Raw genomic sequence first — 70,092 nt, 5'->3', positions numbered from 1 at the left:
TAACGGAGGGGCAGGGGAAATGGAAGAAGAGGCGACAACGATAGAAGGGGGTTGAAAAGGGGTAACTTAGAGCCACCGCCATCGTCGATGCATGGTCATGGACGACAATAGGAGACGGGTGACAATGGATGTTGGTTTAGGTTTTAATGTTAAAGAGAGGGATGTTTTTGGCAAAAAGGGTTGTACATTGAGTAAAATTACAAAATTCAAAATTAGTTGGTGTGTATATTGAGAGGAGATGTAGAGTGAGATATTTTGGTGTGTGAAAATAGAATCACCCATCCTTAAGTGTTTTTTATTACACTTTTAACCCGTACTAAAATTACCTATTTAGACAAATTTCTAGACCCTAATCTCTCAATTCACACCATCATCATCATCACCACAAACCACTCCACCAGCCTCTGCTATCTCCTGCTGCTGTCCTAAACCACCACCATCACAACGTCCTCTCCGACTACCATCACAGTCTGGTCTCTACCATTGTCTACCACTATTACTAGCAATCACCACCTCCACCACCAATAGAGAAAGTGAGATTTGAAAACCCAAGTCTAAAAAATAAGAATAATGAGTTAGGCTATAATAGTTATGGTATCTATGGAGGTTGATTCCACCATCTTATTACCTCTGTCTGCTGTCCCGAGCTACCACGACAACGACTTTCCTCTTTAACCACCATCACAGCCCCTCACCGCCATCATAACCCATACCATGCAACGAGAGAGAGAGAGAGATGGGGTTGATGGACGAGATGAGGAGGACGACGGTGATAGGAAAAGAAGGAGAATGAAGGGGAAGACAGCGAGGCAGCTGGGACAAGGGTGACAGCAACTATAGATAGGGTTTGGGAACATCGAGGAAAATGAAGGCATTTTGGGGGTTTTCAAAAATTGATGGTGTTAAATGAGAAAAAAAACAAATAATTGAAAAAATGTGTGGTGTGAACTAAGAGATTGGTGTGTTATTCACCCCAAAAAAAGAGATTGGTGTGTACTAAGAGTTTGTGTGGTGTGCATTTAGAATCACCCTTTAATATTTAGGTATTGTTTGCTTCATATTTAATAGAATTATCATTTTATTTATCATGTCTATTATCATTCTATTTACACCCAAAAAATTATTAATTACGTTCAATTTCTCAGTATTCTCTATTAAATTATTTAAGTTTATAATTTACTCTCAACACAGTCATTTTTTTTTTTACAACTTAGTCTTTAAGATAGATAAAATCAAGAATATTTTTCTCCAACGGAAAAATTGTTCCTACCGATCAAATAAAAAAGAAGATCGTCGTTTGAAAACAAATTCAACAACAAGAAATTCACAAAAGTTCAAACAATGAGAAATTGGAGGAGGAAAAACAAAGCTCGAACTCAAAGTCGTTTGGGTGATTCAAGCGAAGTAGTAGTTTGAATTGCGATGGCTTTGGTTACGTACAAAGCTTATGTCCTTGGCCTCTTCTTTCGCAAAGCAATTTAATTGGTTTGAGTGTGAAGAGATTGTTGTTGCAGAAACAAAATTCACAAAAAATTCTGTGTTGGAGCATCGAAACTATCGCAATCTTCATCTTCATCTTCTTCAAGTGGTTATCAGAGGCATCCATTAAAGAAGCATTATGGAGCTTATGGCAATGGTGTTCGAATCAATCCAGTGTTAAATGTTCCTTCTGGTAATCTTTTTGGTTTTGGTTCAAAGTTCTTCAATGGTAAGGACAAGAACAAGAAAAAATGATGATTAAACACTAAGAAATCAATTTAAATCAAGTTTTGGTGGGGTGGATTGGAATTTTGAGGAGAGAAAGAATATAAAGAGAAAATAATTAAAACTTGGGAAAGAAGATGAAGAGTTTTGAATATAAAGAATACGTATAAGTGATTAAGTTGTACTATGAATATATATATATATATATTATTTTAGGATTTAATGTGTATTGCGGCATAATAAGAACGAAAATTTTAAAATTTTAATTAGACGTACTGAGTTATTATTTAGGTGCAAATAGAATCACCCCTATTATCATGTTTAGTTCACTAAAAAAAAGGGGGGGGGGGGCTAGGCTCCTCCACAGTTTCATTTCAAATAAACGGTTCTATTAGGTTATGGTGGGCCCTAATCTGAGCCTATCTCAATGATTCAAACCGTTTTGGATATTGATAGTCACTTAATTAGATTATATTTATATCACACTTTATTTTGGAAATTATATTTGTCATTGACAAAAATATGATAGAAACGTGATCTGATCAAGTGGTTATCGATATCTAATTGACGTGATTTTCTACAAGGATGATATACTTGACGATCTCTACATATTGAACAGTTTAGATCATCGCAATGGGCCCAGATTAGGGCCCACCACAGCCCAACAAAATCGTCTAGTCCGATGATGAACTGGAGAGGAACCGTATCCCTAAAAAAATAATAAAAAATATATTACAAATTAAATCATTATTCACTATTGTAAGTTAATGGTTATTCATCAAAGAGACTAACGAGTGAGCATTTCATTCCATTTTACTTTTATTAAGGAGAATCAAACATAGCATTATTGTAGCACTCTAGAAAATTTCTTTTCTTTCTCATCGCTCGAGCGATAGAATGATCACTCAAGCGGTCTTGCGAAGCTTCTAGTACTTTTGCAGGTTTGAGATTCTAGGAGCTGTTGATGTTCGCACGAGCACAAGGTTGGTCGCTTGAGTGATGTGGTGTTTCTCACACTCAGTGTGGTGTCACTGACGCTCGCATGAGAGGTCGTTCGAACAGTCTGTTTGGGTTCAGTATCTTTAAAAGATTTTTTGGTCTACTTTTCTTCATTTTCTCAGATTCTTTCTTTCTCATCTCTCTCCTATCAGCCATAGTTGAGTTCCAAGCTCGCAGAAGCTTGGATTTCTTCTCCTTAAAGTAAGATTGTCACCCATGTTCCTTTTATAAAAACGAAGACCACGCGGAGGAATTTCTACCAATCTGAGCAGCTCATGTTTTCATCGACTTTGGATTTTCTAGGTTTTTCCTCTTCTTGCTTGAGGTCGGGATTTCCTTGCTTCTCTTTAATGCTTTCTTATAAATAGATGGGTGGTATATTTGTATTACATAAAAACCTCTTGTGGATGAGATTTTTCTTAAAGGCATGAAAAGGAAGTTAGGGTTTTAAAAATAACGGAGTTAAATGTAAGATTGAAGTGGATTAAGAGAGTTTTGAGTAATTAGAACATGGTTTTGTGTTTTCTAGTAAACAGCCCTAATTTATGTCTAATTCTAGTTATGGAGTTTATTTTTGAAATTTGGAATGTTTTTAATTGACCTTAGATTCAAGAAATTAAGTTTATGATTGTTAACATGAGTATAAATGATGATTATTAATTGTAGTGAAAAAGCTTATTGCATAAGAAGGCTAAGTTGGAGAAATTGATAATAAGAATTGGATTAATGAGTTATGCAAAGAGTATGATATAAATTGTGTTATATATATAATTGAATAAGAAGTGTTGGTGTTGAAAGGTAAAGAATGTTGTGGGAAATAAATGGTGCTCGTTCTAAAGATGAACTTTTACTTTTATTATTAAGGAATTGAGTGTTGTTGGTTTAAATTATAAAATGCAATTAATGAATGTTATGAGAAATTGATGGATTATGATGTTGGAATGAGGGTCCATTCCAGCTCGTGACTGGTAAATCATGGAGTAATAAAGGTTCTATATTCCTTCCGGAGTAGCACCCGGAAAAGCATGTGGTCTGTTGAGATATGTGGAGGTTTCGCGTTCCTTCTGGCTTGTGACCAATAAAGCATAAGGTTTCGCATTCCTTCCGACCTTTGACTGGTAAAGCGTGACGCTTGATAGAGGTTTCATATTCCTTCTAGAGTAGCGCTTAGTAAAACATGTGGTTTGTTGGTATGGCTTGGTGAAGTTGGTTGTTGGTATGTGGATGCTCATTGAGAATTTTGTGATAATCCCGTCATCTAATTTTGAAAACTGTTAGATGTAAATTTGAAATGTATAATGTGGAATGTGTTGTTAATGAGTTGACTCTTATACTCAAATTCTGCGAAATTTATTGTGGTGTATATGTGTTTGGTGTTTTGTGTGTATTGGTAAGGTGTCGAGTTGTGGCAAAATTAATGAGTGTGAAATATGAATTAGAGGTAGTAAATAATTAGTCGGCTTAAAACCTTTATCTAAGGAAATGAGGTTTAAGGAAATTGTTCGAATGAATTTTGATGAGATAAAGAGTTAATAAAAGAGGTCTCTATGAAATGTCAAGTGGGATTTTGTGAAAGGAGTATCTATATATGAAATCGATTTTGCATATAAAAGGACACATTATTTATATATGTATCATTTGATAGCATTCATGATCACATTTATCTATTGATTATTATTGTTGAGAATCACTATAGATCCTTATTGGATCTTGTGTTCATCTCATGTTGTTTAACCATTTTTCAAGGACGGAGTCAGGTACAACATTTGGAAGATCAAAAGGTTACTTATTTTATTATGAGTCTGTCTCACGTAAATTGTGAAAGAAAGATTAAGGGACAGTTGTGTTGAGGCGGTTCTTTCTATGTTATTATTTATTTGGAAACCTTTTATGTGAGCCTTTTTGGCATGTACTGTGAATATCGTTGTGAACATTTTAGTATCATTGTATTTATGCGAGAGTGAACCTCTTTTATTCTATTTAGCTAGTGTTACTTCTATAACTATTTTTGGAAATAGACTTTTATAAGGAAAATTGGTAAATTATCTGTGTAGTGAAATTGAGGGCATGACAACTTGGTATCAGAGCTAACCGAGTTTGAAAACCTTGAGCTCGTAGGAAGTGGTTTTTACCACAATGGGTTGGCTTCGCTTGGTGAAGACGTTTGCATGTAGGAAACATGAAGTGCAGGAAATTATGTGTTGCATTGTGTGGGCATGGAGTGGAGTTTCAGGGATAACACTTGTAGCCAGTTAACTTGCTTCAAGATCTCGTTGGAAACACGTCCGATCAACGTGGTTTTTAATGAGAATTCCTTGGGAGTTCCAGGACAAGTAGTCATCCTTGTAGGCTTGACTCAATTGTGTGGTTGGGTGTTTAAATTGCTTGTGTGTTCTATGATTATATGCTAGATAGGTTTTGGGACTTAGTATATGTAGAGTAAGTGCTTCGGGAAAGGTAAGAGTTTCATTCACTAAGCTTGATGTTGTCAATGATAGGATGTCTGGGCGAGCTAGTAGAGGTCACGTTGGGACTAAGAGTGCCGGTAGGGACATAACAGTTACAGTAGTACCTGCACCTGCAGCACCAACTGTGGGAGAGGAGATTGCACGCGAGATTGTAAGAGCTGTAAGGGAGGCGTTAACTCATAACGAGGGGGACGATTCTCATGCCCTAAAGATCACTAAGGAGTTCTTTCGTTTTAATCTATCAGAGTTCACAAGAGGCCTGAACTGTTAGAGGCAGAGAATTAGTTAGAGTAAATCACCTTTGGTCCAATCAATTCCTTATTCAAAATGTCCTTTGGACCATTTAACAAACATACAAAACGACCTTCGGTCCAATTTATATATAAGATGACCTTAGGTCTATCTTGTTAAACATTCTAAACGGTCTTAGGCCCATCCCGTGTCGTTATCAAATTTCTCAAACAGCCTTGGGCCCATTTCATATTCTCATCAAACATACCAAACGACCTTGGGCCCATTTTATATTCTCATTACACTTACCAAACGGCCTTGGGCCTATTTTGTATTCTCATTAAACATACCAAATGGCATTGGGTCCATTTTGTAGTCATACTTATCAATCACTTTATAGATTCGTAACAAATCAAATAAGTAGAATACTCATCCATAATACCAATTCATGGGTTCGAAAAACTTACCACATAAGTAGTATTGAGAAAATAACATACATGAAAATATCTTTACTAAGATATTATTCACAATATTCAACTGGCTGATTTGTCTTTAGAGCTGACCCTACACAATTCGTAACACATACATAAATTGGGTCACAATACAATTCAATCTGTTATTTAATTCATTTATCTTTCTTATGCTTATTTCTAACTCTTTCATTCATTTGGAATGGTCAATGTATGCCTAAGAATGCTCAAAAATGAAATAGAATGGAAATTGAAACATAAAACAACTTTTCAAAGTTTCCTGAAACAAGGAGCGAATTTCAAAGTTTCCTGAAACAAAGCACTTCGCTCGAGGGCAACTTTGGTCGCTCGAGCGAACCCTTTGGTCTGCAAAAATATTGGATGCTCTCATTTTATGCTCGAGCCAACTTCTTGGTCGCTCGAGCCAAGACTAAAAATAAAGGGTGGTTGCTCAAGCGGTCTTCTTGTCGCTCAAGCCAACCTCCAATGTCTGCAAAAGTACTGGGAGCTCGTCAAGTTCGCGCGAGCACACACTTGGTCGCTCGAGTGGTCTGCAATTTTTCTGGGTTTTCCAGATTGCTCTTTGAAGTTCAAAAATGCACCTTTCACACTCAAAGCTTGCATGGCTCACTAGAAACATGTGAAGACTCTCCATAGTGCATAAATTCGTGGAAATTATGAAACCACATACTCAAATTCCTTTTCAATTTTCCAATACAAAGTTCAAAACTCCATGTTCTTGACTTGCATGTAATGATCTCTTTTCAAAACTCTTGAACTTAACAATATTAAGCTCAAAGGCTCCATGCATGTACAAAACCTCTTCCTAAACATAAATTTAAGAATCAACACATGATGGATGAAACATGCATGTACAATTTATTCCACAATTTCAACATAGATGCATGAATTCATACTCAGTATGGCCAAATTCAACATATTGTTATATATATGTAAAGCTTCTTCACATTTAATTGCCAAAATACATGCAAATGGTCACATACAAGCCATGAACTCAACTCTAAATTACATCATTTTCAAGACTTGAGAGGTAAAAGCTTACCTAAAGGCTTCAATTACACTTATTCTTGCTAAATATTGAGCAATTCAAGCTATATCTTCAATTTCACCTTCTATCTCTACACTTTCTCTCTCTAGAATATGAGTTCTGTCTCTCTCTCTCTCTCTCTCTCTAAAGACTCTCTCAGATTTCTTGAACTCAAATGAAGAGGTACATTGATCTCAAATGAGCTTATGACACAAATATATAGCTACGATAGCATAATGCAACAATTAGAACATTAGACTAACTAAATACAACTTAATTAATTAATCTAAATCAATTTTTAATTAATTAATCTCCTCTAGGGTCTCTGGCTCTCCCACCCGAAACTGCGCCATAAACTAACTGTATCCTACCATCCCCGGTCGGAAGTGAGGCTGGCGTGCCCCTAACAGGTAGATCTAGGCGGCCTCCCACTCACCCATGTCCATATCATAGGGAATCGAGTGACCCCCTACCTCTATGCCTGTGAGCATGGCGAAGTCAGAGGGAGTCATCGTCATCTCCCCAGCTGTAAAGAAGTGGAAAGAGTTGGTGGTATCCCACCACCTCTCTACTAATGCTCCAAGTAAGGGCCAACTCGTGATAAGGCATGACAACCCCATGCAGAATAAGCCAAAGCCGACCTTGTTGATGATGTGGCGAACATCGGCAGGAAGCTCCGTGTACTAGTCCCTTGCGGACGTGGCTCCATAGCCTCTAATAGAGCGAGAATCCTCTTGTGATCAGAATAGTGAAATACAGTAACTTGAGAACAAGCAAATGAAAAGGCAGTGTAAGAAATACAGTACAAGAGTGTGGTTAGGGCAAGAAATTCAGCAAGAGGCAAGAAATGCAGTGTAAACAGTACGGTTGAAGCAAGGAATGTAGTTAAAGCAAGAAATGCAATGTATAGTGAAGAAAAAAGGAGAATACAGTGTATACCTTGGTGGCGCCATAAGACAGATGGGAGTCCGGCTCTTGTAGCAAGAGGTCCTTTGGTACATCTTGCGCGAACCCTCTGAAACCCCAGATACTCTCAGGTGGCAGCACATGGGTCCAAGGATAATATGTCGTCGGATCAAAGGGTCGATTCCTGGGTGGTAATAGCACTAGCTTAGGCTCCGCCTCCATCCTTGGAGATAACTGGGGTAGGATCTCCTGGGAAGCTTCATCGTGAGGTATGTTGTCCACCATCTAGAAAGAAGATGCGAAAATGGTCGAAATGAGAAAAATAGGTGGAAAATGTCAAAAGTCAACCCTAAGAGAAAGAAAAGGGAAGAAAAAGTCAAAGCCCGGAAAAGACACCAAACCTAAGAAGAACTTGAGGGGAACAAGCCTCAAGTGGTGAAACTCCAAGAAAAAACACTGAAATCAAATTTCAATCGGTTCAAAACAGAGTCAACTAAGAGGGTTTAACGAAGAAAATGTGCGTGGGGCATTGGAAAACGCGTGTAAAGCTCAAATCTAGAGAGGGAAAGAGAAGGAGGATTTTCGTCTATGGAGGAGTAAGGAAAAGAAGTATGGGTTAGTGTATATAAAGACCTATGGTGAAAAGAGCAAAATGGCCCCGATCTGCCATTGATGGCCGACCGGCCACCACTAGTGGCCGACATGCCCCATTGGTGGTCAACAATCTTCAAAGGGTGGCAAACGGGTGGCTGACACCCTCCCCTGGTGGCCATCCAGTGCCCAGTGCTCCTACACTGAATCTTGATGCTATTTTTGTCCCTGTTTCCAGAGAGGTGCAAGGAAAGGTCACTGTTGAGTTCAAATTCTCTCTATGGAAGCTCGAAACCGTGTTTTCGGTGATCGTTGTTCATCACTTGTTGGATGAGGTGTATCCTTTTTGCATATTGTAACTTTTTCGAGAGGTAAATCGGAAAGTTGCTGTTGAACTTATTTCGGTAGAATACGCTTTCATTCTTGCATTGACTATGCATCTCTTCATTACGTATGTAGAACGTGCATTTCACACATGCTGTTAATCATGCATAGCACATGCATTTTGTACTTTGCACATAACATGTTGTTAATCGTGCAAAGAACATGCATTTTGTACTTTGCATAGCACATACTGTTAATCGCGCATAGAGTATGCATTTTGTACTTAGCATAGAACATGCTGTTAATCGTGCATAGAGCATGCATTTTTGCATGGAACATGCTGTCAATTGTGCATAGGAGATGCATTTGGCACTTGGTGTTGAATATGCCTTAATGTAGCATTTTGCCTCGATTGTTTTCTTTACATAGAACATGCATTCTTAATGTATCGCACTTGTTGAGTTCCTTACTTACGTAAGTACGATATTATATGTATGGTTCATTTGAGCAAGCAAACGATATTGTATGTACGGTTCGTTCGAGCAAGCAAATGATATTGTATATATGGTTCACTTAGAGGAGTTCCAGGTAAGATCATGTGTGCCCTTCAAAATGGATTTATTCACTTTCTCCTCTTGCGTGAGACGCGTTTGGACGTATTCACTTTCTCCTCTCACGTGAGACGCATTTGGACGTTTTCACTTTCTCCTCTCACATGAGACGTGTTTGGACATATTCACTTTCTCCTCTCACATGAGACGCGTTTGGACGTATTCACTTTCTCCACTCGCGTGAGACACGTTTGGACGTTTTCACTTATCCGCTCGCGTGAGACGCGTTTGGACGTTTTCACATTCTCTTCTTGCGTGAGACACATTTGGACGTATTCACTTTATCCTCTCGCATGAGACACGTTTGGACGTTTTCACTTTCTCCTCTCGCATGAGACGCGTTTGGACGTTTTCACTTTCTTCTCTAGCGTGAGACGCGTTTGGACATATTCATTTTATCTTCTCGCGTGAGACGCATTTGGATTTATTCACCTTCTCCTCTCGCGTGAGACACGTTTGGACATTTTCACTTTCTCCTCTCACGTGAGACGCAATTGGACATTTTCACTTTCTCCTCTCACGTGAGACGCAATTGGACATTTTCACTTTCTCCTCTCGCGTGAGACACGTTTGGACGTATTCACTTTATCCTCTCACGTGAGACGCGTTTGGATTTATTCTCTTTCTCTTCTCGTGTGAGACGCGTTTGGACGTTTTCACTTTCTCCTCTCCCGTGAGACGCGTTTGGATGTATTCACCTTATCTTCTCGCGTGAAATGCGTTAGGATCTTGGTTTAAACCTTCGGTGTGCCCAACGGTTGTGTTGTTTTTCCCCTTTCTTGCGCATCATGTAGTTAAGCTTGCATAATTTTCTTACATTCTTTCTGCATGAAATGTGGTTTGGCTCATGATTCTCACGCGTGGCATGTTCGTTTACTTATTTCTTTCCCTGTTTAGGATGTTGTACCTTGTTTCGGTTTGTTTGAATGTGGCATTTTCATTGCATCACATTTGCATTTAAATGCTTCATTGTTCAGTCTAATTGCATGATCATAAGTTATGTTCTTGCATTGTGCATATCATTTGCATCTTGCCCCAGAACCACGTTGGTTTGATTCCTTGCAAAGGGATACGTATGGAGCCTATGGGTGTAACCATTTTTTTCTTGCTTTTTTGCTTGTCCAAGTCTTCGGCCTTGTCAAAAATGGGTCGTCTCTAGGCTTTGACATTCACTTCCGTCGTCTCATGACTTCCGAGTTTTGTCAAAGAGGGGCAACTGTAGACATCCCATTTTTGATTAACCTCAAAACTTAGACGTCATCGCTTATGCACTCGATGATTATGATTGCATTTGTTCGCTTTGGGTGCCCGAAGTCCTCGGTGGAACGTCCTGTCTTTGAGCCTTTAAGGCTTGTCCATTTTGTGCTTTGTTTTGGACCAAAACCTTGTTCTTTCGAACCTGGAACTTGTGGTGACCTGTCAGCCACCACCATAGGCTGTCAGCCATGGCTCATGGTTGTCGGCCATTGGTGTGGCCGGCCACCACGGGTGGCCGACGGCCTCTAGTGTTTTCTTCTAGATATTTGTTGACAGTTGTGCCAGCTGTTGGCACATTTGGCAGCATCTCCCTACACGTGTATGGTAGGATGTTTCTAAGCTCAAGCTTGTTTTTCTATATATAGTGGGTTCCTCCCCCATTTTTGAGGGTTAGCAATTTTGGAACAAAATTATGTCTCTCTCTCTAGATTTCTCTCTCTCCCTTGCAATTTTATACACATTTGCTCACAAATTCTACACTTTTGTCTATACACCCTTCATCAAAGTTGCTTCTCTTTGGACTGAGGTTCCTTGAGACCCTCTTTGAGCTTTAGGATGAGGTTTTGGCTTGGATTGTTGGCCAAATTTTGTCTTCCCTTCAAGAGGTATAACACTCTCCTTTTATACTTGTTTTGCACACTTGCTTTGCCATCTTTTTCAACTGTTTTGGGGCTGGTTTTGAACTGTCAAAAAATCTATTTTTGTGGCCTAAAAGTGTTGGCTTGAGGCCATTTTCAATGAAGGGGTGGTTCACCTTTCTTGCTTCTTAGTTTGTAAAGCTTCTCTACCTTTGTTCACCACTTTCAAACCAACTTTTTTAGGCCTTTTAACCACTGAATTTCAGAGGTTTTTAGTGGCAAAAAACTCATTTTGAAGTTCAAAATTGGAGGGGTTAGCCTCCCCTCCTTGTGTCTTGTTTGCATCCTAGTTAGCTTTATTTGTTAGCCTATCTTTCTAGCAATTTGTAGCTTAATTCCAGAATGATTTAGGTTATTTTTTGGATTATTTTAACTCTATTTTTGGTTGGTTAAGTCTTTTGAGTCATGTATTGCATTGTTGTAGAGTAAGTCCTTTTACTAGCTTGGTGTTTTAAGGCTTTAACCACCATTGGTTTGAGTTGATTGCATGTTTTAGTGCTTTTTCTCACCTAATTTCAGCACTTATAATCTCTGCAATCTCCCTTATTTCTTCTCTTTTTCATTTTCTTTGAGGGTTGTTTCAACCTTAGGGTTGTTTAAGCTTAAGTTTGAGGCTCATGCTTAATGATTTAATCCTCCTTTGAGGATTCATTACCAACGGCATGAAACTTCTCTCATCTCTTAAATTATCCCTTGGTTGACACTTCTTTCACCTTAGAAGACACTCACCAATGAACAAATTGATTAATGACTGGTTTGGTAACTAAAATGTGTAAACAAAATTGGCAAGTAAAAGAGGCAAGATAAGCATTCTTTTGTGTTACATTGCATGTGTTCAAATTGGACGTTAGTTTGAACACAAGGAAAGTGGAACATTTCATACTCAAAAATGATGAAATGTGCCATTTCCTAGGTCCTCATTGCCCTTGATCATGTATGACAGGGTGATGGTCATTTGAGTCATGTTTTGCATTTATTAAACTTGTACAAACTTGGTTCTTTGGCCATCATGCAATGAAATTTCTTGGTTGATAGTTTGAGTGCCAAAAGTATCACTCATTTGAACTTGTTTGATGATAAGGAGGGTAACAGTATAAACAAACCTTCAAAAAGTACACTGTTTTGCTCTGTTTTCTCTTTGTTGCAGCAAACAAGTCCAAGCCAGTGGTGGCCACTAGTAGCCGACCGGCCACCATCAGCAGCCAATCGGTTACCATTGTTGGCCGACCGGCCATCAGTAGTTACCGACCGGCCCCCCTGTTGGCCACCAATGCAAATTCAACAGTGTGCTCCCGAGACAAAACAGAGTTGATCTGGAGAAGGAGAAAGCATAAGTGCTTCTGTGTAATAGAGGCTTGCAGTAGCAAAACAGTGGCCTTTTGGGTGAAAAATCAAGCATGCATGCATCTCTTGTTTCCCGAGGCCTTTTAGTTAACTTTCTTAGTTAATTAGTTGTAGCTAAATAATTAATGGTGTAATTATTTAAGTAGATTAGTTAATTCATTCATGCTGTAATTAATTAGCTTAGTTGCTTTGTAATTAATTAGTTAAGTATTTAGCTAATTAGTTTGATTTGTAACATTTAATTAGCTTAGATAGTTAATTATTTAGTTGTTTTAATTAACTAGCCTAGAGTAAGCTTGTTATTCATTAGAAGTAATTAGCCTAATTAGTTTAGTTTAGCTAGCTAGTTAGCTTTTATTCATTCGGACCCTCCTTCGCGAAGGCGTAATGTTGTAATAAGTGTGCGTGCATGTGTGTATGTTTTCCAACCCCGCATCTTTCTCCCTATTATTTACCCGCTTTTGATGGTTAGATTAAGGATATGTTTCAATTAGCATACCTTATGCTTGCATCCATTCATTCGTATTGCATGCACCGAGGCTCGGCACATCATTCAAATTGCATTGTCATTTCAATACTTCTTTGAATACGTGTTTAAATCACATGTTGTTCAAATCGATCCATATGCCATATTAGTAGCCGAGCCTATTAAATTCCATGTTGCATGTGTTGCATTAGGCATTTTGTATAGTTAGGAAATATGCATTATTTTCTAACTCATATTTTCTTGGCCTGAAGTACTAGGTGAGTTTTTATGCTTTAGCATACTTGTATAATTGTGAATGTTGCCATGTCTAGCATACTTGCCATGGGGCTATGTGTTTAAATGCTAAACTGCTTGAATGCCTGTGGATGAATGCTTGTTGTTTGAATTGGAACGATTCAACAAATGTACGGTTTAAGCCCACTATGTTTGGTGGCAAATCCGCAATCTTTAAGCCCACTTGAGGTGGCAAATTCAAACCATTTTCGCAAACAAACATGAGTTGAATTGTTCCAAATTAAGCAAACTAGTCTATACTTGCTTGTGCGCATCACATAGAAAGCTAGTTTAATAATCAACAAGAGCACATAATGTTTATAAAAAATCATAGCATGATTAGTAGAGGCCGATCTTCGATCGGGCGAGCGGGGGTGCTCAAATCATAACCTTCCCCTCTCGTACCTAAGTTCCCGAGCCGAGACAACTTTGGTGATGACGGACACGTGGCCTTTGGCACGAGTCATGGGTTTCCTAAATTTTTCCAAAATAAAATATTTAGGTGGCGACTCTATATCTGCCAAAGTAGTCCAATTTTGGCACTTTTTGATTCAAAATCAATTTTCCAAAACGATTTGTCAGATTTGGACTCTTTGGTGATTATCAGTTTCACATTGCACTTGTGAGATTTGATGTAGAATCGCGAGAGTCCAAACTGTAGGGCTTCTTTTCAAACCTTTCGAAAGGGGGCGCGAAAAAGGCGAGCTACAGATACCCCGACCAAATTAGAGTATTTTAGGCAAGTGTTCTCTATCCCAGCTGACGTTCAAATCAGATTGGCTGGGGAGAAAGACTCACTTATGCCTGGTCAGGACTACATGCCATTCCTAGTAGTTTTTGTCATTGAGGACAGAGTTAGGTTTCCCCTTGACATCCTTTTTGGAGAGGTACTTCATTATTACAACCTCAACCCCATGCAACTGGCTGTAAATTCCTTTAGGATCATCAATGGCATTGCCGAGCTAGCCCGCCTTCAAAATGCCAAAATTACCCTATCTGACATCCAGTATTGCTACACTATGTGTGGCCTCAAAACCAGCACTAGCTACACATATTACCTCAAGCCGAGATCTACACAGTACAAGCTGATAGCCGATATATCAGACTCCTATAAGGGCGCGGCCGACAACCACCTGATTGTCTCAGGCAATTGAGAGTTCGCGTAAGATGATAAGCTCCATCTTTTCCCCTTGCACCATGAAGTTTTTAGGGATGACAAGGGTAAGGACTTAGTTCCCCCCCCCCCCAAAAGTCCCCTCTGTACTGCCTTACTTAGCAATCTTTCTGTTTTTCTATTCTAATGTACTCTTTTTACTTTGCAGCTCTTCCCTAGCCAGAAAAAGAACTTCCGCCATTCCTATGTGCCAAGCAAGGATTTGGTTCTCCTTCTCGATTTACCAATTAAAGTCCGTAAGGCTCTACTCCTCCTTAACTACATCCCAACATATTGAGGCCTGCTGTTTGATGTCCCTCGAAAAAGCAAGTCTCCTCCATCTACCATAACTCCTCTAGCTGCTTCATCTCCAAGACCAGATCAGGCCTTCACATCTGATCCTGCAAACCAGCCATCAACTTCTGCCCCTCAGTTAATTTTCCAGTCCAGCGCCAGCGCCGATGCCGAGCTCCTGTTAACGCCCCTGCTGGCAGAACTTGAAGTAGAAGACGCCGAGGTCTTGAGTTTTCGGAGATTGACCCCTCAAACCCGCCTATTGCCTTTCCAGCAATTCGTTTTGGCACCAAGGTTACCATCGCTACAACAATCAACAAGATGGGCCGCAAACCAGCCATCGTTGAAGATTTTCTCTCCAACATTCATGGGGTTGTGACTGTCCAGTCCTCCTCTTCTCCATCCTAGTCCAAACCAAAGCTCAAGAGAGTGAAGAAGGCTAGGGCCAAGGCAACAGTGACACAGGTTGACTCTGAGGACACTGTGCCAATCTCTAAGCTGGTCGAGATCGAGAAGAACTCAACTCCTATCGAGAAGAGGCCAGCCGAGGCCGCTACACCTAATGCCCCACCACCAAAGAAGCCGAGGTCTAATCGCCCAGAGGGTAGCGGCATCTTTCCCTGCGATTAGACCTGGACGCTCGAGGTCATGTTTGGAGACCGACCTTTGACAGCTGCGCGATAGTGCGATCGAGAATGTTGAGGTCAGCGCCCCCCTATCAACTGTCGTGCTCCTACTAATAGACATGAATCATATAGTCGACCTCCACGAATATGAGTACTTCGACTTGATGATGCAGCACTCAGTCTTGGTAAGTTTCCTACTTTGTTCTTTCAAGCTTTCCAACACTTGGCCAAATTTTTACTAATCTGTTCATTTTTTGCAGGCCATCCAGCATGCACACTTGTATGTAGTCAAGACCGAGATGACGAGGAAGGAGTTGGTGAAGAAAACTCAAGAAGTTACCAATCTCCTGTCACCATTGAACCATGCCGACGCTAGCAACCAAAACCTACTAGACCGGGCCAAGGCTACGCAATGCCAAGCCGAGGCCAAAGCCGAAGCTGCCAAGGTCATTGCTGAAGCTACCAAGGCCGATGTTGAGGCTGCTAATTCCAAGGTAGCAGAGTTAGAGGCCAAGCTCAAGGAGGCTTATGACTCAAAGAGGCCAAGGTCAAGGCGGCCAACAAAAAGGCTTTTAAAGAAGGCCAAACTACTGTCCGCGATCAGTACAGAGAGCAAGTCAATCTGGCTTGCAAGCAAGGTTATTACCTCGGCTGGACGACGACCCTCAACCAGTTGTCTGTCCCCATGGACTCCCCACTCAGAGACATCAACCAGATCAGTGTACCCTTCCCTCCCTCTTTAAAGGACTCTGAAGATGAAACCGAGGAGAAAGACGCCGAGGCTAATATTGCTGATGAAGAGGAGGAGGCTGCTGTTGGGGCCAAGTCCCCCACTCTGAATAAGCAAGTCTTGGACTTGACTTAGGATGAAGAGGATGAGGTTTCCAAGAGTGCTCCCCTAAGAAGACAACATCTAAGCCCAAGGTCCATATGGTTGAAAAAAGCCTTGACGAGACCTTGCTAGAAATTGATGACGAGATTCAGGCCAAAAAATCTGCCCAATTGGCTGTTGAAGCTGAAACAACGTCGATTGCCGAGGCAAGATAGTCTAAGGAAAATGCTGGAGATCTTGTACTTAGGATATTTTTCTTTTTTTCTTTGAACTTTTTCTACTTTCATTACTTGTTATCTTTTTTGTTTTGTGAACAATGCTTGCTTTTGTTTGGCCGATGTGCCTTCTGCTATAATCCAAAACTTCATTTTTCAATGTAAGTCTTCTTTTTCTCTAAGTGTTGAATGTTTGTTTCCTTATGTTTTATCTGTCTTCACTATTTTGTATGCTTTCTATAATTAGAAAACTTTTTCTAAGTATACCTTCACTATGTAATCACTTCAGGTTGGAATATCTCAGACAAATATCTCCTCGAATAAAAACCTTTACCGTTTTCCTTGGCCAACACTTAAAAATATAAAAATATTTTTACAAGTGTTGTTTCTTTACTTTTACTTGTTGTCTTCAATCAGTACTTCATTCTCTTAACCCTTCCCAGTTTTGACAAACTGTTTGGTTATTTCGGGTAACAAATACGTCGAGTATCCCCTTATCTGGTTACCTTGGCTGACTCCAACTTGTAAATTGTTGTCAAAATTTCAACAAATGTCAACCCAAATTCTCATTCCTGCTTCTTGCCCCCTAATGTGAACCTAAGGACCACTTATGTTCACATTAAGCACGCGTCTATGTTTTTTTGCAGAAGTCAAATTCAAACAAATCTTAGCCAAGGTTTTCTACCATGGTGTCGTCTATTAATTTGACTAGTGCAAACTTATTTTAACTCTACCATCATGGCAAGTCCAAGTTACTTATCATGTTTCTTTCGAAAACATCGTCAACTTAATTCAACTCTATTGTATGGCAAGTATAATTTAACTCTACCATATGATAAGTCTAAGTTATTCAACATGTTTCATTTAGAAATATCGCCAACTTAGTTCAACTCTATCGTATGACAAATATAATTCAACTCTACCATTTGATAAGTCTATGTTATTTGTCATGTTTCAATTGGAAACATCGTTATAAGACTATTCAGTCCTATCGCACAAACTTCAACAATTTATTCATAGAAACTAGTACTTTATTAAAACTTTGGCTAATATTACATAAATCTCAAAAAAAAAAAAAAAACTAATGATAGAAAAACTTCAGATTACAAGTGTTCCAGGGTCGTGGCAACTCTTTTCCATCAGTGTCTTCAAGTTGATATGCCTCATTGCTGGCAACTGAGATGATTCTATAAGGACCCTCTCAGTTTGGGCCAAGTTTGCCCTCCCTAGGATCCTTCTTATTGCTGAAAACTTTCCGCAAGACGAGGTCCCCAACCTTGAACTCTCTTGAGTTGACCTTTTTGTTGTACGCTCTAGCAAGTTGCTGTTGCTGGTAGGCCCCCAGCCGAATTGCTGCTCCCTCCATTTTTTCGTCCAAGAGGTCCATATCTCAGGCCAGGAATGCCTCATTGGTTTTGTTCTCCACTCTCAGGGCTCTGATTCCAGGGATGCCGATCTCTAGTGGGATTACTATTTCAGTGCCATATGCCATGGCAAAAAAAGGCTCCCCAGTTGATCTTCTCGGCGTAGTCTGATATGCCCAGAGCACATTGGACAACTCTTCCATCCACTTTTCCTTTGCTGCTTCCAGCCTCTTCTTGATACCATCCAAGATGGTCTTGTTGGATGCCTCTGTCTGTCCATTGCTCTGGGGAAAGCTGGGGTAGAGTAATAGTTTTTAATTTTGTACTTTGCATACTATCAAATTAGGTGCCATTGTTTGCCACAATGGCTCTTGGAATCCCAAACCTGGTAATGATATTCTTCCAGATGAAATTCTTCACATCAATATCTCAAATCTTTACAAGGGGTTCAGCCTCTAACCACTTTGTGAAGTAGTCAGTTACTACCAGTAGAAACTTCCTTTGTCCAGTTGCCTGGGGTAATTGCCCAACAAGATCCATGCCCCACTGGGCAAACAGCCACGGGCTGGAGATTGGATTTAAATCAGTAGCCGGCTGGCATATCAAAGGTGCAAACCTTTGTCATTTTTCACACTTTCGTGCATAAGCTTTAGTAGCGTTCTACATGTAGGGCCACTAGTAACCCTGAGTTATGGCCCTATGAGCAAGTGATCTGCCTTCGGCATGGCTCCAACATTTTCCTTCATGGATCTCATATAGAAAGTCCTTGACCTGGGATAGATGCACACATCTCAAGAGAGGCTCAGTGAAGGACCTTCTGCAGAGATGGCCTTCTACAGATAAGCAGAACCTTGCCAACTTCAGTCTTATTTTGTGCTGCTATCTCTGAGGAACACAACTATGGCATCCATCCAGCTTGGACCCATCTTTACACACATTGCTTCGTATTATGTGATGAGGGATTCTACACTTGGTCCTGTCAAATAATCAACCATGATTGTCCTTGGTTCTCCCGACTTTATTGCACTAGCCAGGTTAGCCAAGGCATTGGCATGACTGTTATCATCTTGGCTAACCTATTGTAGTCGGTAATCCTGGAATAGTGCTAGCAGCCTGACAACCTCTTTGACATAGGCTATCATCCTTTCATCGCGAGCTGCATACTTGTCTGTGGCTTGATTCATAATAAGCTGGGAGTTACAGAAGACCACCACCTCATCGGCTTCTATTGCCGCTGCTAGCCTTAGTCCAGCAATTAGTGCCTCGTACTTTGCTTCGTTGTTTGAAGCCTTGAATCCTAATTGGATTGATTACTTTATCATTTGCCCCTCTAGCGATACCAGAACTACTCCTGCCCCTGCTCCTTGACGATTTGAACTTCCACCAACAAACAGGCAAAATGAGTCACTGATGTAGATGTTGCACGGTTTTGGTTTCTCCTCCTCCTTCTGCGTTGTTGGTGTGGGGTTCTTTGGCCCTCGTTGAGTTTCTTCTTGTTCTCCCAAACATCCTAAGCCACGGCTTACTAGAGCCTGCATTAAGATTGCGCCAGGAGTGAACTTGGCCACAAAGTCGACCAGAACCTGGCCCTCGATTACTATTCTAGGTCTGAATTCCAAGTCATATTGGCCCAGTACCACTGCCTATCAGGCTATTCTTCCTGTTAGACTTCCATGCTGCAACAGGGACTTCAAGGGATGCTGAGTTAGCACCACAATGTTGTAGGCTTGGAAGTAGTGATTCAACTTTTTGGAAGTTATCACCAGGGCTAGTGTTAACTTCTCTAAGGACAGGTACCTAGTTTCTGCACTTGCTAGGGTTTTACTCACATAGTATACCACCTTTTGTTCTCCGTCATTTTCTCGTATTACCATTGCACTCACTGCGTGGTCTAGAACTGCCAAGTATAGGAGTAATTCCTCCCCAGGTATTGGATTTGACAAAACTGGAGCTGTTGTTAGGTACCTTTTCAAGTCAACTAAAGCAACTTCGCACTCTTCTGTCCATAAGAAATCTGTGGCCCTCTTCAACCAATGAAAAAATGGTTTACATTAGAACTTTGGCTGATAAATCTATTCAGGGCTGCTGCCTTGCCAATCAAAATCTGGACTTGCTTGGCAGAAGTCGGGCTTTTCAAATCAAGGATAGCCTTGATCTGATCTGGGCTTGCTTCTATGCACCTCTTGGTGACCAAGTATCTCAGGAACTTACTGGACCCGACTCCAAATTGCACATTTCAAAGCATTGAGTCGGAGCCGATATGTTCTTAGGATATCAAAAATTGCCTTCAAATCGACCAAATGGTTCCGAAGTTCCTTGGTCTTTACGACCATGTCATCAATGTTGACCTCTACTGTCTTCCCAATCAAATGATTAAACATCTTGGTCACTAACCGCCGGTAGGTTGCTCTGCATTTTCTAACCCGAAAGGCATTACTCTGTAACAGAGTCCTTTTGGGGTGATAAATGTTGTCTTCTCTTCATCTGGGGCATACATTGTTATATGATAGTAGCCTCTGTATGCGTCCAAGAAACTCATCCTCCCGTGCCCTGAAGTGGCATCTACTAACTGATCAATCTTAGGCAGCGGGAAACTGTCTTTGGGGCAAGCCCTATTCAGGCTGGTGAAGTCCACACAAACCTTTTACTTACCGTTCTTCTTTTTCACTACCATTGTGTTGGATAACCAGTTTGGATAGTGTACTTCTCGGATGGCTTGGGCTTTCAGCTGCTTGTCCACTTCCTCCTCAACTGCTTCCATATGTACTAAGGTCAGCCTCCTTACCCGTTGGATGACAGGTTTAGCCGACATGTCGGGGTCAACGCCTAACATCTCATGGGGCGTCCAGGCAAACATTTCTATGTTTGCTCACAAGAAATCTTCTGACTCCCTTTCCTCTTCCTCGGCTAAGCCTGAGTCGAGAAGGAAGAAGAGTTCTCCATCATCTTCCTGGACCAAAATCTTCTTCAAAGCCTCCTCACTCTTGTCGGTTGGTTCTTTGCCGACATCATGTAAAACCTCCATGTCCTCATCCTCAATTTCAATCTTCTCTACTTCTCGTACATTGTAGGTGGACATCATTACTGCCATGGAGCAATTTTTTGCCTGCACCTGATCCCTTCTGACCTCCTCAATTCCATGCTTCATTAGGAACCGCAACAGCCGATGTAGCATTGAGGGAACATCCCTCATTGCGTGCAACCATGGTCTCCCCAAAATAACATTGTAAGGGAAGGGGGTATCAATTACTGTAAACTCCATACTTACCTTCTTCATGCCTGTCTGCACCATCAAATTCGTGGCTCCTAGAGGCCAGGTCGGCATTCTGTTGAATCCAACCATTGTGCTATTAGATTGTTCCAAGTTATCTGGGTGAAGGCTAAACTCCTTGTAACATCTAACATACATGATGTAACAAGAACTGGCTAGATCAACTAGTATGCACCTCACCTGGCACTCTCCAATCTTCAGCGTCATCACCAGGGCATCGTTGTATGGATGCTACACCATATCCAAGTCTACCTCAGTAAAAAAAACCACTGGCCCCTAGTACTCATTTGTCCTAGGCTGCTTTTCCTGGACCTGGTACACATCCTGTAGGTGATTTATCCTTTAAGTTTCCGCACGTACATAGTTCTCATTGACCTTCGAGTGAATCACATTGATCACTCGAGGTCTATCTGCTTGCTATGGTGACGGTGGTGGAGGTGGTGCTGCCAGTACCTAGGGTAGCCTTGCTTGCTCTTCCCTTGCTCTGGCCTCATCTACTAGGTCTCTTAGGTGTCCTTGTCTGACCAGATCCTCCAAGTGTGTCTTCAGAGCCCTACATCCTTGAGTCAAGTGCCCATCTTCATTATGGTAAACACAATGCTTCCCAAGGCTCCTTCCCATAAACTCACCAGGGATCTTCTCTGGCGCTCTGTAATATGGTTAGTTCCTGATCCTTCCCAGAACTTTGTAGACCGGGATTCTGAATACAGTGTGACTGCCTGTGCAACTCTCAACCCTGTTTATTGCCTATTAAAACAAGTATAACCTAGGCCTCGCTTTGGTGTGCCGTTTTTCTTCTCTTATTTTGGTGCCTTCGCCTCTGGCGTGCCCTTTTCGGCTTTGGCATACTATTTGATTCGTGCCATGAGCTCCTCCATACTTTTTGGTAAAGCTTTTGCAAGTGATTTTCGAAACGACCATTCATCCTCCAAGCCGTTTTTGAAAGATACGACTGCCAGCTCTTTGTTACATGCTAGTATTTGGTTGAACATCTTATAATACCTTTTGGCATGAGTCCTAAGGCTTTCACCCTCACTAATGTTCAGAGCCAGTAAGGAGTCTACCCTTAGTGGCTATAACCTGTTTGTAACAAACTTGACCACAAACATCTCGGCCAGGCCCTCCCAACTTTTCACAGTTTCTTTCGGCAACTTATGAAACCAATCCGATGCGATCTCCCAAAAGGATGAGGGGAACACCTTGCACAGCAACTGCTCATGCTCGCTGTATAAAGCCATTGAGTTTAAATATAAGCAAACATGAAAGTTCGAATCGGACTTACCGTCATAAATCTGGAACCTTGGCATGCGGAATCTCTTTGGGGCCTCAGACCTATCTAGATCCACTGAGAACGACATTCTCGGCTTGATCGGGGACGTGACCTTGGCATTTGGTTGCTTCCTCTGGAGGTCGTCTCTCAGATCCTCCTTCATTCGACCGGGAGCTCGACTATCAACAGCTTTTAGTCTTTTTTGTGCGCTGTTTTCAGTGTCATTGTGTGTCCTCTTGGACTTCTCCTTATTCACTGTATCAAAGCAAAGGCCCTTCCCTAGATATGCTGAGGTTCCTTGGCATAGGTCCCTTTAGTTCGTGGTGTCTTCTGTGACTCACCTCATACTGACTCTGCTCACCCGATATCCCATAAAGGCCGATGTGAGCGCTCATTTTCCTTGCCATGCTGCGGGACTGCTGGAATTATTTGATGCCCCCCTTTCTGGGCGTCTGCCTTGGCCGCTGGTACTAGTGTGTCTTGTAACGAGAATGGTGGTTACATCACATTGTTCTACGCTATTCCTTTCATCTCGCCGTCCTTCCTCAGGCATCTATCCTTCCATACCTAGAGGTCACTTTCGTTGTAGTACTCATCTCAGCTAGTTTTCTTCGGGGCATTCCCCTCTTTGCAACATCCTTCTCTCCAGGATTCGGATCCTGTGCTTCTTCATTACTGTTTTCTTTCCCGACGTTTGGATCTACATGTTCACAACTCCCACTCTACATGTTCATAACTCCCACTGTTAATGTTATCCCCAATCTTTTCTTCCTGTCCGTCATTGGCCATCTATTCTCCTCAAGTTTTCCACAGACGGCGCCAAATTGTGGGTGTTGATTCTCGACCACACAACCAAAGGGGGAACTTAGCTAGAGAGCATCAGCAGAATAGATTAAACCCAACAACCTGCAGAAGAAGATTAGAATTCGGGGGTCGTTCGTCTACCCGGGGACACTCCAACGATCAAGTCAGTAATCAATATCTCTCAAAGATAGCAAATTGTTCTTAAACTCAAAAGAAATAACTTCCCTTCGACCCACGAGACTGCCTTGCTTTTATAACTAGCAGTGACTTGATCCCTTTAGAAGCCTCACTTCAATGGACTTAGGCTCAATACTCATCCTGGACCTTCAGCTAGATAGAGACGAACTCTTCTTTATCCTTATCTTTATCCAGACTGAGGTCCTCCCCTGTTCTAGGACTCTTGTCCCTTATCTTCTTATCTCGGATTATGGCATCTCCGCAGATACTTTGGCCTAGCTGAGATCATCTTGGCAATGTGAACAAGCCACATGGCACCTCAATTGACAATTCACGTCACTTTTGCCACGTGTTGTCATTCACAAAATACTTCCCAACAATACCTATGGTCGGAGACAAGCCCATTGCCGCCTGTCTCTACTATGTAGACAATCGGAGACCGATCACGATCCAACATGACTGAACTAGAACGACCTGACGTTTGAACAAGTAAAGTAGGCTCCAAGGGTCGTGGCTTTTGGAACTTCGGCGGCGGTGGTGGTAGGGAAAGAGGAAAGAGAAATTTGAAAACTCTAGAGAGAGAGAGGAATGACAGGAGATGGAGATAACAGAGCGAGAAGAGAGAAATAAAAGGTTTGGTTTTGTTCCATCAGTCTCTGCACCATGCATACGAGTAATTATTTAATAATTTCAGAGTATAAACATGTGTTATTTTTATAGTATTATGATTGATGGAAAAGATGGGTAGGTGGAGTATTGTGTTAGTTGATTGATAAATATAAGAGATATATTGAATGATAATTGATTAAAAAATACGGAACGTGATATTTTGAGAATATTCAATAATCTTCCATACATACTATACATATATATAAAGCTATTGTGGTTATTTTCTAAGAAATTGTCCTTACAAACTTAATGTTTTAATGGTTGAACCTTTAAAAAAATTAAATTAAATTTAGATTTATTGGTTGCCTCCTATAATTTTCTTCTGTAGTTTATTAATTTTTACTTTCTTTTTTTTTTTGGATGATGTTGATTGTTCGGCTCCAAATCAAGTTGACTTTTCAACGGCATTGTTTTTGTATACGGAAATTTATAATTATATTTAGGTCTCGTTTGGGAACATATTTTTTTAATAATTTTTTAATTTTTTGATTAAAATATGATATAAAAAAATTAAAATATTTGGAATGACTTTTTAGTTTTTACGAAAAAATATGTAAAATGTAGAGAAAAAATGGAATCTTTGACTTTTTAGTATAAATTGTTGATTTTTTAATGTTTTTGTAACATTTTAATTTTTTAACTAAAATCACCACTTGCCAAACGAGACCTTAATTTTTTTTGTTTTAACTTTCGAATGCTTTAGACTAAAACCTCAAAAAAGTAGAGGAAATTGTAATAAAAAAAAATTAAAAAAACTAAGTTGGATTGTTATAATAAAATAAATTTTGAGATTTTAATTAAAATAATTTTAATTCTAATGTTTTGATTCATCAATTTATTTTTAATTTAAATCATCAATTTATTTTTGTTAAATAAAATCAATAAAAAATAATATTTTAATTATTAAATTCAATATATGTATAAAAAAATTTAAAATATAATTTTCATTTGTTTTTAATAACTAAAATACTATTTTTTTCTATTGATTTTACTTAACGAAAATAAGTAAATGATTTAAATTGAAACGAAATTAAAAAAGAAAAAAATTAGAGTTTAAATTGATCAAATTAAAAAATTGTGATTTATTTTATTATAAAGGCCAAAGATAGAAAAACTTCAGATTGTAAGTGTTTCAAGGTCGCGGCAACTCTTTGTCACCGATGTCTTCAAGCCGATATGCCTATTACCGGTAACCGAGATGATTCTATAAGGCCCCTCTCAATTTGGGCCAAGTTTGTCCTCCCTAGGATCCTTCTTGTTGCCAACCACTTTCCTCAGGACGAGGTTCCTAACCTTGAACTCTCTTGGGTTGACCTTCTTGTTGTAAGCCTTAGCAAGCTACTGCTATTGCTGGTATGCCCCCAGCCAATTGCTGGTCTCTTCATTCTTTATTCCAAGAGGTCTAGATCTCAGGCTAGGAATGCTTCATTGGTTCCACTCTCCACTCCTTGGGTTCTGATTCCAGAGATGCCAACTTCTAGTGGGATTACTACTTTAGTGCCATATGCCATGGCAAAAGGAGACTCCCTAGTTGATCTTCTCGGCGTAGTCCAATATGCCTAGAGCACATTGGGAAACTCTTCCACCCACTTTCCCTTTGATGCTTCCAGCCTCTTCTTGATCCCATCCAAGATGGTCTTGTTGGATGCCTCTGCCTGTCCATTGCTCTGGGAAAGCTGGGGGTAGAGTAATAGTTTTTAATTTTGTACTTTGCATAGAAGCTCTTAATTAGCTTACTATCAAATTGGGTGCCATTGTCTGCCACAATGGCTCTTGGAATCCCAAACCTGGTAATGTTGTTCTTCCAGATGAAATTCTTCACATTAATATCTCGAATCTTTGCAAGGGGTTCAGCCTTTACTCACTTTGTGAAGTAGTCAGTTGCTACTAGCAGAAACTTCCTTTCTCTAGTTGTCTGGGGTAATTGCCCAACAAGATCCATGCCCCATTGGGTGAACGGCCACGGGCTGGATACTAGATTTAAATCAGCAGCTGGCTGGTATATCAAAGGTGCAAACCTTTGACACATTTCACACTTTCGTACATAAGCTTCAACAACCTTCTACATGTAGGGCCACCAGTATCCCTGAGTTATGGCCCTATGAGCAAGTGATCTGCCCCCAGGCATGGCTTCCGCGTATACCTTCATGGATCTCGTATAGAAAGTCCTCGACCTGGGATGGATGCACACATCACAAGAGAGGCCTAGTGAAGGACCTTCTGTAGTGATGGCCTTTTGCTGATAAGCAGAACCTAGCCAACTTCAGTCTTATTTTGTGTGCTTCCTTCTTGTCTGCTGGCAGCCTGCCATCTCTGAGGAACACAACTATGGCATCTATCCAGCTTGGACCCATCTCTACACACATTGCTTTGTATTCTTTGATGAAGGGTTCTACACTTGGTCCTATCAAATAATCAACCATGATTGTCCTTGGTTCCCTCGACTTTATTACACTAGCCAGGTTAGCTAAGGCATTGGCATGACTGTTATCATCTTGGCTAACCTGCTGTAGCCAGCAATTTTGGATTAGTGCTAGCAGCCTGACAACCTCATTGACATTGGCTATCATCCTTTCATCTCGGGCAGCATACTCACCTGTGGCTTGATTCACAATAAGTTGGGAGTCACAGAAAACCACCACCTCATCGGCTTCCATTGCTGTTGTTAGCCTTAGTCCAACAATCAGTGCCTCGTACTTTGCTTCGTTGTTTGTAACCTTGAATCCCAAATGGATTGATTGCTCTATCATTCACCTATCTGGCGATACCAGAACCACTCCTACCCCCACTCCTTGACAGTTTGAACTTCCACCAACAAACAGGCGAAATGAGTTGCCAATGTAGATGTTACAGGGTTTTGGTTTCTCCTCTTTCTTCTGCGTTGTTGGTGTGGGGTTCTTTGGCTCTAGTTGAGTTTCTTCCTGCTCTCCCAAACATCCTAAGCCATGACTTATCGGAGCCCACCTTGGAATTGAGCCAGGAGTGAACTCGGCCACAAAGTTGGCTAGAACATGGCCCTTGATTGTTGTTCTAGGCCTGAATTCCAAGTCATATTGGCCCAATACCACTGCCCATCTAACTATTCTGCTTGTCAAATCTCCATGCTGCAACAGGGACTTCACGGAATGCTCAGTTAGCACCACAAGCTGGTGGGCTTGGAAGTAGTGAGTCAACTTTTTGGAAGCCATCACTAAGGCTAGTGTTAACTTCTCTATGGACAGGTACCGGGTTTCTACACTTGCTAGGGTTTTACTCGCACAGTATATCACCTTTTGTTCTACCTTATCTTTGCGTAATACCACTGCACTCACTATGTGGTATGAACTTGACAAGTATAGGAACAATTCCTCTGCAGGTATTGGATTTGACAAAACTGGAGCTGTTGTTAGGTACCTTTTCAAGTCGGCTATGGAGACTTCGCACTCTTCTGTCCACAAGAAACCTGTGGCCTTTTTCAACAATTGAAAAAATGGTTTACATTTATTAGAACTTCGGTTGATAAATCTACTTAGGGCTGTTGCCTTGCCGATCAAAATCTTGACCTGCTTGGCTGAAGTTGGGCTTTTTATATCAAGGATACGCTTAATCTGATCTTGGCATGCTTCTATGTCCCTCTTGGTGACCAAGTATCTCTGGAACTTACTGGACCAGACTCCAAATACACATTTCAAAGCATTGAGTCGGAGTCGATATGTTCTTAGGATATCAAAAACTACCTTCAAATCGGCTAGATAGTTCCCAGGTTCCTTGGTCTTCACGACCATGTCGTCAATGTAGACTTCTATTGTCTTCCCAATCAAATGATTAAACATTTTGGTCACTAACTGCTGTTAGGTTGCTCCTGCATTTTTTAACCCGAAAGACATTACTCTGTAACAATAGAGTCCTTTCGAGGTGATGAATGTCGTCATCTCTTCATCTGGGGCATACATTGCTATTTGATGGTAGCCTCTGTATGCGTCCAAGAAACTCATCCTCCCATGCCCTGAAATGGCATCTACTAACTGATCAATTTTAGGTAGTGGGAAACCGTCTTTGGGGCAAGTCCTATTCAGGCTGGTGAAGTCCACACAGACCCTCCACTTGCCGTTCTTCTTTTTCACTACCACTATGTTGACAACCAGGTTAGATAGTGGACTTCTAGAATGGCATGGGCTTCTAGCAGCTTGTGCACTTCCTCCGTAACTACTTCCATATGTACTAAGGTCGGCCTCCTTGCCCGTTGGATGACAGGTTTAGCCGACCTGTCTACATTGAGCCTATGGCAAGTGACCTCGTGGTCGATGCTAAGCATCTCATGGGGAGTCCAGACAAACATTTCTATGTTTGCTCGCAAGACATCTTCTAACTCTCTTTCCTCCTCCTCAGCTAAGCTTGCGCCGAGAAGGAAGAAGCGCTCTCCATTATCTTCCTAGACTAAAATCTTCTTCAAAGCCTCCTCACTCTTGTCGATTGGTTCTTTGTTGACATCATTTAGGACCTCCATGTCCTCGTCTTCAATTTCAACTGTCTCTGCTTCTCGCACATTGTAGGTGGACCTTATTTCTACCATGGAGTAATTTTTTGCCTACACCTGATCCCCTCTGACTTCCTCAATTCCATCCTCCGTTCAAAACCGCAACAGCTAGTGCAACGTTTAGGAAATAGCCCTCATTGCGTGCAACCATGGTATTCCCTAAATAACATTGTAAGGGAAGGGGGTATCAATTACTATAAACTCCGTGCCTAGCTTCTTCGGGCCTATCTGCACCTCCAAATTTGTGGCTCCTAGAGGCCACGTTGGCATTCCGTTGAATCCAACCATCGGGCTGTTGGATTATTCCAGGTCATCTGGGTGAAGTCCAAGCTCCTTGTAACATCTAACATACATGATGTCACAAGAACTACCTTGATCAACCAGTATGTGCCTCACCTAGCACTCTCCAATCTTCAGTGATTTCACCAGGGCATCGTTGTGTGGATGCTGCACCATATCCAGGTCTGCCTCAGTAAAAGAAACAACTGACCCCTAGTACTCATTCGTCCTAGGCTTCTTTTGTTGGACCTGGTACACATGTTGTAGGTGCCTTACCCTCTAAGTTTCCCTACGTACATCATTCGCATTGACCTATGAGTGAATCATATTGATCACCTGAGGTCCATCTGCTTACTGTGGCGGCGGCGGTAGAGGTGGTGCTGCCGGTGCCTGGGTTAGCCTTGCTTGCTATTCCCTTGTTCTGGCCTCATCTACAAGGTCTCTTAGGTGACCTTATCTGACCAGATCCTCCAAGTGTGTCTTCAGAGCCCTACATCCTTGAGTCAAGTGCCCATCTTTATTATGGTAAGCACAATGCTTCCTAAAGCTCCTTCCCATAAACTCACCAGTGATCTTCTCTGGCGCTTTGTTATATGATCGATTCCTGGTCCTTTCTAGAACATTGTAGATTGGAATTCTGAATACAGTGGTGACTGGCTGTGCAACCCTCAACCCTGTTTCTTGCCTATTAAAATTTGTATTACCTTGGCCTCGCTTCGGGGAGCCGTTTCTCTTCTCTTGTTTTGGTGTCTTCGCCCTCGCGTGTCCTCTTCTACTCTAGCATACTTCTCGATTCATGCTATAAGTCCCTCCACACTTTTTGGTAAAGCTTTTGCAAGTGATTTTCAAAGTGGGCATTCATCCTCCAGGCCATTTTGGAAAGATACGACTGCCAACTCCTGGTTACATGCCGGTATTCAGTTAAACATCTCATAATACCTTTTGGCATGGGCTCTGAGGCTTTCACCCTCACTAATGTTCAGAGCTGGTAGGGAGTCTACCTTTAGTGGCTGCAACTTGTTTGTAACAAACCTGACCACAAACATCTCGGCCAGTCCCTCCCAACTTTTCATAGTTCCTTTCGGAAACTTATGAAATCAATTTGACGCGATCTCCATAAAGGACGAGGGAAACACCTTGCACAACAACTGCTCATTCTCGCTTTACAAAGCAATTGAGTTTAAATATAAGCCGACATGAAAGTTCGGATTACACTTACTGTCATAAATCTGGAACCTTGGCTTGTGGAATCTCTTTGGGGCCTCAAACCTATCCAGATCCACTGAGAACGGTGTTCTCGGCTTCACCAGGGACGTGACCTCGTCGTTGAGTCGCTTCCTCTGGAGGTAGTCTCTCAGATCGTCCTTCGTTCGATTGGGAGCTCGACTATCAACATATTTTAGCCTTTTTGGCGCGCTGCTTCTAGTGTCATTGTACGTCATTTTGGACTTCTCCTTATCCACTATATCAAAGCAAAGGCACTTCCCCTCGATATGCCGAGGTTCTTTGGCATATGTCCCTTTGGTTCGTGGTGTCTTCTGTGACTCACCTCTTTCTGACTCTGCCCACCCGACATCCCATGAAGGCTGATATGAGCGCTCTTTTTCCTTGCCATGCTGCTGGACTGCTGGGATAGTTTTCTGCCCCACTTTCTGGGCATTAGTCTTGGCCACTGGTACTGGTGTGTCCTGCAACGGGAACGATGGTTGCGTCACATTATTTTGCATCATGAAATTGACAACCGACTGTAGGTCTGCCAACTTGTTTTCTATTCCTTTCATCTTGCCATCCCTCCTCAGGCATCTATCCTTGCATTCCTAGAGGTCGCTTTCGTTGTAGTACTCATCTCGGCTAGTTTTCTTTGGGGCATTCCCTTCTTTGCCGACGTCCTTCTCCCCAAGATTCGGATCTTGTGCTCCTTCATTACGATTTTCTTTCCCAACGTTTGAATCTGTATTTTCATAACTCTCACTGTTAATGTCAATTCCATTCTTTTCTTCCTGTCTGTCGTTGGCTATCTATTCTCCTGAAGTCCCCACAGACGGCACCAAGTTATGGGTGTTGATTTCCGACCACACAACCAGAGAAAGAACTTATCTGGAGAGCACCGACAAAATAGATTAAGCCCAACAACTTGCACAAGAATATGAGAATCCGACGGTGGTTCGTCCACCTAGGGACACTCCGACGATCAAGTCAGTAATTGATATCTCTCAAAGATAGCAAATTGTGCTTATACTTGCAAGAAAGAACTTCCCTTCAACCCATGAGGATGCTTCGCTTTTATAACCAGTAGTGACCTGGTTATCTTTATCCTTATCTTGATCCTTATCTTTATCCAGTCTGAGATCCTCTCCTGTTCTAGGACTCTTGTCCCTTATCTGCTTATCTCGAATTCTGGCATCTCCACAGATAACCTTGACCTAGCCGAGATCATCTCGGCAATGTGACCAAGCCACATGGCATCTCGGCTGACAATTCGGCATCACCTTTGCCACGTGTTGTCATTCACAAAATACTCCCCACAGTACCTATGGCCAAAGACAAGCCCATCGCCACCTGTCTCTACCATGCAGACAATCGGAGACCGATCACGATCCAACATGACTAAACCATAACGGCTTGACGTTTGAATAGATATAGTAGGCTCCAAGCGTCGTGGCTTCTGGAACTTCGGCAGTAGTGGTAATAGGAAAGGAGGAGAGAGAAATCTAAAAACTCTAGAGAGAGAGAGAGAGAGAGAGAGATAATAGAGCGAGGAGAGAGAAAAAAAAGGTTTGGTTTTGTTCCATCAGCCTCTGCACCATGCATACGCTTAATTATTTAAGAATTTCGAAGTATAGCCACGTGTTATTTTATAGTATTATGATTGATGGAGAAGGTGGGTAGGTGGAGTATTGTATTGGGTGCTTGAGAAATATAAAAGACATATCGAATGATGATTGATTAAGAAATACGGACACGTGATATTCTGAAAATATTTAATAATTTTCCATTCATACTATATATATATATATATAAAGGATATTGTGGTTATTTTCTAAGAAATTGTCCTTATAAACTTAATGTTTTAATGGTTGAACCTTAAAAAAAAAAAATAAATTTAAATTTAGATATATTGACTGCCTCCTATAATTTTCATCTATATTTTATTTATTTTCACTTCACTTTCTTATTTTTGGATGATGTTGACTGTTTGGCTCCAAATCAAGTTGACTTTTCAACGGCATTGTTTTTGTATATTGAAAATTTATAATTATATTTATTTTTTTTTAAAAAAAACTTTCGAAGGCTTTAGACTAAAACCTCAAAAAAGTAGAGGACATTATAATAAAAAAAATTTTAAAAAGTTTGATTGTTATAATAAAATAAATTTTGAGATTTTAATTAAATTAATTTAAATTCTAATGTTTTGATTTATTTTTAATTTAAATCATCAATTTATTTCGTTAAATAAAACCAATAAAAATAATATTTTAATTATTAAATTCAATATAAGTATACATAAAAATTTTAAAAGATATTTTTTCATTGGTTTTTAATAACTAAAATACTATTTTTTTTTCTATTGATTTTACTTAAATTGAAACGGAAAAAAAAAATTTAGAGTTTATATTGATCAAATTAAAAACTTATGATTTATTTTATTATAAAGGTCAAATCTTGATTATTATTATTATTATTATTATTATTATTATTATTATTATTATTATTATTATTATTTTGTAATTTTCCCAATGTAAAATACTAAAAGGTGGCAAATAATCTAGGATGGCCATATTGCAAACACAGTGATAGGATGCATTGTTGTTTGTGCGTGTTGAATTTTGACCTCACAACTAAATTGGATCTCTTCGTTGAGATTCTGAAAACTAAGCCGAAGAGCAATTGCAGAAATGGAGAAGTCCAACATCTGCACATAGAAAAACAACAAGACTTGTAGCTCGTCCACTCAAGGGCACTTTGACAATCAAGTCAGTCAACTTATCACTTAAAGATATCGGCTCAAATAACACATTAGTTCAGAACATACCTTAAACCCACGAGAGTGTCTACCTTTTATAATCATTTGTACCTTACTTCCCCTAAAAGTCTTACTTCATGAGACTTTATCCTTTACAAGGATATCACTTATCCAAGACTCCTCCCATTTAGATTAGGATCAACTCTCTCAAGAGTCCATCCTTATCCAAACAGGTAGTCAAATATCAACTAGGACTCTTAGTCCTCATCTGAATATCTCCAATTTCGATATGATCGCATCGTATCTGGATAACCTAGATCATCTACGTGGCATCTCGGCTAACAATCTAGGCCATGTGGACAACCCTAAAATAATGTTCCCACAATTGCTCCCCAAGTTCTATTACCTCAACAACTTTGAGGTGATGGAACCTACTTCGTTTTACCTCCCAACATGTTAGCTAAATAACATGCTAGAGGACATCCTTCCGACCGCGATCATCTCACTAGCTGAGATCATGACTCGCTAGTTCAAGAACCCCAAGATCAGAATATCACCGTCAAAACAAACATATTGATGTGTCACTGCCTCATTGGTTCTCACACGAATTCATCTTTCTTTGTTTTGTAAAACTTCCTCAGCCTAACAAGGTTATCCACAAAGTCTACGTTAAAAGACCAGACTTTACCAAGCTCCTTGATTTGTCCATCCAAGAATAAAATGCTGCACTCCTACCAACTACGATATCCACTCCCCGATGTTCCATCAAGAAGCCGAACTCCACCATCAGCAACTACCTCAAGAAGTTTCGCTTGCCCAAATCAAGGCTCCACCTTTAACCCAATAGATCAGCCATCCATCTTGGCTCCCTCTCAACACGTTCCACCTGCCCAACGTTAATGTCGACGCTGATAAAGTGATTACCTCGTAGCTAGAACCTGAACCAAGAAACAATGAGGTGTCGTGCTTCCAGCATACGATCCTGACAACCCTTTAATCATAGTTGCAAAAATCATCCACAATGTAACCATCGCTACCACTGCCGATGAGATGGCCTGTTGAGCTGCTGTTACCGAAGACCTCTTGGTAGTCATCGCTGGCATCATCAACATCCAATCCACTCCTTTCGCTTCCTTAGTCCAAAAACCAAAGAAAGTTAAGGAGGCCAAGGCAAATGCTAAGCAAACTGTAACACTAGCATTTGAGGACAAAGATCCAAATGGCTACTGAGGAGCGGTCTACTTTAGGATCAGTTGAAGCTTCTACCGAAAAATACCTGAGGTTAGTTGGGCCTGACTGATCAAGGGATGTCACTCTAGATGACACTTGGTCCCCTAAGATCCACATTGGTGACCGACTACTGAAAGTTGGAGATAGCGCCTCTAAACACCCCGAAGTCGTTCTTGCGTTCATTATGAGGTTACTATTGCTATCTGACATAGGTGCAATCAATGACCACAACAAGTATGAGCACTTCGCTCACATGATGCAATACTTTGTACTAGTAAATTTCTTAACTTGTGTTGTTTATTTAACACTTATAACATTCTTCTCATACTCATTACTTTATTTCCTTTGCAGTCTTTCTAACACGCTCATTCCTTTGCACTCAAAGCCGAGTTAATGAAGAAGGATCTGACTAAGAAGACTCAAGAAGTGGCAGACAGCCTTCGTTGACTTAATGACTCTAAAAATAAAAGAAAAAAACAGATAGATACAGTCAAGGTTACTAAGGTCGCAATGCAAAAAGTCAAGGTTGCTGCCAAGGCCGTTGAAGTCGAAAAGAATCTGCCCGAGGCCCTGGTAACCAAGGAACAAGAGATCAAGGATGCCAACATCAAGGCCTATGCTAAGTGCTAAGACTTCAACCAAAACAAATACAATGAGCAACGAACACTGCCTGCAACAAAGGTTTGGCTTTTGAATGGGTAGCTGCCCTAAATGCTACTGGTGTCCCTAAGGTCTCACCTCACCAAGATCTGAAAAACCTCCCTTTGCCTTTCCCTCCTCCCCCTGCCAAAGATCCTGAAGCCAATGAAACCGATGGCTTAGAGGAAGAAGAAGAAGAGAAGGAAGTAGACTAGACTCTTGCTAGTACCAAGTCTCTAACACTTAACAACGACATCCTGGACCTCACAAAAGATGATGATGAGGTCAACAAATGCACTCCCACTGAAACTAGCCGAGCTGACAAGAACATGGTCCAAAAGTCAATTGAGGAGATTATCAAAGAAATAGATGAGGAGACCGATGTCGACATTGAGACCGACACCTCCTCCATTAAGGCAACTGAGGCCCTCCCAACTATTGCTGCCTAATCGGAAGTCCAGACTGAGGGTCAACAAAAATCATAGACTCATGATTTTTTTTTCTTTATTTTTGTCTCTTTTCAGTACTTTTTCTGTTTTTGAGCATTGATCTTCTTTTGACTGCCTAACGTGCATGATGCTATAACCAAAACTATTCTTTATGAATGCCATCTTTGTTTCTTGTCCAAGTGTTGTCTTTATGCTTTGCTTCTACTTGTTGCATGCCTTCTCTACTTCTGTCTTGCCAAAGATTTTTCTAATTGTAACATCCTTGATCCAGACATCATCTTAGATAATTCGATTATCTCAGATTATACAATTTATCATCTTAGATCAACTCATAAAATTGTTTGAAAATTTTACCAAGTGCCACTTTCAAATCATGACTTAAATCATAACATAGCCCATGATCTTGACTAACTCATCTCTGCTCTCAAACCCCTAATGTGAGAGTAAGTTGCACTAACTCCCACATTATGGAGTTGATATCATGTACTTCCCTAGATCCTCTTGATCTAAGCATCCTTGACCGATGTCATCACATTTAGCTTATCTAAATAAAACACTTAAGGCTTAACCTTAGTGTATTGATTTCTTTGGTACTCGTTACGTCGTCTTTATGTATTTCTAACTTATTGGGTCTGTAGACTGACATTACTACCCCCTGGCAGGATCTTAGTTAATTTCGTCATGTTTCTTGTTGAAATATCCTTTGAACTTAGTTCTACTCTACCTTCTTAGTAAGTCTAAGTTAAACGTCTGGTTTCTCATTGAAACACCACATCGGCCAAAATCTATCCTAACTTTTTGTCAAAGTTACATATCAAAATCAACAATTGAAACAAACAAATTAAACTAAACTTTTATTAATTAAAACATTGGACTAAAAACTTCTGAATTATATCAAAAAGTAAACTACTAATAATAAAAGAACTTCAAGTTGTTAGTGTTCCAAGGTTTTGGCTGCTACTTGCCATCACAATATTCTAGCCGATATGCTCATACACTAGCAACCGAGGTGATCTTATACGGTCCTTCCCAATTTGGACCAAGTTTTCCTTCCTTGGATCCTTCTAGTTGCCGACAACGTTCTTTAGGACGAGGTCGCCAACTTTGAATTCTCTGGGGTTGACCCTTTTGTTATAGGCTTTTGTAAGTCCCTACTGATATGCTCCCAGCCGAAGTACTGCTTTGTCATTTCTATCTTCAATCAGATTGAGATCTCAGGCTAAGAATGCCTTATTTTGCCTATTCTCCACTGCTTGAGTCCGGATTCCTGAGACATCGATCTCTAGGGTACTCACTGCTTCTGTGTAATAGGCCATTTCAAAAGGGTTTCTATAGTAGATCTTCTCAGCGCAATCCGATATGCCCACAGTACATTAGGCAACTCTTCTACACACTTTCCTTTTGCTGCCTCCAATATTTTATTGATTCCATCTAAGATGGTCTTGTTCAATGCCTCAGCTTGGTCATCACTCTGAGGAAAGCTAGGTATTGAATAGTAATTTGTGATATTATACTTAACACAAAAGCTCTGTATCAACTTGCTGTCAAATTGAGTGTCATTGGCCCTTTTTGGTGCAGCTTAAAAGCTGCTTATTTCAGCTTTCAGCTTAATTTAAGCTATTTTGATGTGTTTGGTTTAGTATATAGCTTATAGCTTATAGTTTTTTGGAAGTCAGAAATCAGCTTATTCTTTGAGTGGGGCAGGAGATGCTTAATTTATAAGTCAGAAATCAGCTTATGTTCATAGTTATAAGCTATAAGCTGTTTAAGCATAAGCTATAAGCACTTTTCCACAGCTCTACCAAACAGGGCCATTATCTGCTACTATGGCCTTTGGTATACCAAACCTGGTGATGATGTTTCTCCATATAAAGTTCTTGACATCCACATCTCAGATCTTGGCTAAAGGTTTAGCCTCTATCCACTCTGCAAAGTAATCAGTGCAACTAGAATAAACTTTTTCTAGCCAGTAGCTTGTGACAGTTGCCCAACTATATCCATGCCCTATTGGACAGAAAGCCAAGGACTGGACACTGGATTCAGTTCTTTGGCAGGCTTGACACGTCTCACACTTTCTCACATATGCCTGGACGTCCTTCAACATCTGAGGTCACCAGTATCCTTGTGTGATTGCTGTATGGGCTAGTGACGTGCCCTCATCATGGCTTCCATATACTCCTTTGTGTATGTTGTACAAAAAGTCTTCAACTTGAGAAGGGTGCACACATCGCAATAATGGTCATGTGAAGCACTTTTTGTAAAGGTGACCTTCAGCTAACAAGCAGAATCTTGTTGATCTGAGACTTATCTTGTGTGTCTCCTTATTGTCCTCAGCAATCTTCCATCCATTATGCATACCACAGGGGGATCCATCCAACTTGGACCAAGCTTCACACACATTGCTTCATACTTAACAATCGAGGGCTCAACATTTAGGCCCAACAAATAGTCAATCATGATGGTTCTGGCATTGTCTGTCATCATGGTTAAAACTAGGTTAGGCAATACGTCGGTATGGTTATTATATTCTCGGCATACTTGCCGGAGACGACAACTTCTGAACTGTCCCAATAATTGAATGACCTTTTTCTTATAGATCGACATTTTCTCATCTCAAGTAGCATACTAGCCCGTTGCTTGGGAGTTACAGTACACTACCACCTTATAGACTTCAAATGCTACTGCTAGCCTCAAACCTACAATTAATGCCTCATATTCAGCTTCATTGTTGGAGACCTTGAATCCCAGCCTAATCGACTGTTCGATCATCTTTCTTTTTGTCTGGTGAAGTCAAAACAACTTTGTCGATCGAAACTTCCGTCAACAAAGAGCCGAAAAGATTCACCAATATAAATGTTACAACGCTTCAGTTTCTCAAAATTCTTCTTCTAGGTTACATCCTCCCCGATAGTTTTTAAGAGACCGAATCACAACTTGTATATCTTTTGGTCCCACTATCCCCTGAAGTCCAGGGTTCGTCTGTCTGGGCCTCGGAGTCGAATTTAGAGTAAGCTCAAAAACAAAGTTAGCCAAAACATGTCCCTTTATTGTTGTCCTTAGTCTGTATTCTATATTGTATAGAACCTAGAACAACAGCCCATCACACTATTTTCCTTGAAAAGTCTCCATGTTGTAGTAGAGACTTCAATGGATGCTTAGTTAACACTACAATTAGATGGGCCTGAAAGTAATGATTTAACTTTTTTGCTGTTATCACCAATGCAAGTGTTAACTTTTTCAATAGCAAATACCTTGTCTCTACACTAACCAAGGTTTTACTAACATAGTAAACTGCCTTTTGCTCTCACTCTTCTTCTTAGACAACTACTATGCTTACTGCACAATCTGATACAATGAGGTACAAGAATAATTTTTCCTCTGGTAATGAAGTTGTCAATAGAGGTGGGGAAGTTAAGTACTTCTTCAGGTCGGCCAAGGCGACCTCGTAAGCTTATGTCCACTTGAAACTAGTGGCTTTCTTCAATAGCTGAAAAAAATGGTTTGCACTTACCAGAACTTTAGCTGATGAATCTACTTAATGTCACTACCTTGCCAGTCAAAATTTATACATCCTTTGTAGTCTTTAGACTCTCCAGATCAACAGTGGCTTTGATCTGGTCAGGAATTGCTCGATCCTTCTTCTTGTGACTAGGTAGCCTAAGAACTTAGCTGATCCCCCTCCAAAAGCACACTTGGAGGCATTTAGCTGAAGTTGAAATGCCTTCAAGATCTCAAACACCTCTCGGAGGTCAGCCAAGTGGTCTACTAACTCCTTGCTTTTCACCACCATATTGTCAATGTATACTTTTGTAGAGCTCAACTTCCTTCGCGCGCCCCCCTTTCAAAAAGGCGCGAATTGGTCTCCTACAGTTCGGACTCTTGTCACGGTTCTGAATCTAATCTCACAAAGTGCAATGTAAGACTGATAAACACCAAAGAATCCAACCTGGAAAATCATTTTGAAAAATCGATTTTGAATCAAATAATGCCAAAACTGGACTGCTTTGCCAGATTACAGATCGCCACCTAAATATTTTATTTTGGGGAAATTTAGGAAACCCTGACTCGTGCCAAAGGCCACGTGTCCGTCATCACCAAAGTTGCCTCGGCTCGGGAACTTGGGTACGAGGGGGGAAGGTCATGAAATGAGCACCCCCGCTCGCCCTGCTATCATGATATGTTGTTTTATAAGCCTCATGTGTTCTTATCTGATTATTACCTAACTTTACCATGTGATGCACACAACATACAAGAATAGACTAAATCGCGAGATATGGAACAAAACAACTCGTGTTTGTTTTTGAAAACGATTTGAAAATGCCACCCTCAAGTCGGCTAAAGCACGGATTCGCTACCCTCAAGTGGGCTTAAAACATGATTTGCCACTTTGCAAAGTGGGCTTAAAACTCACATTTGATGATTTGTCCCAATTCAAGTAATAAAGCCTTCATCCACAGGCATTCATATGCAGTTTAGCATTTAAGCAAATAGCCTCATGGCAAGCATGCGAAACATGGCAGCACTCACACTCATGCAACTATGCTAAAGCGTAACACTCACAGTGTACTCCAAGCCAAAACAAAAGCTAGTTAGAAATATGCATGATCCCTAACTATACAAAATGCCTAATGCAACACATGCAATAATGCAATTAAATAGGCTCGGCTATCTAAGATGACATATGATTTGCAACATTTGATAACATGCTTTGAAACACGTATGCAAATAAGTATTGAAATATAATGGAGTTTGTATGATGCGCCGAGCCTGGTGCATGTAAGGAAAATGAATGATGCAAACATGCAAGCATAAGGCATGCTAATCAAAATGCACCCTAATCTAACCACCGAAAGCGGATAAATAAAAAGGAGAAAGACGTGGGGTTGGAAGACATGCACACACGCAAGCACACTTATTACAACATTGCGCCCTCTCGAAGAAGGGTCCGAATAAATAAACTAAGCTACACTAAGCTAAGCGAATTATTACAAATCAACTAATTAACTATTCTAGATAATTAATTATTACAAAACTGAATTGAATAACTAGTTACACTAAGCTAATTAATTACAAATCGAATTAATTAATTAAACATTTAACTAATTAATTACAAAACAACTAAGCTAATGAACTAATTTAGCTAAGCAATTCAAATGAACGGCCTCGGGAAGTGAGGGAGATATGCATGCTCGATTGCATCTTCCTGAAAATCTACCACCTTGCCTCTAGATGCCTCTGTTTGCACATCTTTGGACCTCTGAAAATTATCCAACCTCCAGATTTCTTCTGTTCCATCTCAAGAACACATTGATGGCTGATCGGCTATAATTGGTGGCCATCGGCCACTACTGATGGCCGGTCGGCTAGTACTGGTGGCCGATCGGCCACTGCTTCCCTGAATTTCCTCCTTTTGCTGCAACAGAGAGCAAACAGAAGCATGACAGTGTATTTGCAAGAAAATGTGTGTACTGCCACCCTCCTTATCATTTCTCAAGCTCAAAAGAGTATGGCACTTGGCTCTCAAGCCACCAACCAAGCATTTTCAATGCATGGTGGCCAAGAACCAAGCTTGTACAATGTTAATAAATGCACAAATAGACTCAAAGGGACCATCACCCTATCATGCATGATCAAGGGTGATGGAGACAAAGGAGATTGGCCCATTTTCATCACTTTAAGTATGAAATGGGCTAATCTACCTTGTGTTCAATATAACGTCCGATTGAACACAATGCAATGCAAACAACATGCTTATCTTGCACAAGTTTTACTTTGCCAATTCTTGTTTACACATTTTAGCATTACCAAGCCATTCTTTAATCAATTTGTCCAAGATGATTGTCCTCTAATGGAAGAGGGGTCAACCAAAGGGTGGTTTAGGACATGAATAGAGATCATGCCTTTGACTAGGAGGAACCCTCAAAGAAAGGTGAAAGCCATTTGAGCACAAACTCTACCTCATGCTTAAACACAACCTTAAGGCCAAACAACCCTCAAAGCAAATTAAAAGATGAAGAAATGAGGGAGGTTGTAGAATTTCAGTGCTAAAATGGCATGCTAAAGACACTAAATCATGCAAGCAATGCATGCAAGACATGTTTAAAGCCAAAAGCATTAAAGCTAGTGAAGAGCACTACACTAGAAGCATGCAATACTAAGCTTAAATGACTAAACCAACTCTGGATAGAGCTTAAACATGCCAAAATAATAGCCAAAACATGTTGGAATTGAAGCATAGAAAACAAGAAAAACATGCTCATTTGTTGGCTCACAAGCAAGGCTCAAAGCATAACTCTCAAAAGCAATGAAAGAGTGATATATGTGAGAGTGTGACAGTGATATATGCACTAAAATTACATGCTAAATGATGCTATATCATGCAATCATCCCAAGCAAAGCATGTTAGAAGCCTCAAAACACAAAGCTAGTGAAGGTAATTTACACTACAACCATGCATAACAAGCCTCATACGACCAAGACCACTCAAAACAGAGTTAAAGCAGGTCAAAAAAGTCACAAATACATGCTGAGATCAAGCCATGAGATGGTATAAAAACATGCTCACATGTTGGGCCATCAACACTTGCAAAGAAGACACAAGGAGGGGAGGCCACCCCCTCCTATTTTGGACCTCAAAACCAAGTTTTTGCCACTGAAAATCCCCTGGATTTCAGTGGTTAAAAGGCCAAAAAGGTTGACTTAAAAGCTTTGAAAAAGATGGGACAACACTTAACAAATAATCAACAAAGGAGGGTGGACCACCCTTAACTCCAAAAGGGCCTTGAACCACCATTTTAAAGCCTTAAAATCAGAGGTTTTTGTAGTTGAAAAGTAGGCCCAAAACGATATGCAAAGGTGGCCAAACTAGTATACAATAATAAGCTTAAAAGGGGTAAGTGGTCACCTTTGAAGCACAACAGCAAAAACAGCCAACTTTCTAAGCCATAACTAAGCTTAAAAGCTCAAACCAAGCTTTAAGGAACCTCAGTTCCAAGGTCAAGGTGTTTGGCTAAGGGGTTGTATGCAAATATGTAAAGAAAACTCACTTTCAAGCACAAAACATAGAGAGAGAGAGAGAGAATTCTAGAGAGAGAGAGGGGGAATTTTGCTCACAAAATTCTGAACACTAAATATGGGGGAGAGACCTCTCCTTATATAGAAAAAGCAATCCAAAGCTTGCTTCAATCCATCCATACACGTGTATGAAGGATGCATTCAGTGACCAACAACTGGCACATTAAATATCTGAAAAAGTAGAAAAATGGCCGCCGGCCATCAATGTCGCCAACCGGCCACCACTGATGGCCGGTGGGCACAGGCCCTGGTCGATGGGTTGTAGGGCTGGCTGATAGGTCACCCTCTTCCCCAGAAGCAAAGCTACAAGACTCGTCGTCCACAACCAAGCACAAAACAGACAAGTTTCAAAAGCTCAAAGGCAAGGCACTCCGCTAAGAACTTCGGGCGTTCAAAACGAACACAAACATGGATGATCATCGAGTGTTCAAACGATGACGTCTAAGTCTTGAGGACAGTCAAAAATAGGGTGTCTACAACTTCTATTGTTTTTCCAATAAAGGTGCTTAAACATATTGGTTCCAACCTTTGATATGTTGCCCCCTGCGTTCTTTAGTCTGAAATGTATGACTTTGTAACAATACAGTCCTTTTGGGGTGATGAAGGCGGTCTTTTCTTGCGTCTGGTCCATACATTGCAATCTGGTCATAACCTCAATATGCATCTAAGAAACTCATTCGACCATGCCCCGAGCTAGTGTCAACAAGCTGGTCTATCTTAGGCAGTAAGAAGTAGTCTTTTGGACAAGCTTTATTCAGACTTGTGAAATCCACATAGACCCTCCACTTCTTATTTTTCTTTTTGACCACCACTGTATTGGACAACCATATTGGGTAATGGACTTCTCTACCTCTTCTTCCACCGGTTCCATGTGAATCATGGTGGGTTTTCTTGCTCTCTGGATTACTAGCTTTGTCGATCTATCCACGTTCAATTTGTGACAAGTTACTTTGGGATTGATTCCTAGTATCTCGTATAGTGTCCCAGCAAACAACTCTATGTTTTCCCTGAGGAAGGCTTCTAGTTCTTTTTCTTCCTCCTTACCCAAACTGGAGCCGAGAAGAAAGAATCGTTCTTCATCACCTTTATTAACTAGGATCTTCTTTAGTGGTTCCTTAGTGGTTCCTGACTTATATCCTCTAGTTCCTTTCTGACATCTTCCAAGACCTCTTGATCTTCCTCTTTCACTTTAACTGATTTGACATCTCGGATACTACAAGTAAACTTTATTGCTTCCATGGAGCATCTTTTCGCTTGTACCTGATCTCCTCAGATCTCCTCGATCTCAAACTTTGTTGGAAATTGAAGTAATTGATGCAAGGTTATGGGGACAACTTGCATCACATGAAGCCATGGTGTCTACAAAATTGCATTGTAAATTGATAGGGTATCAATCACAGTGAATTCCATCATCATTGTTTTCGTACCAACTTGTACATTCAAACTCACGGCCCCTAGTGGCCATGTCGACGTACCATTGAACCCGACCATCAGGCTATCAGAAGGTTCCAAATCTTTCTTCTTAAGGTCAAGTTCCCTAAAACACCTAACATAAATGATGTCGCAGGAACTGTCTTGGTCAATAAGTATTTTTTTCACTTTACATTCTTTGATGAACAACATAACCACCAATGCATCATTGTGTGGATGCAGAACAATGTCCAAATCTATTTTTGTAAAGGATGTCACCAACTCTCGACACTCCATTGGCCGAGGTCTCTTCTGTTACACTTGAAACACCTGCTGTAAGTGTTTCACCATTTGGGTCTCCCCTCAAATCTCACTAGCATTCACCTGTGAATGGATCACGTTAATGACTTAAGGTTCATTAACCCGAGGAGCTACAGGTGGAAGTGATAGTGGTTCCCTTGCTGAAGCCTGGGCCAGTTTCACCTATTCCACCTTCGTTCTTTTCCCGTCAATCAAGTGCCTCAGATGACCTTGCTTGATGAGGTCTTCTAAATGTTGCTTCAGAGACTGACATCCTTCTATCATATGGTCATTTTCCCCGTGGTATGCACATGACTTCGTCTAGAATCTCCCCATAAATTCTCTTGTGATCCGTTGAGGTGGTCGAAAATAGGGTTAGCCCCTTATTCTTTCTAGGATCTGTAAATAGAGATTCTAAAGACAGTGTGAACTTGTCTATATTGACTTTAACCTCGGCTCCCCGTTGATATTACTGACTCCATTCCTCTTCGGCGATTGGTTTCTCTTATCTTGCTTATTTGTACGTCCTTATTTCAGCTTATCTTCCTCCGCCCTAGCACACTTCTCAATCCTAGCCATCAAATTTTTCATTGATGTCAGGAGTCTTGGCCATAGATTGCCGAAGTGGACTCTCGTCCTCTAGGCCATTTTTTAATGAAACAACGGCAAGTTCCTGGTTATAACCTGGAAGTTAAAGATAAACCACATAATATCTCTTGGCATAAGCCCTCAGCGTTTCATCAGAATCCTTCTTCATATATACCAACAAGTTAACCCTCAAAGGTTGAATGTTGTTGATGATAAACCGATCTACGAACATCTTGACCAGGCCTTCCCAGCTTTTCACTGAACCCTTTGGTAGCTTCAAAAACCAATTTGAGGCTATGTCCCCCAATGTTGCTAGGAACACCTTATATAGAAGTAGATTGTTTCCACTATATAACGTCATCGCATTGAGATAAAGTCTAATGTGAGCATTAGGGTCAAATTTACCGTCATGCATATGAAACTTCGGCATGGTAAGCCTCTTTGGTGCTTCAAACTCTTCTAATTCCCTCGAGAATGGCATCTTTGGCGCATTAAGTGACTTGACCTCGGACGCCTTATTCTTCTTCTGGAGGAGGTTATGTAAATCCTCCTTAGATCGTCCCAACACTTTACTGTTAACCGATTTCAATCTTTTCGACGCACTGCTTCCTATGCTGGGATTTGGCATCTTGGATCTGTTAAGATCCAAAGTCTTCTCAACATTTTGATCTTGTTCATTCACTTGCTTCGATCCTCTAATCTATGACTATATCTCCTTTTGGAGATTTCCTTCGCCAACGTGTGTTGATTGCCGTGGAGAGCATACCATCTATCTCCTATTGCATCAGGCTGATGTCTGTCCCCTATTTTGAACACCAGCATCGATAACCACTGGTGGTGATGTCGACATCGGTGGTGTCAGCTGCACTACTTAAGTCTACACCATGAACTTCATCATAGTCTGCAATTCTGTTACCTTCCAACCAATCCTTTACCTCCGTATCCCATCGTGAACATCGGTCCTTCTAGATCTGGATATCACTCTTATTATAGTACTCCTCTCGGGGATAATACTGCGCCATTCCATTGTCTCTTCTTGGGCTGTCATTCGTTCTAGGATTCTAGCAGTTGGTGGCAGTATTCGCTCTAGGATTTTCTTCTTGGTTTTCCCCACCATCCCATTCTTCTTCTGTATCTAAGTTCACTTGTTCTTCGTTCTCACTGTACAAGTCATCTCCAACCCGTGGGTCCTGCTCATTGTGTGCAAAGTTGGCCATCTATTTCAACTAAGTTCCTATATATGGAACCAAGTTATGGGTGTTGAATTTTGACCTCATAACCAAATTGGATCTCTTCGCTGAGATCTTGGAAACTAAGCCGTAAAGCACGTGCAAAAATAGAGAAACCCAACACCTGCACACAGAAATGATTGTTAACCTAGGGCCACTCCAACAATCAAGTCAGTCAACTTATCTCTCAATGATATCAACTCAAAATAACATACTAATTCATAACATACCTTAGACCCACAAAGGTGCCTACCTTTTATAATCATTTGTGCCATGCCTTCCCTAGAAGTCTTATTTCATGAGACTCTATCCTTTACAAGGATATCATTTATCTAAGACTCCATCATTTATCTAAGACTCCTCCTATTTAGATTAGGATCAACTCTCTTAAGAGTCCAACCTTACCCAAGTAGGTAGTCTGATATCAACTAGAACTCTCAACCCTTATCCGAATATCTCGGATTCTAGTATGAGCACATCATATCTCGGCAACTTGGATCATCCACGTAGCACCTCGGCTAAAATTATGTCACTACATTGTCAAATCACAATTATGAATTGCTTTGTTAAAATAAGGAATCATGAATTGTAAAATTTATTTTATTTAATATAATACATAATTTTATATATTTATGTACATATAAAAGAACATTTATTTAAAATAATGTAAATATCAAGATAACATCATATATATATATATATATGTATATCAATATAACTAATTGACATTTATATATATATATATATATATATATCTTATAATTTAGCAAAGATAATTTCATTTCATGTATTTCATAAGTATGAAAAAAAAAAGGAACTAAATAATAGTGAGTTTGTAAATTGAATATCACTATTCACTCAATTTTCAATTTAATAACACAATTTGAATTTGTGTGTGCTAAATCTAACCACACAATTAATTGGGATCCTTCTCCCTCATTCATAGAAACAAAGCTGGGAAGCTAAAATATATCCATTGAGATGCACGCTTGCAAGATCGGGTTAGTATTTGCCCTGATTTGTCGTCAACTGGGAGAGCACTCAGATGATAAAGTTAGTAACAAACTCACAAATACTCAGTGCTGAAAGAAGACTAAAATGCACAAATTCACGCATACCTCTGATATTGAGGGTCATTACCTTTATATAAAGTGTTCTACTGCCTCCTAAAAGTTTCTTCCCTACCAATCATTTTTTTGTAGACACAATAGGATACTTCTCTCCTAGTTGGGTTAGAATTAACCTTTCAGAAGAGTCCTAATTACACCTAACTTAGAAGTCATTGATCCACAATGAATTCTACTCATCGTTGAATATCTCAATCTAGGTATGGCTTACACTATCAACTCGGCTAATTACAATCCGTCACATAGCACATTGGCCCGAGATGGTTCCATGTGGCCTTACTTCACATCCCCACATAATCATTTTTATCAAAAACTCATATCAAATTGTATGAATCAAATTGTGACTAGTACGATTTTAACAATCATGATAGGATGTTACATCTATCCATTATATTTTCAGCTATTCTTTATAGGCTGATGTTATCATATTGCAACAATACTTAGGAGTGTTTTGGGATGATTTAAATAAGTGTACTTTTTGACTTTTTATGAAATATGAGTTGAGTATGGGTCGGGTTTGAAGTGATGTATTGGAGAGGTGATATGACTTAAATAAGATAGTGACTTTTTGACTTTTGACTTTTGACTTTTTTAGGGGATGACAAACAAGGCCTTACTATATAAGGATTAATTGCAATTTTTCTTAGTCAAGATGCGCGCAAGTTGAAATTAGCTTTAATGAATGGATCGAGCGGTAAAGACTCAAGAATAAAATCTAAGGTCTCAAAGTCGAGTCACTCTAAGGGGCTACTAGAGGTATGCCTAGTCATTAATTTCAGTATTCTAAGATTAGTCGAGGTGCACACAAATTGGCCCGAACACTTTGTTATTAGAGATGACCATGAGTTAATAATCAATGACGAAGGGAGTGAAGGCCCAAGGGGGTCACGTGCCCCCTTGAATTTTGGGAATTTTTTATTTTTTTTAAATTTTGCAAACATAAAGAAATATTTTAAATAAAAAATTACAAAAATATTATTAGAGTGAAATGTCAATGATATTTTAAAAATTATGAGAACAATAATGGTTGTTTTAATTGATAATGAAGAGACTATTATAAACCATATTATCTATGAAATTTTTTGAATGTAACGATGATGTCATTATTATTGACATGCAAGTATAAGTAATCTCACCATAAATATATGAAATTTATTACATTGTTAGTTACCTTTGACATGTGAGGTTCACTCTCTATGTGTTTATATACTATTAGTTGGTGCAGAGCCGACCTTGGGCATAAGCCCACCAGGCCATGGCCTAGGGCCTCTCAAAATAGACCCAAAAAATGGGCTCCCTCCTATTATAATTTAGTGTAATATATTAGGTATGTTTTAAGTCCAAAACAAATTGAAGAATGCCCAAACTAACTTAAAATAAATTGACCCATTCAAAAATTGAAAGGCCCATTAAAAAAAAATTAGCATAATCCATTGACAATAGACCCAAAAAAATTGCTCATCCTATTATAGTTTAGTGTAATATATTAGGTATATTTTAAGTCCAAAAAAAATTAAAGAAGACCCAAACTAATTTAAAATAAATTTACTCATTAAAAAAATTGAAAGGCCCATTTAAAATAATTAGCATTGTTATTCATTGAAAATGATTTTGAAAAAATACTAGATTATGCAAGTATAATTGATTTATTTGCTTTTAAAAATATAAGAAGAGCGAGAATCAAGCGATACTTAATGCTAAGTATTTTTTGTGATTTTGACTCAAATCTTTTATCCTTTACCTTCAAATTTTTTTTTTCATTCAATAAAAAAAAAAAATGTGAAGGGCCTTAGAAATTTATCAATTAATTATCAGCTTTAGACCCCAAAAATCTCAGGACTGGGCCTGAGTTGGTGATATCACATATCAATGATGACGTGATATTACCATTATATTAAATTTTTAATCAAATATAAATACTAATAAAAATTATAAATAATGTAGTATTTTATAGATGATGATTTATAATTAATTAGAGTCAAAGGATGCAAGACGAGAAGTAAATTAGTAAAAATGAATACTAGAGTAATATTTTGTGTTTCTATTTTGTCATATTGAAAAATAAATAAACTAAATGATAAATTATATACATTTAAATATATTTAGCAAATATAACGAGAAAGCAAAACTTGTCCATGGCCCACTTCCTTATCGGGGTGAGAATAATCTGTGCATGGTGAAGTGGGTAAAGTAAAATGACTATCCCTGTTAGTTATAAAGAAAATGTAACATTGTGTTTGGTTTAAATTTTTTGAATTTAATTTTTTTATTTTTTATATTTTTTATTTTTAGTGAATATTTTAAAATTTTAAGTTTTTTTTATTTTTATTTTTTAGATGCACCTTACTTAGATGCATTTAAAAAGTAAAATATTTGTGAAAAAATATTTTAAAAAATTAATAAATACACAAAAATACAAAAAAATATATTGAATTTTCATTTTTTTTAATTTTTGATATTTAGTGAAGTTTTAAAGATTATTTTTACAAAAATTATACTTTTTTAGTGTATTTATATTAGGTGTCTAAAAATTAAAAAAAATGCTTAAAATATTAAAAAATTTCAGTAAAAACAAAAAAATATGAAAAATAAGAAAGTAAAATTTTTTGAAAAGTGTTTTCCAAAAAATGAGAACAAACATGCTGATTTTTCTTAGCATTATTAGATCTTAATAGAACTTTTAATTCAAAATCTATGTTGGATTTATATTTAACATAACAATGAGACTTGAGTACCTAAGAATAAATACATATTAACAATCAAAACACTTGAGTAGAGATTGATTAAAAGGTTTTTGCGATTGTCTTTTCTAGTTTTTTTTTTTTTTTTGGTCTTTAGTTATTTTTGTAGTAAATTTATAAATAAATAAATTAAAAAAAAACAAATCAAAATTTTTTAGAAAATGTGTATTTATTTATTTATTTATTTATCCTCAGAATATGTCTTAGGATTGCAACACAATGATACACATAACTAAAAAATAAAATTTTGTTTGGTTGAGTTTTTTAAATTTTCATTCTACTTCTCCTCCCCAACCAACCCCCCCCCCTCCCCCCCCCAAAAAAATTAGAAACTAGTTTGACAAAAATAAATACTAAAAAACACTTAAAAATTTTTAAATTATTATTTACCAAAAAAGGAAAAATATATAAAAGGAATGAGCTTTTTTATTTTTATTTTTTGCTTTTTTTACCAAACTAATTTATGAATTTTTTTAGAATATATATTTTTTTGAAAACTAAAACAAACAAATTAAATCAGAAACTTTGATATAGGTTCATCGATTTTTAAATCAAAAGAAAAGAAAAACAAATGCTGATATTTAAACATGAATTTATTCTTTTTGTAAATTGTTTATGTAAGGCTTAACCTAATTAATTGGTAAGCACTTATTTATGTGAGGCGCTTTTTATTTATTTATTATTTTTTTAAGCTATGTACATGAGTTTTATTAATAATGACTTATTTAGATTCATATGAATTTGTTCTCTCTTTATATGAGGTTAATCCGGAGTTTGATTTGATTTTCTTTTCAAATAAAATCACGTAACTGATATTTTGACATATTTTTAAGGAATTAATTTCTATTATAATGTTATGATTGGTATTGATGATTAGCGAATGGGTATTGTAGCTCGACTTCTTCGCGCCCTCATTTCGGAGAGCTCGAATTGGTCCTACAGTCCGGACTCCTGTCAAGGTTCTGAATCTAATCTCACAAAGTGCATTGTGAAACTGATAAACACCAAAGAATCCAATCCGACAAATCATTTTGGAAAAATTGATTTTAAATCAAATAATGCCAATATTGGACTGTTTTGCCAGATTACAGAGTCGCCACCTAAATATTTTATTTTTGAGAAAATTTAGGAAACCCTGGCTCGTGCTAAAGGCCACGTGTCCATCATCACTAAAGTTGTCACAGCTCGGGAACTTGCGTACGAGGGGGGAAGGTCATGAAATGAGCACCCCCACTCGCCCGATCAAAGGATCAGCCTCTACTAACCATGATATGTTGTTTTATAAACCTCAGCTGTTCTTATCCAGTTATTAGCTAACTTTACTATGTGACACGCACGCAAGCAAGTATTGACTAAATCGCAAGAATTGGAACAACTCAACTCATGTTTGTTTTCAAAAATGGTTTGAAGTTGCCACCCTCAAGTGGGCTAAAACGCGGATTTGCCACCTCAAGTGGGCTTAAAACATGATTTTACCACTTTGCAAAGTGGGCTTAAAACTCTCATTCGTTGAATCGTTCCAATTCAAACAATCAAGCCTTCATCCACAAGCATTCATGCAGTTATAGCAAGTAAGCACATAGCCTCATGGCAAGCATGCTATCATGGCAACACTCACACTCATGCAAGTATGCTAAAGCGTAAAACCTTATCGTGTACTCCAAGCCAAAACAAAAGCTAGTTAGAAAGAATGCATGATCCTAACTATACAAGATGCCTAATGCAACACATGCAATAATGCAATTAATAGGCTCTTCTACTAATATGGCATATGATACAATTTGATAACATGCTTTGAACACGTATTCAAAGAAGTGTATTGAAATAGCAATACCGTTTGAATGATGCGTCGAGCCTCAGTGCATGCAAAACAAATGAATGATGCAAACATGCAAGCATAAGATATGCTAATTGAAAATATCCCTAATCTAAGCATCGAAAGCGGATAAATAAAAGGGAGAAAGACATGGGGTTAGAAGACATGCACACATGCACGCACACTTATTACAACATTGCGCTCTCGCGAAGGAGGGTCCGAATAAATAAGCTAAGCTACACTAAGCTAAGCTAATTATTACAAAACAAAACTAATTAACTATTCTAGTTAACTAATTATTACAAACCAATTGAATAACTAGCTATGCTAAGTTAATTAAAATATTACAAAATGAATTAAGCTAATTAATTACAACACTTGTATAACTTATTCTAAGCTAAAAAAAATGATTAAATGGCCTCGAGGGCGAGGGATGCTTGACTCTCTCTTAACTGTTCACGCATAACTTCTTCCCCAACTTCATTTTTTCCCTCTCCTCCAATTTTCTTAAACTCCAAACCTCTAAACAAGGTGTTTTGGAAGATTTTTCAAAAAGTTCACATCTCTTTCATGCATTTCCCCTTTGTCCTTGCTCGGTTTACCGAAAAATGCAATATTTATCAAAATGCGAGCCTCAGAACATCGTAGAATCCTTTTTCAAAAATGTTTTGAAAGAGAGGGTTTTAAGGTCTAAAATATTTTTTGGTCAAAAGGCTTTGGTCCAAAAATGGGGTATGATGTTGGGATTTAGAGCTCCTCTTGCCGAAGAAATCGAACCTTTGCATAGCATAGTCTGCACCATCAAGTAAGCAATCAGTGATGCCCAAGTCTTAAGGGCGGTCAAAAATAGAGTGTCTACAGTTGCCCCTTTTTGACAGAACTCGGAAGTCAGGAAATGACATGAGTGAATGTCAAAGCCCAGAGACGACCCATTTTTGACAAGGCCTAAGACTTGGACAAACAAACAAAATGCAAATGCAATTGGTTGAACCCGAGGGTTGCTTACGTATCCCTTTGCAAGAAATCAAACCAGCGTAATTCAGGGGTAGGATACAAGATGATACACAATATAACAAAACAACACAGACGATATGCAATGCAACGAAACACTGCACATGATATACAATGTAATTGAATTATCAAACTACAAGCAGTGCAAAACCACACAAATATCATAAAGGGAAGGAGATGCAAAATCAAACTACGTTTAACACAGAAAAGGTATCGGAGCCCTCAAACCACAATTCTCTTAGTGGAATAGGCATGTGCACATGCAGAACTATGTGTTTCGCAGAAAGAATACAAGTAATTGGGTGGGATGATATAAGTGAAGAATGATCTGCTGTGGAAAGATCGCGATCCTAAATGCTGAATGCAACAAAACAAAGTACGATGCAATGAATGCAACGGATGTAGTGAATAAGGCGCAAGCCAAACCACGTCTTACCTAGAAAAGGCATGGACACAAAACAAACCACGTCTAACACAGAAAATGTGCCAAAACCCTCAAATCACAACTCTCTTAGTGGAATAGGCGTGCACACATTATCACAGAACCATGCTTCAATGAAGGAAATATATGAGCACATGCCAGACTAAGCTTAACATGGAAAGGATGCAAGCGATAAAACAGATATGATGCAATTGATGTATGCGATAAATGCTATATGCAACACGATAGACGTAATAGATGATGAAATGCGATGTAGCTGGGAAGTGAAAGTACCTTACAGGGGCAATCGGCGATGAATCACCTCATGCTGATTGGGATCTTCCTCTTCTGCATCTTGCACTTTCGAACCACAGGTACTACTTTCTCCCTTGCTATGGTCGCAGCTTTCCCTATTCTCCAACAGGGTGAGAGACTAGGTTGGTTCAGTATCCAGAATTGAGGCGCATACACGCTACCTCAACCTATGGGGCTGCCATACAGATTTCAAGCCGAGGATACACCCTTGGGTATTTAAACCAGACTTTAGTCTCGAAAATAGCTAAGATCCCTCAACATTTTTTGAAATAATGGTTAAGGTTCTAAAAATAAATTTTGAAACCTGTAACCCAAACAAAACCTTAATTAATGGCTACATAGGAATGCGAGCACTAGAAAAAGAGAAAATATTTATTAACAGTAGTGCTACATATACTAATTAGTGTACTAACTAGTGTATCAAAACTAGTTATGACATTATTATTGACCCACTCATTATACAAATTACAATTATCAAAAACATCTTAAATTAAGCCACGTCATCAATTGGTACACTAGTTAATACACTAATTAGTGCATATAACATTATTCATTTACTAATTGGCAAACATGCTATTTAAGAATGTTTTTGGGCTTAAATTAAAAATAAAAGGTAAGTTGTGTATGGGAAATGAAATGTATTAAATTTTGAATTATTGGTGATAATTTAGGGAACGAATTGTATTTTGTGTCTAATTGACATCAATTACAGTAATGTCTTAAATTCTTAAACAAAAAAATGTATCTTCAAAAAAAGTCTGTTTATTGGCTTTTTAGTTTTTTTTTTTTTTGGTCATATCACCTCTTTTTCTTTCTTCCAAATACTCACAAGGCACTCATGTGAGTCCCATTTGATATAGGTCAACACCCATATGAATATTGTGTAGAATATTTAATAATTTATTTTTAAATTTAAAATTGTTGTTATCCTTTTTTATAGAGCAATGCTCATAAATTAAATGAAATTAATTATAAAATTAAATTATAATTGTCACACAAAGCAACATAAAACAAGATATTTACCTTTTGCCTATAAAAAGACTATGTCCCAACTAAAAATATGATTCAAAATTCAATCGATGGAAGCTATTGGCTTAAGTCGTTTGGCTTTATTTTGCTTGGTTTTCCTAACTTTGTTAGTTAGTTATGAATGTAAGTGTGCTTGCGTTTCTTATAACATAAAAGCTTATGAAAGATTTTCAACCAAATTTACTATTATCATGAGTATTTATTTATTTTTCTTGTTATGTATTTATAGGCAGTAAAGATCGCATCATCAAAGTCATGTATCTACACACAGAGGGTGTTAGGATTACAAAGTTGAGAAACGATTTACGTAAAACCACAAAACTTGTTATAAGCTTCTAGTTATTTAATATCTAGATTTTTGATAGGTTTGATAAATGAGGAAGATGGGTTAAATTTAAAACCATTTAGTAGCTTTATAAGAATAATGTTAGAGACTTTAAAATTTTTATACATATTTTTACCAAATATATGACATTGGCGTGGAATCCACATATCGAAATCTTTACTTGTGAAATTAAATTACCAAAGCCAGCAAGAGACTCGTCCGAGGACAAGATTGCTCGAATGACCATTAGCGAATCACCTTCAAGATATACATGAGAGCCCCAACTCGCTAGTAAATTTTGCTGCCATTACCGCAGCCAACGCCTCTATGCTATCTACATCAATCAAACCATTCATCTAATAATTCCTGGAGTTGAATCTTCAATTCACTCAACTCGGCAAGTGCAAATCTATAAGGTGCCATAGAAATCAATGTCATGCCAGGTACTAAATCAATAGAGAACTTGATCTCTCGGTGAGATGGTAAACTAGTAAGATCTTCTAGAAAAACGGCCGGGTATTCACAAACCACCATTGGCAACTCAACTCGGACCTTATCACATTCAGTACTCAAAAAGTTAGCAAGAAGGCAACTAAGCTCACTCTACCCACGCGGATCAAACACTAGTTGTAGACACCACATTTTTGACCGCCCTTTAGACTTGGGCACCACTATTTGATCATTCGATGGTACAGGCTATGCTATGTAAAGGTTCAATTTCTTCAGCAAGGAGAGCTTCAAATCCCGACCTTACACCCCATTTTGGGCCAAAACTATTTAGGCCAAAACTATTTTGACCAAAATGTTTTTTTTAGACCTTAAAACTCTCTCTTTCAAAATATTTTTGAAAAAGTTCCTACGATGTTCCGAGGCTCGCATTTCGTTAAATGTTGCGCTTTTCGGTAAACCGAGCAAGGACAAAGTGGGAATAAATGAAAGAGAGGTGAACTCTTTGAAAAAATCTTTAAAACGTCATGTTTAGAGGTTTGGAGTTGAAGAAGAGAGGTGAGGAGAGGAGAGAAGAAACCAAGTTGGGGAAGAAGTTGGGCACGAATTGTTAAGAGTGAGTTAAGCAACCCTCGCTGAATCAGGCCTATCCTTTTTTATACATGGATTTCAACTATGAGGCCACCACCGTTGGAAATAATACTTCTAGGGCTTCATTTTTCACTCAAAACTCTCCTAAAGCCGAGCCTAGATATGGGAGATATGGCAGGTTGAAGTTAGGCATCAATCTGGTTGGACCGAAACTGAGCAGTCTTCCCTAAAAGAGAGATATCTCTTAGCACACTTGGAATTTTGATGTGAGGCTTTCACCATTGGAAAAAATACTTCCGGGGCTTCAATTTAGGCATAAGAATAACCTGAAAAGGAGTCTTGATGAAGGAGATATTGTCTGTTTGAAGTAGTATCAGAACCAGTTTTTGCTGTCGGCCACTGGGGGAGGGTGCCGGCCACAAATGGATTTTTTCGGCTATAGGTCAGCCAGAAGTGACCCTTTTCAGCCACCATTAGTGGCTGGTCGGCCACCAATGGTGGCCGGTCAGCCATAAGTGTCTAAAAAGCTCAGAATTTGCAGATATTTTGCTTCAGCTGTCTTCCAAATGCTCCAGCTGTCTCTAAGTCAGATATTTCGACCTAAAGCTCATATATTGCTATATATGGAGGTCATATCTCTCATATTGCAAGGTTAAAAAATTTTGGGAGCCTCTCTCTCTACAATTCTCTCTCTCTCTCTAGATTTCTCTCTCTCTTGTCCTTTTGTGCATAGAAGTAGAGATACACTTCTCCTTTGCCTAGAGATCCTTGATCAAAGTTGCTTATCTTTGGGCTGAGATTTCTTGGGACCTTATTTGAGCTTTAGAAGGTGATTTTAGCTCAGATTTGTGTCTAAAATTGTGTTGTGCTTCAAGAGGTGTAACTCTCTCCCTTTAAGCTTGTTTTTCATACTTGCTTTGCCATCTTTTTCCACCATTTCAAGGCTGGTTTTGGCATGTAAATAGTTCTGTTTTTCAGTCCTAAAAGTGGTGGTTTGAGCCTTTGTGAGTTAGGGGGTTGTCCCCCCTTTTTTTTGCTCTTTAGCTTGTTAAGATTTTTGCACCATTTCTCATCACCTTCAAATCAAACTTTTTGGGCCTTTTTACTACTAAAACTCAGAGGTTTTTCAATGACAAAAACCATGTTTTGAGGTCCAAAATAGGAGGGATTGGCCTCCCCTCCTTGTGTCTTGTTTACATGAGTAAATAACTTAACATGTGAGCATGTTTTTCTACCATTTTGTGACCTGATCTCAACATGTTTTTGCCATTATTTTGACTGGTTTTAGCTCTGTTTTGAGCTGGTTTAGCCACTTGAGGCTTGCTTTGTATGCTTGTAGTGCAATAGCGCTTAATAGTCTAGTTTGTGTTATGTGTTAGCCTTTCATTCTAGCATTTTTTAGCTTACTTCAAGCATGTTTTAGGACTCATTTTAAACTTTTTAGGACTATTTTAAAGTGTTTGTCCTTTGTGAGCTTTATGTTGCATAGCTATAGTGCAAATGCCTTCACTAGCTTAGTGTTTTAAGGCCTCTAACATGTTTTGCATGAGATGGTTGCATGTTGTAGCATCATTTAACATGTGATTTTAGTGCATATATCTCTGTCACACTCTCACTTATTTCACTCTTTCATTGCTTTTGAGAGTTGTGTTTTGAGTCTTGCTTCCGAGCTAACAAATGAGCATGTTTTTCTTGCCTTTTATGCTTCAATCTCAGTGCATTTTAGCCACTGTTTTGGCATGTTTTAGCTCTGTCCAGAGTTGGTTTGGTCAGTTGAGCTTGATATTGCATGCCTCTAGTGTAGTGCTCTTCACTAGTTTAGTGTTTATGGCTTTTGAACATGTCTTGCATGCATTGCTTGCATGGTTTAGTGTCTTTAGCATATCATTTCAGCACTGAAAGTCTGCAACCTCCCTCTATTCTTCTCTTTTTTAATTTTCTTTGAAAGTGGTCTTAAGCCCCTTGTTGGCTTGAATGTGAAATTGAGGCTCTCATGCCTAATGGTTTTAACTCTCTTGAGGGTTCCTCCTAACCAACAGCATGAGACCTCTTTCATGCTCAAGGCACTAGTGGCTTAGGCCATCTTTCCAATTAAAGGACTTTCACATTGGACTTAATCGATTAAAGGATTAATCGGTAATGTAAAATGTGTAAACAAAATGAGCAAAGTAAAACTTGACAAGATAAGCATTTGTGTTGCATTGCATGTGTTTGGATTGGATGTTAATCCAAACACAAGAAAAATGAGGCATTTCATACTCAAAGTGATGAAACGTGCCACTTTTCTTAGTCACCAACCCCATTGATCATGCATGATAGGGTGGAGGTCCTTCGAGTCTTATTTGTGCATTCATTAAGCTTTGTACAAGCTTGGTTTTCTAGCCATCATGCATTGAAAATGCTTGGTTGATGGCTTGAGAGCCAAGAGCTACACTCATTTGAGCTTGAGAAATGATAAGGAGTGTAGCAGTACATACATTCCTTGAAAATGCTTTGTTTTGCCTCTATTGCTCTCTATTGCAGCAAAAGCAGAACTCCAGGAAAGGGGGTGGCCGACAGCCACTTTTTGTAGCCGACCGGCCACCAGTGATGTTTTGTGCAAATGTGTTCATGTGTTGAAGCAGAGACAATCTGGAAGTTGGTGCAATTTTCCATGTTCAAATGAGTGCAAACAGAGGCATCCGATGGCGAGGCAAGAGCATTTTCAGGAGGAAGCAACCGAGCATGCATGCATCCCTCGTCCCTCGAGGCCGTTTAAATTGCTTTACTAGTTAGTTAGCGTAGCTAATCATTCAATTTGTTTTGTAATATTTTAATTAGCTTAGCATAGCTAGTTATTCAATTATGTTGTAATAATTAATTAGTTAGAATAGTTAGTTAGTTGGTTTGTAATAATTAGCTTAGCTTAGAGTAACTTAGCTTATTTATTTGGACCCCCCTTCGAGAGGGCGCAATGTTGTAATAAGCGTGTGTGTGTGCATGTCTTCCAACCCCACGTCTTTCTCCCTTTTATTTACCCGCTTTTGATGGTGAGATTAGGGTACATTTTGATTAGCATACCTTATGCTTGCATGTTGCATCATTCATTTGTATTGCATGCGTCGGGCTCGACGCATCATTCAAACTGCATCGTATTTCAATACTTCTTTGAATACATGTACCAAATTGTTGCATTCCTATGCCATCATAGATAGCTGAGCCTATTTAGTTGTATTATTGCATGTGTTGCATTAGGCATTTTGTATAGTTAGGATCATGCATATTTCTAACTAGCTTTTGTTTTGGCTTGGAGTACACTGTAAGTTTTACGCTTTAGCATACTTGCATGAGTGTGAGTGTTGCCATGATAGCATGCTTGCCATGAGGCTATTTTCTTAAATGATAAACTACATGAATGCCTGTGGATGAAGCCTTCATTGTTTGAATTTGAACAATTCATCAAATGTGAGTTTTTGTAAAATGGCAAATCATCATGTTTTAAACCCACTTGAGGGTGGCAAATCCGCGCTTTAGCCCACTTGAGGGTGGCATTTTCAAACCATTTTCGAAAACAAATATGAGTTGTTTTGCTCCAATTCTTGTGATTTAGTCTATACTTGCTTGCGCGCACGTCACGTAGTAAAGTTAGCTAATAATCGGAATAAGAACACATGTGTTTATAAATAACATATTATGCTTAGTAGAGGCCGATCCGTTGATTGGGCGAGTGGGGGTGCTCATTCCATGACCTTCCCCACTCGTACCCAAGTTCCCGAGCCGAGGCAACTTTGGTGACGACGGACACATGGCCTTTGGCACGAGTCAGGGTTTCCTAAATTTTCAAAAAATAAAATATTTAAGTGATGACTCTGTAATCTGGCAAAGCAGTTCAGTTTGGCATTATTTGATTTAAAATCTGATTTTTCAAAATGATTTGCTAGATTGGACTCTTTGGTGTTTATCAGTCTCACATTCCACTTTGTGAGATTAGATTCAGAACCGTGACAGGAGTCCGAACTGTAGGACCAATTCAAGCTCTCTGAAAGGGGGTGCGAAGAAGCCGAGTCTACAGTTTCTGGCGACTCTGCGGGGGATTTAGAGAACTTGACTCAAACTCATGATATGTTTTTTTTATCTACATTTATGTGTTTCTTTGCATTGTATTTTCATTGGTGCGCCTAAGTCACAGTGTTTTCCATCTGTTATTCCTGAACGGTTTGCCGGAGGCTTGCTTGGAAAAGCGTGCCAAAAGGCTGATCGGTTGCGGGCTCTGCTATGATGGGAACACAAACCTTGGATCTAGATCACCGCTGCACCGTTTGATCTTCTTTTCACTTCTCGGTGTTAGGTGTGAGAGGTATATTAGGTGGTTTTGTTGAGGCACCCTTTTTGACCAATCGAACTAGTTGCATATTGGAAGCCATAGAGACTGTTCCAAACTAGGACAAGTTGCTCACCCGAATGTAGGTTTGTTTGAAACTGTTTGCTTGCGCAGTGAAACCCTAGTTCCTGATGAAATTAGGACAGGGAAACCCTACCCCACCATAGGGGTGTTTTGGCTCTCTTTAATTGGTATGTGCTTTATAGTGAAACTGTACAGGGATGTGCATATCAGTTATGAAATTGGTACCTGTTTTGGGACAGAATTCAATAGAGAGCACCGTCATTCAGTTGTGATCATATCTGTTCTAGTGAAACCAGGCTGAGATGCTGTCTGCTTTCTCTTTTGCAAGGTAGTCCTGGAACCATAGCTTCAGAAGACTCTGATATCCCCCAGGTACATTCGACTTGTGTTGATAGACTTTGTCAGGTCAGAGATTTAGTTCAAGAGCAACCGGTGTTTCCTTTGCTAGAGGCAAGGCAAAGAAAGGCCAGTCAGGGCTGACCGGTTCAACTGATCCAACAGTCACTAGTCACATCACCTTTGTTCAAACTTAGCAGACCCATGATGGCACATAGTTCGGAAGAAGTTGTGGCCATAATAGCGACATTAAACTAGGGAATCGCCATACATGATGAGACCAATGTCGAAATGCAACGCCCAACTGGGGCACCTACCACACATCCAGTCTTGGGACCCCAGCCGAACTTTGACCCACTTCCACCAGCTGAAGATTCACAAGGTCCGGATCCTTGAGAAGGGTTGGCTCAAGCTCGAGTTTTCACACCTCTGGTGCAGCCTAATGAGAGGCTTTATTCCCTTGATATTAATGAGCTCAACCCGATCTCATTAAAAATTGCTAACCTTGAGAAGCAATTCAAAAAGGCACAGGGCCTTGACTCCATTCCCGACATTGAGGATGGGTACACCGAGGCTGCCGTATGACTCCCAGCAGATTCAAAATGCCACACATTGATTGTTTCGACGGGTCTGGAGATCCTATGGTACATATCTGACTTTTCTTGGATGTCCTGAAACCGATGGGTCTGACTAAGCCACAAAAACTCTCTCTATATGGAAGAACCCTGTCGGGCATAGCAGCCACTTGGTACGCCAAGTTGGACGATAAAGTGAAGCATAACTGGGAAGAATTGGCTGAGGCTTTTTTCGATTAGTATTCTTACAATACGCAAGGTGAAATGACCACGCAAGAGCTTGAAGCAACCCAACAGAACCCAATAGAGCCTTTTATGAAATTTGTTGCAAGGTGGAGAGCAAAGGCAACACAAATGACAGATCGGCCTTTCGAGAGGGACCAAGTGCGGATAATGGTGCATAACCTTGAGCCCGATATGTTGCAAAATTTGATAGTTGCTCCACTATTTACTTTCAAAAGTTTGCATGAACTGGGGGGTTCAAATTGAGAATGCATTTAACAGAGGGATTATTCCCAGAATAAGTGAACCAATAAGGAGGGTGATTTCCGGGAGTACCCATGCTAGTAGTAGCACTATTCCCAAACTTACTGAAATCAACACTGTCGCTATTTCTAAAACTGCCGACCCATTTGCTAATCCAAACCCATAAACAGTCGGCCCCACCCGAGCTCAGGGCAGAACTTTTACCCCCCTCTATATGAGCCTAACCAGCGCATTAAAAGTCCTAATGGAAAGAGGGTATCTCAAACCCCTTGATCCTCAACCTCTGCCCAACCCACTCCCTGTCAAACATAACCCCACCAAATACTGTGTGTATCATCAACAGCGCGGTCATGGCACCGATCGTTGCTACCGCCTTCGTCATGAGATTCAGAATCTCATCGACAATTAAACAATATCTCCACCTCAAGACCCCAATGACCAAGTACCTCGTTGACATCTCAATCTAATCCATACATTGCCATCCACCTACAAACCCAACATATACATCACCCTGGCCCATCTACCCAAGCCTGAGGTGTTTATCCTAGAAAGCATGGACTTATGCATGATAGATGCATTTGAACCCCAATCATCTCGAACCCATGAACCAACTACTTCTGAGCTGATGAGAATAATTGAAGATCTTCAGAGAATTGTGGCAGATTTGGCCTTTGGGACATTGGCTCCGTCATCGACCACATCACAGGCCAGTAGTTTCAATCCAAAAGGCTCCTCAATCTTGGGGCAAGCTGTAATTGAAAAGGGCCAACATGAAGCCATCTCAGATTTGGGTGGTGGCATGTCGACGACAACTGGGCTCCGCTCTGATATAGCGACCCGATCCTTTGACAAAGTGGAGGTAAATGGCAAGAACAAGGTAGGGGCAGTCATTGGTCCCCATGAACATCTTCTGTGGACTGTTGAGGCTTTGAAGGCCGAAGGACTGAACAAACAGCAAGTGCTGGCAGTTGTTGCAAAAACTGTGGAGGGCACTTTTGTCGCTCAAGTTGGGGGCATTCTGAATCAAGGGGAAAGTCGGGAAAAGGGATGTCGTACCAGAAACACCCCTTTCAGCTCCAATCCTACACTAAGAACAGATCAGCAAACCCAGTCAGCACCTGCCAACCCCTTTGCTAGTACATCCAACACTTCACAAACCTCGAAGTACCAAACCCGAGGCCAGAGGGTCTTCACCCCACTTTATATGACCTTGTCCAAAGCTCTTTAAATTCTTATAGGACATGGCCATCTCAAACCCTTTGAGCCTCGGCCTCTCTCGGATCACCTTCCAGCCAAGCATAATGGTGCCAAATACTGTGCCTTCCATCAACAAACCGGTCATGGCACTGACATTTGTTTCCGTCTTCGCCATGAAATACAAGATTTGATTGATAAAGAGGTCATCGTCGCACCAGGTCCTGCAAAGTCTATCGACATTGGATCAGTGAACTTGGGGGATAATGTGACTATGTGATCGGGAGATGAACCACCTGTTGATGGCGCTCATTTTTACTCCAGATGTGGTGGATGGCACGTATTGTTTTGAGCAATGTGTAAATATTGGTTATTTTACTTTCTGACTTGGGTATTGAGTCAGTTTTGTTGTGTTGTATTGAGTCTGTCTTGTTGTATCGAGTCAGCCCTGTTGTGTTAGAGTCGGGTGATTTTGGGGGTGTTACCTTAGATATCACTATCTTGTTTTGTGTTTGTCTTTTACACTTTTTCTTTTGCGTCTGTTTCTGCCATTGAGCCAGTTATGCCAGAAGATTTGAATGAAATGACAGAGATTTTCACCTACTTTTCTGTGCCTTGAAATCATTGCATTGACCTAAGTTTTTCAAAACTTTTTCTAACACTGTGATGAAAACAAAGAGGGAGGAATTCCTTAGGATTTGCAAAAATTTGATCAATTGAGAGGAAGAGAGGCGTGCTATGCACTTAATGAATGAGATCATATTTGTTAATGTGAGTACTGAGAAGGATCATGGCTTGATCCCGATTGGTTCTATATTGTCTTCAACGTGAGCAACTAGTCGCTTTCTTAAAAGATTTCAAAAAAATGTTTTGCGTGGTCCTGAAAAGACATGTATGGAATTGATCTTGAGATTGTGCAGCATAGGATCACTCTCGGCCTCGAGACTCGACCCCTTTTGCTTTCAAACCTCAAACCTTGAACCTTGACTCAGAACGTTCAACAATCAATCACAACATAAGGCTTGTATGGCCGGATCAGAAGCAACGCTTGAACTAGGGGCAAAAAGGTCAAATCAAGAAGGTCAAATGTCATCAAAGGAAGCCTGTAAAGCTAGATCAGAAGTGGCCTTTCAACTAGGGGCAAAAATGTCAAATGTGCTCGAAGATTCAAAAGATGGGTCATTCCACAAACCAATGAAGACTGGCAAGAAAGCCAAATTCTAGCAACTAGAAGAAGAAAATTTATTGCTAAAGAACAATCGAGTTCTTATCCACAACACTAGGGCCAAATTCTGACCTGGTTGGATGGACTCCTACATCATCAGCGAACAGTAGTCATTCTCCTAGATTCAGATGGCGTCGAGATCTCAAAACCGATCAACATGAGCAACTTAAACTTTTTTATCCTTGAGAGGCTCGCTGGGCCGAAAACCCAGGTAAAAGTTAGAACAAGAAAGAAAAGAAAAGAAAAGAAAAGAAAAAAAAAAACAGAAATGAAGAAAATGAAGAAAATGAAAAAAAAAAAGAAAAGAATGAAAAAGAAATGAAAAAAAAAGAAAAACAAAGCTCGCAAGGTTGAAAACTCGAAAAGGCGGCTTTGGCAAAAGTTAGAGCACAAAAGGAGAGTGTTAACACCCGAGTGAACCTCAGCCCAGAACTACGTCATTTTCAACATGCTTGGCTTATCCATGTTGATTGGCTTATCCTTGTTCAAGCTCGACAATCTTATCCATGTGCAAAGTGGCTTATCTTCATGATCATCTTTGTTCAGACTCGGTTGTCCTACTCTGTTAGAAGATTCAGCTGCAAGACAATTCAAGTTCAGATCGGAGGTTGTGCATCTCAAGAGTAAATTCTATGTTGGTCGAGCAGTGGCCATTTGCAAAAATAGTTTTGAGGATTTTTAATGAAGTTGACTAATTTTCTAAATTTTTTTTTTCCAAAACTGGACCATTTCTTGGACCCAAAAAAGGAAAATTTTCAGTGCTCATAGCCTGTCTTGCATGATTTCAAATCATAAAATTGAACAAGCATGTTAATCTAACTCTCATGTTGGTCAAAATTGTTTTAATAGAAAGCCAAAACAAAAAAAAGGGTCAAAATGATGAACTAGGGGCACAGTTGAGTCAGGTTTTCTGTCTTTTTCCCGTTGTCAACATACTTGCTAGAAAAGGCACCATACTCCCCAAAAAAGGGGCACCCCATACCCGCCAGAAAGGGCACAACTGAAGCTAACAACAAAGGGCCAAAAGCTCTCTCATCCTCTAAGCAGCGAGGTATCAAGCCAAACGCGAAGCACGAACTGGAATGGAACAGGATATTCCACTTCCTCATTTGGATAGGTCTAATCACATCCAAACTGGCCAAGCGTATCGTCAACCGATGTCAAGAATGAGAATCTAGTAGAATACTAGGGGCAGGAGCCCACGACTTCCTACTTATCCATCAACCACCCAGCGGAGGGATAAAAAATAAGAGAGATTAAAGAATAGAAAGATGTGCGCTGAGAGAAAAAGTGAGAAAAGGACTTTTTCAGAAAACTAGAGATTGAGTGCCAAAGTGATGTGAGAATCACAAATAAGAAAGAGTGGGAAACAATACCCGAAGAAACAGGCTCCTCGTGAACTAAGAGGTCTCCCACCGTTGGAACACATTCGAGTGATGTGTTTGTTGTTTTTGTTTGTCTTGATTCTTGTTTTGAGTCGTTTCGAGTGTTTTAATCATGATAACCGGGCTCGGCGCATCATTCAAACTGCATCGTATTTCAATGCTTATTTGAATACATGTACCAAATTGTTGCATTCCTATGCCATCATACATAGCCGAGCCTATTTAGTTGCATTATTGCATGTGTTGCATTAGGCATTTTGTATAGTTAGGATCATGCATATTTCTAACTAGCTTTTGTTTTGGCTTGGAGTACACTGTAAGTTTTACGCTTTAGCATACTTGCATGAGTGTGAGTGTTGCCATGATAGCATGTTTTCCATGAGGCTATTTGCTTAAATGATAAACTGCATGAATGCCTGTGGATGAAGGCTTCATTGTTTGAATTGGAATAATTCATCAAATGTGAGTTTTAAGCCCGCTTTGCGAAGTGGCAAATCGTCATGTTTTAAGCCCACTTAAGGGTGGCAAATCTGCGCTTTAGCCCACTTGAGGGTGGCACTTTCAAACCATTTTTGAAAACAAACATGGGTTGTTTTGTTCCAATTTTTGCGATTTAGTCTATACTTGCTTACGTGCGCGTCACGTAGTAAAGTTAGCTACTACTCGGAATAAGAACACATGTATTTATAAAATAATAGATCATGCTTAGTAGAGGCCAATCCTTTGATTGGGAAAGCGGGAGTGCTCATTCCATGAGCTTCCCCCCTCGTACCCAAGTTCCCGAGCCGAGGCAACTTTGGTGATGATGGACCGCACGAGTCAGGGTTTCCTAAATTTTCCAAAAACAAAATATTTAGGTGGCGACTCTGTAATTTGGCAAAGCAGTTCAGTTTGGCATTATTTGATTTAAAATCTGATTTTCCAAAATGATTTTCTGGATTGGACTCTTTAGTGTTTATCAGTCTCACATTGCACTTTGTGAGATTAGATTCAGAACCGTGACAAGAGTCCGAACTGTAGGACCAATTCGAGATCTCTGAAAGGGGGTGCGAAGAAGTCGAGTTTACACCAGTGATAAGACTTTATCCTCCCGATCTCCCAAGAAATAAAAGCAATCACCGCTCAAGGTACATACAGTAACCCTCTAATGGCAGTAGTCTATAATTGCCCGATAGGATGACAACCAGTTCATATCCACTATAACATCCAAACTAAACATATCAATCAACACAAATGTAAAAGGAAGTCGACGACTGGCAACCTCCATGTCGCAACCCCGACACCTTCAAAACAACCTCACCACCAATAGGTGATTCTACATAGATAGGAGATGTTAACTGAGCGAACTATATCCCCAAAACCGATGCAAATGCAAACAAAATAAATGAATGGAATACACCGGTATTAATCAACACATTAGCAACTAAATTGTAAAACAAGAAGGTAACTCTCACTATCGAAGGTGCTGGTACAAGCAGTAACAGCATACACATGCCCTGTAAGTCTCTGCTTAACTTCCTCACCCCTCGGAGCATAAGTCTGATGCACTGATTGAGCTGAAGAGGCTCCTTGATTGGCCCTCGAGGCTTGTGCTGACTATGCAGGCTGGTGGCTCTGTGTCTGTCTTGAACCAGACGCACCGGGTGTGCCACCCAACTGAGGGCAAAATCTCTTCATGTGCCCTGCCTGCCCACACTAATAGCAAGTGAGTGGCTACTCTTTTCTTGACTCTGACTTTGAGAACGAGCTGAAGACGATGCAGACCGTTGCCCTCCTCTTCTCTACGAGCAAACTAGAGACTTGTGGCATAATTGACCACATTTGAAATAAGTAATATCTCCTTGACCACCTTTCTCAAAACCTGAACTCAGCACTGGAAAGGTGAACCTTGACAGAGCTCCCTAGAACTGCTGTAGAGCAAGACCCTCTGCCCCTTACTACCCCCTGACTATCCTGACTCCTCATAGAGCCCCTCATCCTCTCCTCATCCATCTACATTACAGTCTCCTGATGAGCCGTTGTCTCCACAAGGTGTCTGCAATCTCTAATCATTGACCCGACCACTTTGAACATGAGTCTGATCCTTAACCTCTACTCGAACTCTAAACTACGGCAATCCTCAGTCGCCACGAGTTTTGGTGCAAACCTCAATAAGCTGGTAAATGTGGCCTCAAACTCAGCCACCGGAGTGTTCAATTGCACAAGCTTAGAGAACTGGTCTCTCAACTTCTCCCTAATTGTGGGAGGTAGAAACTTGTCCTGGAAGGCGCTGACAAAAGCCTCCCAAGTAACCCCAATGTGCTCATGCGCATACTTCCACCACTGACTCGCATCTCCCTTCAACTAGAAAGATGCCAAGATCACTCGCAACTAGTCGTCCTCAATGCCAAGCATCTCAAACATTTTCACTAGTTGCTCTAGCCACTCATCTGCCTTCAGTGGCTCATTGGGATCACTCACAAACTTATCCGAATTTTACTGGAAAAACTCTTGCTTCAAGAAAGACTGCCCTACCTTAGCTACTTGGGCCTGGACTTGATTCTCAGCCTTGAGAATGTCCATAGATTCCTGCAATGCTCCGGCCATTTCGCGGGCTAAGGCACCCATGGCTTGTTGACCAACTGCTTCGGCCACATTGGCCTAACCAACCCCTTCTTCATGTGTTGGAATTTCTATAACGCCCCCAAAATAGTAACATAAACACATCTATAAACACATATAAATAATAGCATAAATCAAAGTCTTTGTCTTTTCATTACATGGGGTTAACAAATACAAAGAGTTTAATACAAATGGATGCCCTATTGGCTTACACCTTTCCAAGCCTTAACTTGATTACAACAAAAAGTGGGACTAGCCCTTACAATTAAAGCCCTAGGCTATACAAAATATAACAAAACAAGAAGCTCTTGCTTCTCGGAGATCCATCCAATACTATTGCCTTGGTGGAGGCATGCCATCATTACCTGAAAATGTTATTCCCAAGTAAGGTGAGCCACAACCCAGTAGAAATCATCCAACACAATATATGAAATTTAGCAAAGGTATAAGTACAAGTGCATAGGCAATTCATGTGAAGAAACGTTTCACAACTATATATATACTCATGAGATAATAGTTTCAAGTCTTAATCCATTTCTTTTCAATTCATATTCCGTTCACTTATCTGTTCTCCATTCATTAGTCAATTTCATTATTTCCCAACAACTGAATTGAGGCTACAGCTTAATAAATTTCAAATCACACAACACATGCATAAACACTTCAAACTTCTATTTCATGGAAATTTCATCCGCGGGGAACCGTAACATGGGACCCATGTAAACGTAGGCTATACAAGCACTCCAATTGCGATTTTACGGATATTTCGTTTGCGGGCTAGGCACCCATGTAAAATTTCGGGACTTTCACCCAGGACACTCTGGCCAACTTAATTATAATGGAGTCCATCCCCTTTCTCTCCCAAACAACTATCCATACATGTGCAATGTATTTAAACAGATAATCAAACCTGAAGCATATCCCCTTTCTACTTCCAAATGAACATACATATACAATGTATATAAACACGACCATATTCAATGACAGCCATCAAAAGATTAGTTTCAATTCACTTAATCCAAATGCAATTTCTACAACAGTCAAAGCTATCCTCCACCGATAGCCCAATACAGTTATCTCTAAACATATATTAAATCTCAAACAGATAGTTTATTCAAAACTTCTAAAAGACTGAGTTAATACATAACTAATACCATCATTCATACCAATACTGTCTCAATTCCACATTTTCAAAGCCAATTCCAATTATTTGTACAAAAAAATAATTTGATCTAATCAGGGCAATTTTTCTTTTTTCTTTTTTTTCTAATCATTAGTGAAGTGCCAAAATCATCAAATTAGACACAACACAAAATAATTTTCAAACCCCACAAGCATCTATGTCACCTACACCCAAAACCCCTCTTTCCATTTTATGCCCAAACCCTAAGTTTGTCTAAAACATCCCCAAATCACACCATTGCTACACAAGCGACAAATAACTAAGCTAAATATCATATTAAGGTGTAGAAAGATCCTTACCTCAAAACAGAAGATGAGTCAAGCAAGAGTGAATCCCAAGAATGCCGAAACCCACTTCTATTTGGCTCAAAATGAAGATCTTAATGAATTCTACCTTTTTCTCAAAGGCCCTAGGGTGGAAATCCCAATGGATCTAGATGAAATCTAAGAGAGAAGGTGAATTGTAGAGAGAAAAGCTCAAGAACAAGCTTTTTGGAATGTTTTAGAGAGAGAGAGAAAAGAAAAAGTGATTCAAAATGTCATCTTCTCGTACTGAAATACACGCAGTCCGCTCGAGCATGGAAAGCCCCGCTAGAGCGTCAAACACAAGGTTCCGTTTGAGCGTGAAAAGTGGCGCTCGAGCGTGGAATGCGCAATTTCAAAAGTTTTGCAGACGAAGGTCCCCGCTCGAGCGTGAGACTGGAGACTCGAGCGTCCAATGCACTTTCCCAGTATTTTCAGAACTACAAAATATACTGAGAGTTGATGAATCGCACTCGAGTGCGAGAATGGCCGCTCGAGCGGAGGAGCAAAATTTGTAAAGCTCGCTCGAGCGCAAGATTTCCTGCTCAAGCGGAGGAGCCAAAACCTGGGCAACAAAGGCTTGGAAAAACAAACAACGAACTTGCCCCAAACACACAACTACAACTCGAAAACCAAGATACAAGAGAAGACAAGGGAGAGATAAGAATAACTATTCAAAACCATACCAACCTAAGTCCAAGTGCAATAGGTAACGGGTCAAAACCAGAATCACTATAATTTCTTCGGGTAAAGGCACCTCATACCTCCTAGGCCTACCACGCCTACCACCACCACGTCCACGTCCTGACATCCTAACGAAGGTAACAGAACAGATTAGCACATTTACAAATGTGCCGAAGCTAACTCACTCGCGTCCTAAAGTAGTAGACAACA

General features: G+C 39.7%; 2 protein-coding genes across 2 annotated transcripts; both read right to left on the bottom strand.

Annotated features, from left to right (window-relative positions):
• Positions 1–26,218: 26,218 nt before the first annotated feature.
• On the bottom strand, positions 26,219–26,776 carry LOC145800595 (uncharacterized). Its single transcript, XM_082890300.1, has one exon. The coding sequence runs from the start codon at positions 26,774–26,776 to the stop codon at positions 26,219–26,221; it is 558 nt and encodes a 185-aa protein (XP_082746426.1).
• On the bottom strand, positions 26,777–28,578 carry LOC145800594 (uncharacterized). The gene is made up of 2 exons (XM_082890299.1): positions 28,470–28,578; positions 26,777–27,453 (listed from the first exon to the last, which is right to left on the bottom strand). The coding sequence occupies exons 1-2, from the start codon at positions 28,576–28,578 to the stop codon at positions 26,777–26,779; spliced, it is 786 nt and encodes a 261-aa protein (XP_082746425.1).
• Between the last annotated feature and the right edge of the window lie 41,514 nt (positions 28,579–70,092).

This window comes from Camellia sinensis, chromosome 10 (genome assembly GCF_055761805.1).
Source record: "Camellia sinensis isolate YWXY chromosome 10, ASM5576180v1, whole genome shotgun sequence".
Classification (NCBI taxonomy): Eukaryota; Viridiplantae; Streptophyta; class Magnoliopsida; order Ericales; family Theaceae; genus Camellia; species Camellia sinensis.
The sequence above is the reverse complement of the archived record's forward strand: the minus strand, read 5'-3'. Positions and strand labels throughout refer to the sequence as shown.

Bases quoted from the DNA above. Each gene is read 5' to 3' on its own strand.
- LOC145800595 (XM_082890300.1), bottom strand. From the start codon at position 26,776: ATGATAGAGCAATCAATCCATTTGGGATTCAAGGTTACAAACAACGAA.
- LOC145800594 (XM_082890299.1), bottom strand. From the start codon at position 28,578: ATGGTAGAAATAAGGTCCACCTACAATGTGCGAGAAGCAGAGACAGTT. The intron at 27,454-28,469 runs GTGAGGAGGCTT...TCTTGTGGACAG, and splicing joins CAAAGAACCAATCGACAAGA to AAGAGTGCGAAGTCTCCATA.